Genomic DNA, 72089 nt, shown 5'->3' with positions numbered 1-72089 from the left:
CTCCACCTGCCTCATGAACTTCACATGCCATCAGCTGTCCTGGCAGCTATCTAGGAAACCCTGTTGGGTCACTACCGGACCCATGCCCATTGAGGCCAGTGGGATGGAATCAAGCAGCTTGAGCAACACACAAAACGAACATGGAGCTCCTCACTCAAGGCGCTCAAAACTCCACGGCCAAAGACAAGTTCAGTGCCCAAGCCATTTCCCGCTGCCATGGAAACCAAGTGCTCTGGCAGCACATATGTCTGAAAATGGATATGACACCTAGGGAAGGGAGTGTGGTGGTGAATGGCAACTGCCCGAAGCAGCAGCAGAGCTCTTTCACTGCCAAAACTACTCCACCTGCCTCATGAACATGATATGCCATCAGCTGTCCTGGCAACTATCTAGGAAACCCTGTTGGGTCACTTCCGGTCCCATGCCCTTTGAGCCCAGTGGGATGGAATCAAGCAGCTTCAGCACCCACACAAAACGAACATTGAGCTCCTCACTCAAGGCGCTCAAAACTCCACGGCCAAAGACAAGTTCAGTGCCCAAGCCATTTCCCGCTGCCATGGAAACCAAGTGCTCTGGCAGCACATATGTCTGAGAATGGATATGACACCTAGGGAAGGGAGTGTGCTGGTGAATGGCAACTGCCCGAAGCAGCAGCACAGCTCTTCCACTGCCAAAACAACTCCACCTGCCTCATGAACTTCACATACCATCAGCTGTCCTGGCAGCTATCTAGGAAACCCTGTTGGGTCACTTCCGGTCCCATGCCCATTGAGCCCAGTGGGATGGAATCATGCAGCTTGAGCACCCACACAAAACGAACATGGAGCTCCTCACTCAAGGCGCTCAAAACTCCACAGCCAAAGACAAGTTCAGTGCCCAAGCCATTTCCCGCTGCCATGGAAACCAAGTGCTCTGGCAGCACATATGTCTGAAAGTGGATATGACACCTAGGGAAAGGAGTGTGCTGGTGAATGGCAACTGCCCGAACCAGCAGCACAGCTCTTCCACTGCCAAAACAACTCCACCTGAATCATGAACTTCACATGCCATCAGCTGTCCTGGCAGCTATCTAGGAAACCCTGTTGGGTCACCTCCGGTCCCATGCCCATTGAGCCCAGTGGGATGGAATCAAGCAGCTTGAGCACCCACACAAAACGAACATGGAGCTCCTCACTCAAGGCGCTCAAATGTACATGGCCAAAGACAAGTTCAGTGCCCAAGTCATTTCCCGCTGCCATGGAAACCAAGTGCTCTGGCAGCACATATGTCTGAAAGTGGATATGACACCTAGGGAAGGGAGTGTGCTGGTGAATGGCAACTGCCCGAAGCAGCAGCACAGCTCTTCCAGTGCCAAAACAACTCCACCTGCCTCATGAACTTCACATACCATCAGCTGTCCTGGCAGCTATCTAGGAGCCGCTGTTGGGTCACTTCGGGTCCCATGCCCATTGAGCCCAGTGGGATGGAATCAAGCAGCTTCAGCACCCACACAAAACGAACATGGAGATCCTCACTCAAGGCGCTCAAAACTCCACGGCCAAAGACAAGTTAGCTGCCCAAGCCATTTCCCGCTGCCATGGAAACCAAGTGCTCTGGCAGCACATTTTTCTATCAGTGGATATGACACCTAGGGAAGGGAGTGTGCTGGTGAATGGCAACTGCCCGAAGCAGCAGCACAGCTCTTCCACTGCCAAAACAACTCCACCTGCCTCATGAACTTCACATACAATCAGCTGTCCTGGCAGCTATCTAGGAAACACTGTTGGCTCACTTCGGGTCCCATGCCCATTGAGCCCAGTGGGATGGAATCAAGCAGCTTCAGCACCCACACAAAACGAACATGGAGCTCCTCACTCAAGGCGCTCAAAACTCCACAGCCAAAGACAAGTTCAGTGCCCAAGCCATTTCCCGCTGCCATGGAAACCAAGTGCTCTGGCAGCACATATGTCTGAAAGTAGATGAGACCTAGGGAAGGGAGTGCGCTGGTGAATGGCAACTGCCCGAAGCAGCAGCACAGCTCTTCCAGTGCCAAAACAACTCCACCAGCCTCATGAACTTCACATACCATCAGCTGTCCTGGCAGCTATCTAGGAAACCCTGTTGGGTCACTTCCGGTCCCATGCCCATTGAGCCCAGTGGGATGGAATCAAGCAGCTGAGCACCCACACAAAACGAACATGGAGCTCCTCACTCAAGGCGCTCAAACGTACATGGCGGAAGACAAGTTCAGTGCCCAAGCCATTTCCTGTTGCCATGGAAACCAAGTGCTCTGGCAGCACATATGTCTGAAAGTTGATATGACACCTAGGGAAGGGAGTGTGTTGGTGAATGGCAACTGCCTGAAGAAACAGCACGGCTCTTCCAATGCTAAAACAACTCCACCTGCCTCATGAACTTCACATACCATCAGCTGTCCTGGCAGCTATCTAGGAAACCCTGTTGGGTCACTTCCGGTCCCATGCCCATTGAGCCCAGTGGGATGGAATCAAGCAGCTTCAGCACCCACACAAAACGAACATGGAGCTCCTCACTCAAGGCGCTCAAAACTCCACGGCCAAAGACAAGTTCAGTGCCCAAGCCATTTCCCGCTGCCATGGAAACCAAGTGTTCTGGCAGCACATATGTCTGAAAATGGATATGACACCTAGGGAAGGGAGTGTGCTGGTGAATGGCAACTGCCCGAAGCAGCAGCACAGCTCTTCCAGTGCCAAAACAACTCCACCTGCCTCATGAACTTCACATACCATCAGCTGTCCTGGCAGCTATCTAGGAAACCCTGTTGGCTCACTCCCGGTCCCATGCCCATTGAGCCCAGAGGGATGGAATCAAGCAGCTTGAGCAACACACAAAACGAACATGGAGCTCCTCACTCAAGGCGCTCAAAACTCCACAGCCAAAGACAAGTTCAGTGCCCAAGCCATTTCCCGCTGCCATGGAAACCAAGTGCTCTGGCAGCACATATGTCTGAAAGTGGATATGACACCTAGGGAAGGGAGTGTGCTGGTGAATGGCAACTGCCCGAAGCAGCAGCACAGCTCTTCCACTGCCAAAACAACTCCACCTGCCTCATGAACTTCACATACCATCAGCTGTCCTGGCAGCTATCTAGGAAACCCTGTTGGGTCACTTCTGGTCCCATGCCCATTGAGCCCAGTGGGATGGAATCAAGCAGCTTCAGCACCTACTGCTCACTCAAGGCGCTCAAAACTCGACGGCCAAAGACAAGTTCAGTGCCCAAGCCATTTCCCGCTGCCATGGAAACCAAGTGCTCTGGCAGCACATATCTCTGAAAGTGGATATGACACCTAGGGAAGGGAGTGTGCTGGTGAATGGCAACTGCCCGAAGCAGCAGCACAGCTCTTCCAGTGCCAAAACAACTCCACCTGCCTCATGAACTTCACATGCCATCAGCTGTCCTGGCAGCTATCTAGGAAACCCTGTTGGGTCACTACCGGTCCCATGCCCATTGAGCCCAGTGGGATGGAATCAAGCAGCTTGAGCAACACACAAAACTAACATGGAGCTCCTCACTCAAGGCGCTCAAAACTCCACGGCCAAAGACAAGTTCAGTGCCCAAGCCATTTCCCGCTGCCATGGAAACCAAGTGCTCTGGCAGCACATATGTCTGAAAATGGATATGACACCTAGGGAAGGGAGTGTGGTGGTGAATGGCAACTGCCCGAAGCAGCAGCAGAGCTCTTTCACTGCCAAAACAACTCCACCTGCCTCATGAACATGATATGCCATCAGCTGTCCTGGCAACTATCTAGGAAACCCTGTTGGGTCACTTCTGGTCCCATGCCCTTTGAGCCCAGTGGGATGGAATCAAGCAGCTTCAGCACCCACACAAAACGAACATTGAGCTCCTCACTCAAGGCGCTCAAAACTCCACGGCCAAAGACAAGTTCAGTGCCCAAGCCATTTCCCGCTGCCATGGAAACCAAGTGCTCTGGCAGCACATATGTCTGAGAATGGATATGACACCTAGGGAAGGGAGTGTGTTGGTGAATGGCAACTGCCCGAAGCAGCAGCACAGCTCTTCCACTGCCAAAACAACTCCACCTGCCTCATGAACTTCACATACCATCAGCTGTCCTGGCAGCTATCTAGGAAACCCTGTTGGGTCACTTCCGGTCCCATGCCCATTGAGCCCAGTGGGATGGAATCATGCAGCTTGAGCACCCACACAAAACGAACATGGAGCTCTTCACTCAAGGCGCTCAAAACTCCACAGCCAAAGACAAGTTCAGTGCCCAAGCCATTTCCCGCTGCCATGGAAACCAAGTGCTCTGGCAGCACATATGTCTGAAAGTGGATATGACACCTAGGGAAAGGAGTGTGCTGGTGAATGGCAACTGCCCGAACCAGCAGCACAGCTCTTCCACTGCCAAAACAACTCCACCTGAATCATGAACTTCACATGCCATCAGCTGTCCTGGCAGCTATCTAGGAAACCCTGTTGGGTCACCTCCGGTCCCATGCCCATTGAGCCCAGTGGGATGGAATCAAGCAGCTTCAGCACCCACACAAAACGAACATGGAGCTCCTCACTCAAGGCGCTCAAATGTACATGGCCAAAGACAAGTTCAGTGCCCAAGTCATTTCCCGCTGCCATGGAAACCAAGTGCTCTGGCAGCACATATGTCTGAAAGTGGATAGACACCTAGGGAAGGGAGTGTGCTGGTGAATGGCAACTGCCCGAAGCAGCAGCACAGCTCTTCCAGTGCCAAAACAACTCCACCTGCCTCATGAACTTCACATACCATCAGCTGTCCTGGCAGCTATCTAGGAGCCGCTGTTGGGTCACTTCGGGTCCCATGCCCATTGAGCCCAGTGGGATGGAATCAAGCAGCTTCAGCACCCACACAAAACGAACATGGAGATCCTCACTCAAGGCGCTCAAAACTCCACGGCCAAAGACAAGTTAGCTGCCCAAGCCATTTCCCGCTGCCATGGAAACCAAGTGCTCTGGCAGCACATTTTTCTATCAGTGGATATGACACCTAGGGAAGGGAGTGTGCTGGTGAATGGCAACTGCCCGAAGCAGCAGCACAGCTCTTCCACTGCCAAAACAACTCCACCTGCCTCATGAACTTCACATACAATCAGCTGTCCTGGCAGCTATCTAGGAAACACTGTTGGCTCACTTCGGGTCCCATGCCCATTGAGCCCAGTGGGATGGAATCAAGCAGCTTCAGCACCCACACAAAACGAACATGGAGCTCCTCACTCAAGGCGCTCAAAACTCCACAGCCAAAGACAAGTTCAGTGCCCAAGCCATTTCCCGCTGCCATGGAAACCAAGTGCTCTGGCAGCACATATGTCTGAAAGTAGATGAGACCTAGGGAAGGGAGTGCGCTGGTGAATGGCAACTGCCCGAAGCAGCAGCACAGCTCTTCCAGTGCCAAAACAACTCCACCAGCCTCATGAACTTCACATATCATCAGCTGTCCTGGCAGCTATCTAGGAAACCCTGTTGGGTCACTTCCGGTCCCATGCCCATTGAGCCCAGTGGGATGGAATCAAGCAGCTGAGCACCCACACAAAACGAACATGGAGCTCCTCACTCAAGGCGCTCAAACCTACATGGCGGAAGACAAGTTCAGTGCCCAAGCCATTTCCTGTTGCCATGGAAACCAAGTGCTCTGGCAGCACATATGTCTGAAAGTTGATATGACACCTAGGGAAGGGAGTGTGTTGGTGAATGGCAACTGCCTGAAGAAACAGCACGGCTCTTCCAATGCTAAAACAACTCCACCTGCCTCATGAACTTCACATACCATCAGCTGTCCTGGCAGCTATCTAGGAAACCCTGTTGGGTCACATCCGGTCCCATGCCCATTGAGCCCAGTGGGATGGAATCAAGCAGCTTCAGCACCCACACAAAACGAACATGGAGCTCCTCACTCAAGGCGCTCAAAACTCCACGGCCAAAGACAAGTTCAGTGCCCAAGCCATTTCCCGCTGCCATGGAAACCAAGTGCTCTGGCAGCACATATGTCTGAAAGTGGATATGACACCTAGTGAAGGGAGTGTGCTGGTGAATGGCAACTGCCCGAAGCAGCAACACAGCTCTTCCACTGCCAAACAACTCCACCTGCCTCATGAACTTCACATACCATCAGCTGTCCTGGCAGCTATCTAGGAACCCCTGTTGGGTCACTTCCGGTCCCATGCCCATTGAGCCCAGTGGGATGGAATCAAGCAGCTTGCGCACCCACACAAAACGAACATGGAGCTCCTCACTCAAGGCGCTCAAATGTACATGGCCAAAGACAAGTTCAGTGCCCAAGCCATTTCCCGCTGCCATGGAAACCAAGTGCTCTGGCAGCACATATGTCTGAAAGTGGATAATAAACCTAGGGAAGGGAGTGTGCTGGTGAATGGCAACTGCCCGAAGCAGCAGCACAGCTCTTCCAGTGCCAAAACAACTCCACCTGCCTCATGAACTTCACATACCATCAGCTGTCCTGGCAGCTATCTAGGAACCCCTGTTGGGTCACTTCCGGTCCCATGCCCATTGAGCCCAGTGGGATGGAATCAAGAAGCTTCAGCACCCACACAAAACGAAATGCAGCTCTTCACTCAAGGCTTTGAAAACTCCACGGCCAAAGACAAGTTCAGTGCCCAAGCCATTTCCCGCTGCCATGGAAACCAAGTGCTCTGGCAGCACATATGTCTGAAAGTGGATATGACACCTAGGGAAGGGAGGGTGGTGGTGAATGGCAACTGCCCGAAGCAGCAGCACAGCTCTTCCAGTGCCAAAACAACTCCACCTGCCTCATGAACTTCACATACCATCAGCTGTCCTGGCAGCTATCTAGGAACCCATGTTGGGTCACTTCCGGTCCCATGCCCTTTGAGCCCAGTGGGATGGAATTAAGCAGCTTCAGCACCCACACAAAACGAACATGGAGCTCCTCACTCAAGGCGCTCAAACCTACATGGCGGAAGACAAGTTCAGTGCCCAAGCCATTTCCCGCTGCCATGGAAACCAAGTGCTCTGGCAGCACATATGTCTGAAAGTGGATATGACACCTAGGGAAGGGAGTATGTTGGTGAATGGCAACTGCCTGAAGCAGCAGCACAGCTCTTCCACTGCCAAAACAACTCCACCTGCCTCATGAACTTCACATACCATCAGCTGTCCTGGCAGCTATCTTGGAAACCCTGTTTTGTCACTTCCGGTCCCATGCCCATTGAGCCCAGTGGGATGGAATCAAGCAGCTTCAGCACCCACACAAAATGAACATGGAGCTCCTCACTCAAGGCGCTCAAAACTCCACGGCCAAAGACAAGTTCAGTGCCGAAGACATTTCCCGCTGCCATGGAAACCAAGTGCTCTGGCAGCACATATGTCTGAAAGTGGATATGACACCTAGGGAAGGGAGTGTGTTGGTGAATGGCAACTGCCCGAAGCAGCAGCACAGCTCTTCCAGTGCCAAAACAACTCCACCTGCCTCATGAACTTGACATACCATCAGCTGTCCTGGCAGCTATCTAGGAACCCCTGTTGGCTCACTTCCGGTCCCATGCCCATTGAGCCCAGTGGGATGGAATCAAGAAGCTTCAGCACCCACACAAAATGAACATGGAGCTCTTCACTGAAGGCATTCAAAACTCCAGGGCCAAAGACAAGTTCAGTGCCCAAGCCATTTCCCGCTGCCATGGAAACCAAGTGCTCTGGCAGCACATATGTCTGAAAGTGGATATGACACCTAGGGAAGGGAGTGTGCTGGTGAATGGCAACTGCCTGGAGTAGCAGCACAGCTCTTCAAGTGTCAAAACAACTCCACCTGCCTCATGAACTTCACATACCATTAGCTGTCCTGGCAGATATCTGGGAAACCCTGCTGGTTCACTTCCGGTCCCATGCCCATTGAGCCCAGTGGGATGGAATCAAGCAGCTTGAGCACCCACACAAAACGAACATGGAGCTCCTCACTCATGGCGCTAAAATCTCCATGGCCAAAGACAAGTTCAGTGCCCAAACCATTCCCCGCTGCCATGGAAACTAAGAGCTCTGGCAGCACATATATCTGAAATTGGATATGACACCTAGGGAATGGAGTGTGGTGGTGAATGGCAACTGCCCGAAGCAGCAGCACAGCTCTTCCACTGCCAAAACAACTCCACCTGCCTCATGAACTTGACATACCATCAGCTGTCCTGGCAGCAATCTAGGAACCCCTGTTGGGTCACTTCCGGTCCCATGCCCATTGAGCCCAGTGGGATGGAATCAAGCAGCTTCAGCACCCACACAAAACGAACATGGAGCTCCTCACTCAAGGGGCTCAAAACTCCACGGCCAAAGACAAGTTCAGTGCCCAAGCCATTTCCCTCTGCCATGGAAACCAAGTGCTCTGGCAGCACATATGTCTGAAAGTGGATATGACACCTAGGGAAGGGAGTGTGCTGGTGAATGGCAACTGCCCGAAGCAGCAGCACAGCTCTTCCACTGCCAAAACAACTCCACCTGCCTCATGACCTTCACATACCATCAGCTGTCCTGGCAGCTATCTAGGAACCCATGTTGGGTCACTTCCGGTCCCATGCCCTTTGAGCCCAGTGGGATGGAATCAAGCAGCTTGAGCACCCACACAAAACGAACATGGAGCTCCTCACTCAAGGCGCTCAAACCTACATGGCGGAAGACAAGTTCAGTGCCCAAGCCATTTCCCGCTGCCATGGAAACCAAGTGCTCTGGCAGCACATATGTCTGAAAGTGGATATGACACCTAGGGAAGGGAGTATGTTGGTGAATGGCAACTGCCTGAAGCAGCAACACAGCTCTTCCACTGCCAAACAACTCCACCTGCCTCATGAACTTCACATACCATCAGCTGTCCTGGCAGCTATCTAGGAACCCCTGTTGGGTCACTTCCGGTCCCATGCCCATTGAGCCCAGTGGGATGGAATCAAGCAGCTTGCGCACCCACACAAAACGAACATGGAGCTCCTCACTCAAGGCGCTCAAATGTACATGGCCAAAGACAAGTTCAGTGCCCAAGCCATTTCCCGCTGCCATGGAAACCAAGTGCTCTGGCAGCACATATGTCTGAAAGTGGATAATAAACCTAGGGAAGGGAGTGTGCTGGTGAATGGCAACTGCCCGAAGCAGCAGCACAGCTCTTCCAGTGCCAAAACAACTCCACCTGCCTCATGAACTTCACATACCATCAGCTGTCCTGGCAGCTATCTAGGAAACCCTGTTGGGTCACTTCCGGTCCCATGCCCATTGAGCCCAGTGGGATGGAATCAAGAAGCTTCAGCACCCACACAAAACGAACATGGAGCTCTTCACTCAAGGCGTTGAAAACTCCACGGCCAAAGACAAGTTCAGTGCCCAAGCCATTTCCCGCTGCCATGGAAACCAAGTGCTCTGGCAGCACATATGTCTGAAAGTGGATATGACACCTAGGGAAGGGAGTGTGCTGGTGAATGGCAACTGCCCGAAGCAGCAGCACAGCTCTTCCAGTGCCAAAACAACTCCACCTGCCTCATGAACTTGACATACCATCAGCTGTCCTGGCAGCTATCTAGGAACCCATGTTGGGTCACTTCCGGTCCCATGCCCTTTGAGCCCAGTGGGATGGAATTAAGCAGCTTCAGCACTCACACAAAACGAACATGGAGCTCCTCACTCAAGGCGCTCAAACCTACATGGCGGAAGACAAGTTCAGTGCCCAAGCCATTTCCCGCTGCCATGGAAACCAAGTGCTCTGGCAGCACATATGTCTGAAAGTGGATATGACACCTAGGGAAGGGAGTATGTTGGTGAATGGCAACTGCCTGAAGCAGCAGCACAGCTCTTCCACTGCCAAAACAACTCCACCTGCCTCATGAACTTCACATACCATCAGCTGTCCTGGCAGCTATCTTGGAAACCCTGTTTTGTCACTTCCGGTCCCATGCCCATTGAGCCCAGTGGGATGGAATCAAGCAGCTTCAGCACCCACACAAAATGAACATGGAGCTCCTCACTCAAGGCGCTCAAAACTCCACGGCCAAAGACAAGTTCAGTGCCGAAGACATTTCCCGCTGCCATGGAAACCAAGTGCTCTGGCAGCACATATGTCTGAAAGTGGATATGACACCTAGGGAAGGGAGTGTGTTGGTGAATGGCAACTGCCCGAAGCAGCAGCACAGCTCTTCCAGTGCCAAAACAACTCCACCTGCCTCATGAACTTGACATACCATCAGCTGTCCTGGCAGCTATCTAGGAACCCCTGTTGGCTCACTTCCGGTCCCATGCCCATTGAGCCCAGGGGGATGGAATCAAGAAGCTTCAGCACCCACACAAAATGAACATGGAGCTCTAAACTGAAGGCATTCAAAATTCCACGGCCAAAGACAAGTTCAGTGCCCAAGCCATTTCCCGCTGCCATGGAAACCAAGTGCTCTGGCAGCACATATGTCTGAAAGTGGATATGACACCTAGGGAAGGGAGTGTGCTGGTGAATGGCAACTGCCTGGAGTAGCAGCACAGCTCTTCAAGTGTCAAAACAACTCCACCTGCCTCATGAACTTCACATACCATTAGCTGTCCTGGCAGATATCTGGGAAACCCTGTTGGTTCACTTCCGGTCCCATGCCCATTGAGCCCAGTGGGATGGAATCAAGCAGCTTGAGCACCCACACAAAACGAACATGGAGCTCCTCACTCATGGCGCTAAAATCTCCATGGCCAAAGACAAGTTCAGTGCCCAAACCATTCCCCGCTGCCATGGAAACTAAGAGCTCTGGCAGCACATATATCTGAAATTGGATATGACACCTAGGGAATGGAGTGTGGTGGTGAATGGCAACTGCCCGAAGCAGCAGCACAGCTCTTCCACTGCCAAAACAACTCCACCTGCCTCATGAACTTGACATACCATCAGCTGTCCTGGCAGCAATCTAGGAACCCCTGTTGGGTCACTTCGGGTCCCATGCCCATTGAGCCCAGTGGGATGGAATCAAGCAGCTTCAGCACCCACACAAAACGAACATGGAGCTCCTCACTCAAGGGGCTCAAAACTCCACGGCCAAAGACAAGTTCAGTGCCCAAGCCATTTCCCTCTGCCATGGAAACCAAGTGCTCTGGCAGCACATATGTCTGAAAGTGGATATGACACCTAGGGAAGGGAGTGTGCTGGTGAATGGCAACTGCCCGAAGCAGCAGCACAGCTCTTCCACTGCCAAAACAACTCCACCTGCCTCATGAACTTCACATACCATCAGCTGTCCTGGCAGCTATCTAGGAACCCATGTTGGGTCACTTCCGGTCCCATGCCCTTTGAGCCCAGTGGGATGGAATCAAGCAGCTTGAGCACCCACACAAAACGAACATGGAGCTCCTCACTCAAGGCGCTCAAATGTACATGGCCAAAGACAAGTTCAGTGCCCAAGCCATTTCCCGCTGCCATGGAAACCAAGTGCTCTGGCAGCACATATGTCTGAAAGTGGATATGACACCTAGGGAAGGGAGTATGTTGGTGAATGGCAACTGCCTGAAGCAGCAGCACAGCTCTTCCAGTGCCAAAACAACTCCACCTGCCTCATGAACTTCACATACCATCAGCTGTCCTGGCAGCTATCTAGGAAACCCTGTTGGGTCACTTCCGTTCCAATGCCCTTTGAGACCAGTGGGATGGAATCAAGCAGCTTCAGCACCCACACAAAACTAACATGGAGCTCCTCACTCAAGGCGCTCAAATGTACATGGCGAAAGACAAGTTCAGTGCCCAAGCCATTTCCCGCTGCCATGGAAACCAAGTGCTCTGGCAGCACATATGTCTGAAAGTGGATATGACACCTAGGGAAGGGAGTGTGTTGGTGAATGGCAACTGCCTGAAGGAGCAGCACAGCTCTTCCACTGCCAAAACAACTCCACCTGCCTCATGACCTTCACATACCATCAGCTGTCCTGGCAGCTATCTAGGAAACTCTGTTGGCTTACTTCCGATCCCATGCCCATTGAGACCAGTGGGATGGAATCAAGCCCATTGAGCACCCACACAAAATGAACATGGAGCTCCTCACTCAAGGCGCTAAAATCTCCATGGCCAAAGACAAGTTCAGTGCCCAAGCCATTTCCCTCTGCCATGGAAACCAAGTGCTCTGGCAGCACATATATCTGAAAGTGGATATGACACCTAGGGAAGGGAGTGTGCTGGTGAATGGCAACTGCCCAAAGCAGCAGCACAGCTCTTCCAGTGTCAAAACAACTCCACCTGCCTCATGAACTTCACATACCATCAGCTGTCCTGGCAGCTATGTAGGAAAACCTGTTGAGTCACATCCGGTCCCATGCCCATTGAGCCCAGTGGGATGGAATCAAGCAGCTTCAGCACCCACACAAAACGAACATGGAGCTCCTCACTCAAGGCGCTCAAAACTCAACGGCCAAAGACAAGTTCAGTGCCCAAGCCATTTCCCGCTGCCATGGAAACCAAGTGCTCTGGCAGCACATATGTCTGAAAGTGGATATGACACCTAGAGAAGGTAGTGTGTTGGTGAATGGCAACTGCCCGAAGCAGCAGCACAGCTCTTCCAGTGCCAAAACAACTCCACCTGCCTCATGAACTTCACATACCATCAGCTGTCCTGGCAGCTATCTAGGAACCCTGTTGGGTCACTTCCGGTCCCATGCCCATTGAGCCCAGGGGGATGGAAACAAGCAGCTTGCGCACCCACACATATCTAACACGGAGCTCCTCACTCAAGTCACTCAAAACTCCACGGCCAAAGACAAGTTCAGTGCCCAAGCCATTTCCCTCTGCCATGGAAACCAAGTGCTCTGGCAGCACATATGTCTGAAAGTGGATATGACACCTAGGGAAGGGAGTATGCTGGTGAATGGCAACTGCCCGAAGCAGCAGCACAAATCTTCCAGTGCCAAAACAACTCCACCTGCCTCATGAACTTCACATGCCATCAGCTGTCCTGACAGCTATCTAGGAAACCCTGTTGGCTCACTTCCAGTCCCATGCCCATTGAGCCCAGTGGGATGGAATCAAGCAGCTTCAGCACCCACACAAAACGAACATGGAGTTCCTCACTCAAGGCATTCAAAACTGCACGGCCAAAGACAAGTTCAGTGCCCAAGCCATTTCCCGCTGCCATGGAAACCAAGTGCTCTGGCAGCACATATGTCTGAAACTGGATATGACACCTAGGGAAGGGAGTGTGCTGGTGAATGGCAACTGCCTGGAGTAGCAGCACAGCTCTTCAAGTGTCAAAACAACTCCACCTGCCTCATGAACTTCACATACCATCAGCTGTCCTGGCAGATATCTGGGAAACACTGTTGGGTCACTTCCGGTCCCATGCCCATTGAGCCCAGTGGGATGGAATCAAGAAGCTTCAGCACCCACACAAAACGAACATGGAGCTCCTCACTCATGGCGCTAAAATCTCCATGGCCAAAGACAAGTTCAGTGCCCAAACCATTCCCCGCTGCCATGGAAACTAAGAGCTCTGGCAGCACATATATCTGAAATTGGATATGACACCTAGGGAAAGGAGTGTGGTGGTGAATGGCAACTGCCCGAAGCAGCAGCACAGCTCTTCCACTGCCAAAACAACTCCACCTGCCTCATGAACTTGACATACCATCAGCTGTCCTGGCAGCTATCTAGGAACCCCTGTTGGGTCACTTCCGGTCCCATGCCCATTGAGCCCAGTGGGATGGAATCATGCAGCTTCAGCACCCACACAAAACGAACATGGAGCTCCTCACTCAAGGGGCTCAAAACTCCACGGCCAAAGACAAGTTCAATGCCCAAGCCATTTCCCTCTGCCATGGAAACCAAGTGCTCTGGCAGCACATATGTCTGAAAGTGGATATGACACCTAGGGAAGGGAGTGCGTTGGTGAATGGTAACTGCCCGAAGCAGCAGCACAGCTCTTCCACTGCCAAAACAACTCCACCTGCCTCATGAACTTCACATACCATCAGCTGTCCTGGCAGCTATCCAGGAACCCATGTTGGGTCACTTCCGGTCCCATGCCCTTTGAGCCCAGTGGGATGGAATCAAGCAGCTTCAGCACCCACACAAAACGAACATGGAGCTCCTCACTCAAGGCGCTCAAACCTACATGGCGGAAGACAAGTTCAGTGCCCAAGCCATTTCCCGCTGCCATGGAAACCAAGTGCTCTGGCAGCACATATGTCTGAAAGTGGATATGACACCTAGGGAAGGGAGTGTGTTGGTGAATGGCAACTGCCTGAAGCAGCAGCACAGCTCTTCCACTGCCAAAACAACTCCACCTGCCTCATGACCTTCACATACCATCAGCTGTCCTGGCAGCTATCTAGGAAACCCTGTTCGCTCACTTCCGATCCCATGCCCATTGAGCCCAGTGGGATGGAATCAAGCAGCTTGAGCACCCACACAAAACGAACATGGAGCTCCTCACTCAAGGCGCTCAAAACTCCACGGCCAAAGACAAGTTCAGTGCCCAAGCCATTTCCCGCTGCCATGGAAACCAAGTGCTCTGGCAGCACATATGTCTGAAAGTGGATATGACACCTAGGGAAGGGAGTGTGTTGGTGAATGGCAACTGCCCAAAGCAGCATCACAGCTCTTCCACTGCCAAAACAACTCCACCTGCCTCATGAACTTCACATACCATCAGCTGTCCTGGCAGCTATCTAGGAAACCCTGTTGGGTAACTTCCGGTCCCATGCCCATTGAGCCCAGTGGGATGGAATCAAGCAGCTTCAGCACCCACACAAAACGAACATGGAGCTCCTCACTCAAGGCGCTCAAAACTCCACGGCCAAAGACAAGTTCAGTGCCCAAGCCATTTCCCTCTGCCATGGAAACCAAGTGCTCTGGCAGCACATATGTCTGAAAGTGGATATGACACCTAGGGAAAGGAGTGTGTTGGTGAATGGCAACTGCCCGAAGCAGCAGCACAGCTCTTCCAGTGTCAAAACAACTCCACCTGCCTCACGAACTTCACATACCATCAGCTGTCCTGGCAGCTATGTAGGAAAACCTGTTGAGTCACATCCTGTCCCATGCCCATTGAGCCCAGTGGGATGGAATCAAGCAGCTTCAGCACCCACACAAAACGAACATGGAGCTCCTCACTCAAGGCGCTCAAATGTACATGGCCAAAGACAAGTTCAGTGCCCAAGCCATTTCCCGCTGCCATGGAACTCAAGTGCTCTGGCACCACATATGTCTGAAAGTGGATATGGCACCTAGGGAAGGGAGTGTGTTGGTGAATGGCAACTGCCTGAAGCAGCAGCACAGCTCTTCCACTGCCAAAACAACTCCACCTGCCTCATGAACTTCACATACCATCAGCTGTCCTGGCAGCTATCTAGGAACCCTGTTGGGTCACTTCCGGTCCCATGAGCATTGAGCCCAGTGGGATGGAATCAAGCCCATTGAGCACCAACACAAAACGAACATGGAGCTCCTCACTCAAGGTGCTCAAAACTCAACGGCCAAAGACAAGTTCAGTGCCCAAGCCATTTCCCGCTGCCATGGAAACCAAGTGCTCTGGCAGCACATATGTCTGAAAGTGGATATGACACCTAGAGAAGGTAGTGTGTTGGTGAATGGCAACTGCCTGAAGCAGCAGCACAGCTCTTCCACTGCCAAAACAACTCCACCTGCCTCATGAACTTCACATGCCATCAGCTGTCCTGGCAGCTATCTAGGAAACAATGTTGGCTCACTTCCGATCCAATGCCCATTGAGCCCAGTGGGATGGAATCAAGCAGCTTCAGCACCCACACAAAACGAACATGGAGCTCCTCACTCAAGGCGCTAAAATCTCCATGGCCAAAGACAAGTCAGTGCCCAAGCCATTTCCCTCTGCCATGGAAACCAAGTGCTCTGGCAGCACATATATCTGAAACTGGATATGACACCTAGGGAAGGGAGTGTGCTGGTGAATGGCAACTGCCCAAAGCAGCAGCACAGATCTTCCAGTGCCAAAACAACTCCACCTGCCTCATGAACTTCACATGCCATCAGCTGTCCTGGCAGCTATCTAGGAACCCCTGTTGGGTCACTTCCGGTCCCATGCCCATTGAGCCCAGTTTGATGGAATCAAGCAGCTTCAGCACCCACACAAAACGAACATGGAGCTCCTCACTCAAGGCGCTCAAATGTACATGGCCAAAGACAAGTTCAGTGCCCAAGCCATTTCCCGTTGCCATGGAACTCAAGTGCTCTGGCACCACATATGTCTGAAAGTGGATATGGCACCTAGGGAAGGGAGTGTGCTGGTGAATGGCAACTTCCCGAAGCAGCAGCACAGCTCTTACACTGCCAAAACAACTCCACCTGCCTCATGAACTTCACATACCATCCGCTGTCCTGGCAGCTATCTAGGAACCCTGTTGGGTCACTTCCGGTCCCATGAGCATTGAGCCCAGTGGGATGGAATCAAGCCCATTGAGCACCCACACAAAACGAACATGGAGCTCCTCACTCAAGGCGCTCAAAACTCAACGGCCAAAGACAAGTTCAGTGCCCAAGCCATTTCCCGCTGCCATGGAAACCAAGTGCTCTGGCAGCACATATGTCTGAAAGTGGATATGACACCTAGAGAAGGTAGTGTGGTGGTGAATGGCAACTGCCTGAAGCAGCAGCACAGCTCTTCCACTGCCAAAACAACTCCACCTGCCTCATGAACTTCACATACCATCCGCTGTCCTGGCAGCTATCTAGGAAACAATGTTGGCTCACTTCCGATCCAATGCCCATTGAGCCCAGTGGGATGGAATCAAGAAGCTTCAGCACCCACATAAAACGAACATGGAGCTCCTCACTCAAGGCGCTCAAATGTACATGGCCAAAGACAAGTTCAGTGCCCAAGCCATTTCCCTCTGCCATGGAAACCAAGTGCTCTGGCAGCACATATGTCTGAAAGTGGATATGACACCTAGGGAAGGGAGTATGCTGGTGAATGGCAACTGCCCGAAGCAGCAGCACAGCTCTTCCAGTGTGAAAACAACTCCACCTGCCTCATGAACTTCACATACCATCAGCTGTCCTGGCAGCTATCTAGGAAACCCTGTTGGCTCACTTCCATTCCCATGCCCATTGAGCCCAGTGGGATGGAATCAAGCAGCTTCAGCACCCACACAAATCGAACATCTAGCTCCTCACTCAAGGCGCTCAAAACTCCACGGCCAAAGACAAGTTCAGTGCCCAAGCCATTTTCCGCTGCCATGCAAACCAAGTGCTCTGGCAGCACATATGTCTGAAAGTGGATATGACACCTAGGAAAGTTAGTGTGTTGGTGAATGGCAACTGCCCGAAGCAGCAGCACAGCTCTTCCAGTGCCAAAACAACTCCACCTGCCTCATGAACTTCACATACCATCAGCTGTCCTGGCAGCTATCTAGGAAACCCTGTTGGGACACTTCTGGTCCCATGCCCATTGAGCCCAGTGGGATGGAAACAAGCAGCTTGAGCACCCACCCATATCTAACACGGAGCTCCTCATTCAAGGCGCTCAAATGTACATGGCCAAAGACAAGTTCAGTGCCCAAGCCATTTCCCGCTGCCATGGAACTCAAGTGCTCTGGCAGCACATATGTCTGAAAGTGGATATGACACCTAGGGAAGGGAGTGTGTTGGTGAATGGCAACTTCCCGAAGCAGCAGCACAGCTCTTACACTGCCAAAACAACTCCACCTGCCTCATGAACTTCACATACCATCAGCTGTCCTGGCAGCTATCTAGGAACCCTGTTGGCTCACTTCCGGTCCCATGAGCATTGAGCCAAGGGGGATGGAAACAAGCAGCTTGCGCACCCACACATATCTAACACGGAGCTCCTCACTCAAGGCGCTCAAAACTCCACAGCCAAAGACAAGTTCAGTGCCCAAGCCATTTCCCTCTGCCATGGAAACCAAGTGCTCTGGCAGCACATATGTCTGAAAGTGGATATGACACCTAGGGAAGGGAGTGTGCTGGTGAATGGCAACTGCCCGAAGCAGCAGCACAAATCTTCCAGTGCCAAAACAACTCCACCTGCCTCATGAACTTCACATACCATCCGCTGTCCTGGCAGCTATCTAGGAAACCCTGTTGGCTCACTTCCAGTCCCATGCCCATTGAGCCCAGTGGGATGGAATCAAGCAGCTTCAGCACCCACACAAAACGAACATGGAGCTCCTCACTCAAGGCGCTAATATCTCCATGGCCAAAGACAAGTTCAGTGCCCAAGCCATTTCCCTCTGCCATGGAAACCAAGTGCTCTGGCAGCACATATGTCTGAAAGTGGATATGACACCTAGGGAAGGGAGTATGCTGGTGAATGGCAACTGCCCGAAGCAGCAGCACAAATCTTCCACTGCCAAAACAACTCCACCTGCCTCATGCACTTCACATACCATCAGCTGTCTTGGCATCTATGTAGGAAAACCTGTTGAGTCACATCCTGTTCCATGCCCATTGAGCCCAGTGGGATGGAATCAAGCAGCTTCAGCACCCACACAAATCGAACATGGAGCTCCTCACTCAAGGCGCTCAAAACTCCACGGCCAAAGACAAGTTCAGTGCCCAAGCCATTTTCCGCTGCCATGCAAACCAAGTGCTCTGGCAGCACATATGTCTGAAAGTGGATATGACACCTAGGAAAGTTAGTGTGTTGGTGAATGGCAACTGCCCGAAGCAGCAGCACAGCTCTTCCAGTGCCAAAACAACTCCACCTGCCTCATGAACTTCACATACCATCAGCTGTCCTGGCAGCTATCTAGGAAACCCTGTTGGGACACTTCTGGTCCCATGCCCATTGAGCCCAGTGGGATGGAAACAAGCAGCTTGAGCACCCACACATATCTAACACGGAGCTCCTCAATCTAGGCGCTCAAAACTCGACGGCCAAAGACAAGTTCAGTGTCCAAGCCATTTCCCGCTGCCATGGAAACCAGTGCTCTGGCAGCACATATATCTGAAAGTGGATATGACACCTAGGGAAGGGAGTGTGTTGGTGAATGGCAACTGCCCGAAAGAGCAGCACAGCTCTTCCCGTGCCAAAACAACTCCACCTGCCTCATGAACTTCACATGCCATCAGCTGTCCTGGCAGCTATCTAGGAACCCCTGTTGGGTCACTTCCGGTCCCATGCCCATTGAGCCCAGTTTGATGGAATCAAGCAGCTTCAGCACCCACACAAAACGAACATGGAGCTCCTCATTCAAGGCGCTCAAATGTACATGGCCAAAGACAAGTTCAGTGCCCAAGCCATTTCCCACTGCCATGGAACTCAAGTGCTCTGGCAGCACATATGTCTGAAAGTGGATATGACACCTAGGGAAGGGAGTGTGTTGGTGAATGGCAACTGCCCGAAGCAGCAGCACAGCTCTTACACTGCCAAAACAACTCCACCTGCCTCATGAACTTCACATACCATCAGCTGTCCTGGCAGCTATCTAGGAACCCTGTTGGGTCACTTCCGGTCCCATGAGCATTGAGCCCAGTGGGATGGAATCAAGCCCATTGAGCACCAACACAAAACGAACATGGAGCTCCTCACTCAAGGCGCTCAAACCTACATGGCGGAAGACAAGTTAGCTGCCCAAGCCATTTCCCGCTGCCATGGAAACCAAGTGCTCTGGCAGCACATATGTCTAAAAGTGGATATGACACCTAGAGAAGGGAGTATGTTGGTGAATGGCAACTGCCCGAAGCAGCAGCACAGCTCTTCCACTGCCAAAACAACTCCACCTGCCTCATGAACTTCACATACCATCAGCTGTCCTGGCAGCTATCTAGGAAACCCTGCTGGGTCACTTCCGGTCCCATGCCCATTGAGCCCAGGGGGATGGAAACAAGCCCATTGAGCACCCACATATATCTAACACGGAGCTCCTCACTCAAGTCGCTCAAAACTCCACGGCCAAAGACAAGTTCAGTGCCCAAGCCATTTCCCTCTGCCATGGAAACCAAGTGCTCTGGCAGCACATATGTCTGAAAGTGGATATGACACCTAGGGAAGGGAGTATGCTGGTGAATGGCAACTGCCCGAAGCAGCAGCACAAATCTTCCACTGCCAAAACAACTCCACCTGCCTCATGCACTTCACATACCATCAGCTGTCTTGGCATCTATGTAGGAAAACCTGTTGAGTCACATCCTGTTCCATGCCCATTGAGCCCAGTGGGATGGAATCAAGCAGCTTCAGCACCCACACAAATCGGACATGGAGCTCCTCACTCAAGGCGCTCAAAACTCCACGGCCAAAGACAAGTTCAGTGCCCAAGCCATTTTCCGCTGCCATGCAAACCAAGTGCTCTGGCAGCACATATGTCTGAAAGTGAATATGACACCTAGGAAAGTTAGTGTGTTGGTGAATGGCAACTGCCCGAAGCAGCAGCACAGCTCTTCCAGTGCCAAAACAACTCCACCTGCCTCATGAACTTCACATACCATCAGCTGTCCTGGCAGCTATCTAGGAAACCCTGTTGGGTAACTTCCGGTCCCATGCCCATTGAGCCCAGTGGGATGGAATCAAGCAGCTTCAGCACCCACACAAAACGAACATGGAGCTCCTCACTCAAGGCGCTCAAAACTCCACGGCCAAAGACAAGTTCAGTGCCCAAGCCATTTCCCTCTGCCATGGAAACCAAGTGCTCTGGCAGCACATATGTCTGAAAGTGGATATGACACCTAGGGAAGGGAGTGTGCTGGTGAATGGCAACTGCCCGAAGCAGCAGCACAGCTCTTCCACTGCCAAAACAACTCCACCTGCCTCATGAACTTCACATACCATCAGCTGTCCTGGCAGCTATCTAGGAAACCCTGTTGGGTCACTTCGGGTCCCATGCCCATTGAGCCCAGTGGGATGGAATCAAGCAGCTTCAGCACCCACAGAAAAGGAACATGGAGCTCCTCACTCAAGGCGTTCAAAACTCCACGGCCAAAGACAAGTTCAGTGCCCAAGCCATTTCCCGCTGCCATGGAAACCAAGTGCTCTGGCAGCACATATGTCTAAAAGTGGATATGACACCTAGGGAAGGGAGTGTGTTGGTGAATGGCAACTGCCCGAACCAGCAGCACAGCTCTTCCACTGCCAAAACAACTCCACCTGCCTCATGAACTTCACATACCATCAGCTGTCCTGGCAGCTATCTAGGAAACCCTGTTGGGTCACTTCGGGTCCCATGCCCATTGAGCCCAGTGGGATGGAATCAAGCCAATTGAGCACCCACACAAAACGAACATGGAGCTCCTCACTCAAGGCGCTCAAACCTACATGGCGGAAGACAAGTTCAGTGCCCAAGCCATTTCCCGCTGCCATGGAAACCAAGTGCTCTGGCAGCACATATGTCTGAAAGTGGATATGACACCTAGAGAAGGGAGTGTGTTGATGAATGGCAACTGCCTGAAGCAGCAGCACAGCTCTTCCACTGCCAAAACAACTCCACCTGCCTCATGAACTTCACATACCATCAGCTGTCCTGGCAGCTATCTAGGAAACCCTGTTGGGTAACTTCCGGTCCCATGCCCATTGAGCCCATTGGGATGGAATCAAGCAGCTTCAGCACCCACACAAAACAAACATGGAGCTCCTCACTCAAGGCGCTAATATCTCCACGGCCAAAGACAAGTTCAGTGCCCAAGCCATTTCCCGCTGCCATGGAAACCAAGTGCTCTGGAAGCACATATGTCTGAAAGTAGATATAACACCTAGGGAAGGTAGTGTGCTGGTGAACGGCAACTGCCCGAAGTAGCAGCACAGCTCTTCAAGTGTCAAAACAACTCCACCTGTCTCATGAACTTCACATACCATCAGCTGTCCTGGCAGCTATCTAGGAAACCCTGTTGGCTCACTTCCGGTCCCATGCCCATTGAGCCCAGTGGGATGGAATCAAGCAGCTTAAGGAACCCACACAAAACGAACATGGAGCTCCTCACTCAAGGCGCTCAAAACTCCACGGCCAAAGACAAGTTCAGTGCCCAAGCCATTTCCCTCTGCCATGGAAACCAAGTGCTCTGGCAGCACATATGTCTGAAAGTGGATATGACACCTAGGGAAGGGAGTGTGCTGGTGAATGGCAACTGCCCGAAGCAGCAGCACAGCTCTTACACTGCCAAAACAACTCCACCTGCCTCATGAACTTCACATACCATCAGCTATCCTGGCAGCTATCTAGGAAACCCTGTTGGGTCACTTCGGGTCCCATGCCCATTGAGCTCAGTGGGATGGAATCAAGCAGCTTCAGCACCCACACAAAACGAACATGCAGCTCCTCACTATAGGCGCTAAAATCTCCACAGCCAAAGACAAGTTCAGTGCCCAAGCCATTTCCCGCTGCCATGGAAACCAAGTGCTCTGGCAGCACATATGTCTGAAAGTGGATATGACACCTAGGGAAGGGAGTGTGCTGGTGAATGGCAACTGCCCGAAGTAGCAGCACAGCTCTTCAAGTGTCAAAACAACTCCACCTGCCTCATGAACTTCACATACCATCAGCTGTCCTGGCAGCTATCTAGGAAACCCTGTTGGGTAACTTCCTGTCCCATGCCCATTGAGCCCAGTGGGATGGAATCAAGCAGCTTCAGGAACCACACAAAACGAACATGGAGCTTCTCACTCTAGGCGCTCAAAACTCCACGGCCAAAGACAAGTTCAGTGCCCAAGCCATTTCCCTCTGCCATGGAAACCAAGTGCTCTGGCAGCACATATGTCTGAAAGTGGATATGACACCTAGGGAAGGGAGTGTGCTGGTGAATGGCAACTGCCCGAAGCAGCAGCACAGCTCTTCCACTGCCAAAACAACTCCACCTGCCTCATGAACTTCACATACCATCAGCTGTCCTGGCAGCTATCTAGGAAATCCTGTTGGGTCACTACCGGTCACATGCCCATTGAGCCCAGTGGGATGGAATCAAGCAGCTTCAGCACCCACACAAAACGAACATGGAGCTCCTCACTCAAGGCGCTCAAATGTACATGGCCAAAGACAAGTTCAGTGCCCAAGCCATTTCCCGCTGCCATGGAACTCAAGTGCTCTGGCACCACATCTGTCTGAAAGTGGATATGGCACCTAGGGAAGGGAGTGTGTTGGTGAATGGCAACTTCCCGAAGCAGCAGCACAGCTCTTACACTGCCAAAACTACTCCCCACCTGCCTCATGAACTTCACATACCATCAGCTGTCCTGGCAGCTATCTAGGAACCCTGTTGGGTCACTTCCGGTCCCATGCCCATTGAGCCCAGTGGGATGGAATCAAGCCCATTGAGCACCCACACAAAACTAACATGGAGCTCCTCACTCAAGGCGCTCAAACCTACATGGCGGAAGACAAGTTCAGTGCCCAAGCCATTTCCCGCTGCCATGGAAACCAAGTGCTCTGGCAGCACATATGTCTGAAAGTGGATATGACACCTAGGGAAGGGAGTGTGCTGGTGAATGGCAACTGCCCGAAGCAGCAGCACAGCTGTTCCAGTGCCAAAACAACTCCACCTGCCTCATGAACTTCACATACCATCAGCTGTCCTGGCAGCTATCTAGGAAACCCTGTTGGGGCACTTCCGGTCCAATGCCCATTGAGCCCAGTGGGATGGAATCAAGCCCATTGAGCACCCACACAAAACGAACATGGAGCTCCTCACTCAAGGCGCTCAAAACTCCACGGCCAAAGACAAGTTCAGTGCTCAAGCCATTTCCCTCTGCCATGGAAACCAAGTGCTCTGGCAGCACATATGTCTGAAAGTGGATATGACACCTAGGGAAGGGAGTGTGTTGGTGAATGGCAACTGCCCGAAGCAGCAGCACAGCTCTTCCACTGCCAAAACAACTCCACCTGCCTCATGAACTTCACATAGCATCAGCTGTCCTGGCAGCTATGTAGGAAAACCTGTTGAGTCACATCCTGTCCCATGCCCATTGAGCCCAGTGGGATGGAATCAAGCAGCTTCAGCACCGACACAAATCTAACATGGAGCTCCTCACTCAAGGCGCTCAAAACTCCACGGCCAAAGACAAGTTCAGTGCCCAAGCCATTTCCCTCTGCCATGGAAACCAAGTGCTCTGGCAGCACATATGTCTGAAAGTGGATATGACACCTAGGGAAGGGAGTGTGCTGATGAATGGCAACTGCCCGAAGCAGCAGCACAGCTCTTCCAGTGCCAAAACAACTCCACCTGCCTCATGAACTTCACATACCATCAGCTGTCCTGGCAGCTATCTAGGAACCCTGTTGGGTCACTTCCGGTCCCATGCCCATTGAGCCCAGTGGGATGGAATCAAGCAGCTTCAGCACCCACACAAAACGAACATGGAGCTCCTCACTCAAGGCGCTCAAAACTCAACGGCCAAAGACAAGTTCAGTGCCCAAGCCATTTCCCGCTGCCATGGAAACCAAGTGCTCTGGCAGCACATATGTCTGAAAGTGGATATGACACCTAGGGAAGGGAGTGTGCTGGTGAATGGCAACTGCCCGAAGCAGCAGCACAGCTCTTCCACTGCCAAAACAACTCCACCTGCCTCATGCACTTCACATACCATCAGCTGTCTTGGCATCTATGTAGGAAAACCTGTTGAGTCACATCCTGTCCCATGCCCATTGAGCCCAGTGGGATGGAATCAAGCAGCTTCAGCACCCACACAAATCGAACATGGAGCTCCTCACTCAAGGCGCTCAAAACTCCACGGCCAAAGACAAGTTCAGTGCCCAAGCCATTTCCCGCTGCCATGCAAACCAAGTGCTCTGGCAGCACATATGTCTGAAAGTGGATATGACACCTAGGGAAGGGAGTGTGCTGGTGAATGGCAACTGCCCGAAGCAGCAGCACAGCTCTTCCAGTGCCAAAACAACTCCACCTGCCTCATGCACTTCACATACCATCAGCTGTCCTGGCAGCTATCTAGGAACCCTGTTGGGTCACTTCGGGTCCCATGCGCATTGAGCCCAGTGGGATGGAATCAAGCAGCTTCAGCACCCACACAAAACGAACATGGAGCTCCTCACTCAAGGCGTTCAGAACTCCACGGCCAAAGACAAGTTCAGTGCCCAAGCCATTTCCCGCTGCCATGGAAACCAAGTGCTCTGGAAGCACATATGTCTGAAAGTAGATATAACACCTAGGGAAGGTAGTGTGCTGGTGAACGGCAACTGCCCGAAATAGCAGCACAGCTCTTCAAGTGTCAAAACAACTCCACCTGCCTCATGAACTTCACATACCATCAGCTGTCCTGGCAGCTATCTAGGAAACCCTGTTGGCTCACTTCCGGTCCCATGCCCATTGAGCCCAGTGGGATGGAATCAAGCAGCTTAAGGAACCACACAAAACGAACATGGAGCTCCTCACTCAAGGCGCTCAAAACTCCACAGCCAAAGACAATTTCAGTGCCCAAGCCATTTCCGGCTGCCATGGAAACCAAGTGCTCTGGCAGCACATATGTCTGAAAGTGGATATGACACCTAGGGAAGGGAGTGTGCTGGTGAATGGCAACTGCCCGAAGCAGCAGCACAGCTCTTCCACTGCCAAAACAACTCCACCTGCCTCATGAACTTCACATACCATCAGCTGTCTAGGCAGCTATCTAGGAAACCCTGTTGGGTCACTTCGGGTCCCATGCCCATTGAGCTCAGTGGGATGGAATCAAGCAGCTTCAGCACCCACACAAAACGAACATGGAGCTCCTCACTCAAGGCGCTAAAATCTCCACAGCCAAAGACAAGTTCAGTGCCCAAGCCATTTCCCGCTGCCATGGAAACCAAGTGCTCTGGCAGCACATATGTCTGAAAGTGGATATGAAACCTAGGGAAGGGAGTGTGCTGGTGAATGGCAACTGCCCGAAGTAGCAGCACAGCTCTTCCAGTGTCAAAACAACGCCACCTGCCTCATGAACTTCACATACCATCAGCTGTCCTGGCAGCTATCTAGGAAACCCTGTTGGCTCACTTCCGGTCCCATGCCCATTGAGCCCAGTGGGATGGAATCAAGCAGCTTCAGCACCCACACAAAACGAACATGGAGCTTCTCACTCTAGGCGCTCAAAACTCCACGGCCAAAGACAAGTTCAGTGCCCAAGCCATTTCCCGCTGCCATGGAACTCAAGTGCTCTGGCACCACATATGTCTGAAAGTGGATATGGCACCTAGGGAAGGGAGTGTGTTGGTGAATGGCAACTTCCCGAAGCAGCAGCACAGCTCTTACACTGCCAAAACAACTCCACCAGCCTCATGAACTTCACATACCATCAGCTGTCCTGGCAGCTATCTAGGAACCCTGTTGGGTCACTTCCGGTCCCATGCCCATTGAGCCCAGTGGGATGGAATCAAGCCCATTGAGCACCCACACAAAACTAACATGGAGCTCCTCACTCAAGGCGCTCAAAACTCCACGGCCAAAGACAAGTTCAGTGCCCAAGCCATTTCCCTCTGCCATGGAAACCAAGTGCTCTGGCAGCACATATGTCTGAAAGTGGATATGACACCTAGGGAAGGTAGTGTGGTGGTGAATGGCAACAGCCCGAAGCAGCAGCACAGCTCTTCCAGTGCCAAAACAACTCCACCTGCCTCATAACCTTCACATACCATCAGCTGTCTTGGCAGCTATCTAGGAAACCCTGTTGGGTCACTTCCGCTCCCATGCCCTTTGAGCCCAGTGGGATGGAATCAAGCAGCTTCAGCACCCACACAAAACGAACATGGAGCTCCTCACTCAAGGCGCTCAAAACTCCACAGCCAAAGACAAGTTCAGTGCCCAAGCCATTTCCCGCTGCCATGGAAACCAAGTGCTCTGGCAGCACATATGTCTGAAAGTGGATATGACACCTAGGGAAGGGAGTGTGGTGGTGAATGGCAACTGCCCGAAGCAGCAGCACAGCTCTTCCAGTGCCAAAACAACTCCACCTGCCTCATGCACTTCACATACCATCAGCTGTCCTGGCAGCTATCTAGGAAACCCTGTTGGGTCACTTCCGGTCCCATGCCCATTGAGCCCAGTGGGATGGAATCAAGCAGCTTCAGCACCCACAGAAATCAAACATGGTGCTTCTCACTCAAGGCGCTCAAAACTCCACAGCCAAAGACAAGTTCAGTGCCCAAGCCATTTCCCGCTGCAATGGAAACCAAGTGCTCTGGCAGCACATATGTCTGAAAGTGGATATGACACCTAGGGAAGGGAGTGTGCTGGTGAATGGCAACTGCCCGAAGCAGCAGCACAGCTCTCCCAGTGCCAAAACAACTCCACCTGCCTCATGCACTTCACATACCATCAGCTGTCCAGGCAGCTATCTAGGAAACCATGTTGGGTCACTTCCGGTCCCATGCCCATTGAACCCAGGGGGATGGAATCAAGCAGCTGAGCAAAAAAACCAAACGAACATGGAGCTCCTCACTCAAGGCGCTCAAACCTACATGGCGGAAGACAAGTTCAGTGCCCAAGCGATTTCCCGCTGCCATGGAAACCAAGTGCTCTGGCAGCACATATGTCTGAAAGTGGATATGACACCTAGGGAAGGGAGTGTGCTGGTGAATGGCAACTGACCGAAGCAGCAGCACAGCTCTTCCAGTGCCAAAACAACTCCACCTGCCTCATAACCTTCACATACCATCAGCTGTCCTGGCAGCTATCTAGCAAACCCTGTTGGCTCACTTCCGGTCCCATGCCCATTGAGCCCAGTGGGATGGAAGCAAGCAGCTTCAGCACCCACACAAATATAGCATGGAGCTCCTCACTCAAGCAGCTCAAAACTCCACGGCCAAAGACAAGTTCAGTGCCCAAGCCATTTCCCGCTGCCATGGAAACCAAGTGCTCTGGCAGCACATATGTCTGAAAGTGGATATGACACCTAGGAAAGGGAGTGTGTTGGTGAATGGCAACTGCCCGAAGCAGCAGCACAGCTCTTCCAGTGCCAAAACAACTCCACCTGCCTCATGCACTTCACATACCATCAGCTGTCCTGGCAGCTATCTAGGAAACCCTGTTGGCTCACTTCCGGTCCCATGCCCATTGAGCCCAGTGGGATGGAATCAAGCAGCTTCAGCACCCACACAAAAAGAACATGGAGCTCCTCACTCAAGGCGCTCAAAACTCCACAGCCAAAGACAAGTTCAGTGCCCAAGCCATTTCCCGCTGCCATGGAAACCAAGTGCTCTGGCAGCACATATGTCTGAAAGTGGATATGACACCTAGGGAAGGGAGTGTGTTGGTGAATGGCAACTGCCCGAAGCAGCAGCACAGCTCTTCTAGTGCCAAAACAACTCCACCTGCCTCATGAACTTCACATACCATCAGCTGTCCTGGCAGCTATCTAGGAAACAGTGTTGGGTCACTTCCGGTCCCATGCCCATTGAGCCCAGTGGGATGGAAGCAAGCAGCTTCAGCACCCACACAAATATAGCATGGAGCTCCTCACTCAAGGAGTTCAAAACTCCACGGCCAAAGACAAGTTCAGTGCCCAAGCCATTTCCCGCTGCCATGGAAACCAAGTGCACTGGCAGCACATATGTCTGAAAGTGGATATGACACCTAGGGAAGGGAGTGTGCTGGTGAATGGCAACTGCCCGAAGCAGCAGCACAGCTCTTCCAGTGCCAAAACAACTCCACCTGCCTCATGAACTTCACATACCATCAGCTGTCCTGGCAGCTATCTAGGAAACCCTGTTGGGTCACTTCGGGTCCCATGCGCATTGAGCCCAGTGGGATGGAATCAAGCAGCTTCAGCACCCACACAAAACGAACATGGAGCTCCTCACTCAAGGCGCTCAAAACTCCACGGCCAAAGACAAGTTCAGTGCCCAAGCCATTTCCCACTGCCATATAAACCAAGTGCTCTGGCAGCACATATGTGTGAATGTGGATATGACACCTAGGGAAGGGAGTGTGTTGGTGAATGGCAACTGCCCGAAGCAGCAGCACAGCTCTTCCACTGCCAAAACAACTCCACCTGCCTCATGAACTTCACATACCATCAGCTGTCCTGGCAGCTATCTAGGAAACCCTGTTGGGTCACTTCCGGTCCCATGCCCATTGAGCCCAGTGGGATGGAATCAAGCAGCTTCAGTACCCACACAAAACGAACATGGAGCTCCTCACACAAGGCGCTCAAATGTACATGGCTATGGACAAGTTCAGTGCCCAAGCCATTTCCCGCTGAAATGGAACTCAAGTGCTCTGGCAGCACATATGTCTGAAATTGGATATGACACCTAGGGAAGGGAGTGTGGTGGTGAATGGCAACTGCCAGAAGCAGCAGCATAGCTCTTCCACTACCAAAACAACTCCACCTGCCTCATGAACTTCACATACCGTCAGCTGTCCTGGCAACTATCTAGGAAACCCTGTTGGGTCACTTCCGGTCCCATGCCCATTGAGCCCAGTGGGATGGAATCAAGCAGCTTCAGCACCCACACAAATCTAACATGGTGCTTCTCACTCAAGGCGCTCAAAACTCCACAGCCAAAGACAAGTTCAGTGCCCAAGCCATTTCCCGCTGCCATGGAAACCAAGTGCTCTGGCAGCGCATATGTCTGAAAGTGGATATGACACCTAGGGAAGGGAGTGTGCTGGTGAATGGCAACTGCCCGAAGCAGCAGCACAGCTCTTCCAGTGCCAAAACAACTCCACCTGCCTCATGAACCTCACATACCATCAGCTGTCTAGGCAGCTATCTAGGAAACCCTGTTGGGTCACTTCCGGTCCCATGCCCATTGAGCCCAGTGGGATGGAATCAAGCAGCTAAGCAAAAAAACAAAACGAACATGGAGCTCCTCACTCAAGGCGCTCAAAACTCCACAGCCAAAGACAAGTTCAGTGCCCAAGCCATTTCCCGCTGCCATATAAACCAAGTGCTCTGGCAGCACATATGTCTGAAAGTGGATATGACACCTAGGGAAGGGAGTGTGTTGGTGAATGGCAACTGCCCGAAGCAGCAGCACAGCTCTTCCACTGCCAAAACTACTCCACCTGCCTCATGAACTACACATACCATAAGCTGTCCTGGCAGCTATCTAGGAAACCCTGTTGAGTCACATCCGGTCCCATGCCCATTGAGCCCAGTGGGATGGAATCAAGCAGCTTCAGCACCCACACAAAATGAACATGGAGCTCCTCACTCAAGGCGCTCAAAACTCCACGGCCAAAGAGTTCAGTGCCCAAGCCATTTCCCTCTGCCATGGAAACCAAGTGCTCTGGCAGCACATATGTCTGAAAGTGGATATGACACCTAGGGAAGGGAGTGTGCTGGTGAATGGCAACTGCCCGAAGCAGCAGCACAGCTCTTCCACTACCAAAACAACTCCACCTGCCTCATGAACTTCACATACCATCAGCTGTCCTGGCAGCTATCTAGGAAACCCTGTTGAGTCACATCCGGTCCCATGCCCATTGTGCCCAGTGGGATGGAATCAAGCAGCTTCAGCACCCACACATATCTAACACGGAGCTCCTCACTCAAGGCGTTCAAAACTCCATGGGGGAAGACAAGTTCAGTGCCCAAGCCATTTCCCGCTGCCATGGAAACCAAGTGCTCTGGCAGCACATATGTCTGAAAGTGGATATGACACCTAGGGAAGGGAGTGTGCTGGTGAATGGCAACTGCCCGAAGCAGCAGCACAGCTCTTCCACTGCCAAAACAACTCCACCTGCCTCATGAACTTCACATACCATCAGCTGTCCTGGCAGCTATCTAGGAAACCCTGTTGGGTCACTTCCGGTCCCATGTCCATTGAGCCCAGTGGGATGGAATCAAGCAGCTTCAGCACCCACACAAAACAAACATGGAGCTCCTCACTCAAGGCGCTCAAATGTACATGGCCAAAGACAAGTTCAGTGCCCAAGCCATTTCCCGCTGCCATGGAAACCAAGTGCTCTGGCAGCACATATGTCTGAAAGTGGATATGACACCTAGGGAAGGGAGTGTGCTGGTCAATGACAACTGCCCGAAGCAGCAGCACAGCTCTTCCACTGCCAAAACAACTCCACCTGCCTCATGAACTTCACATACCATCAGCTGTCTTGGCAGCTATCTAGGAAACCCTGTTTTGTCACTTCCGGTCCCATGCCCATTGAGCCCAGAGGGATGGAATCAAGCAGCTTCAGCACCCACACAAAATGAACATGGAGCTCCTCACTCAAGGCGCTCAAAACTCCATGGCCAAAGACAAGTTCAGTGCCCAAGCCATTTCCCGCTGCCATGGAAACCAAGTGCTCTGGCAGCACATATGTCTGAAAGTGGATATGACACCTAGGGAAGGGAGTTTGTTGGTGAATGGCAACTGCCCGAAGCAGCAGCACAGCTCTTCCACTGCCAAAACAACTCCACCTGCCTCATGAACTTCACATACCATCAGCTGTCCTGGCAGCTATCTAAGAAACCCTGTTGGGTCACTTCCGGTCCCATGACCATTGAGTCCAGGGGGATGGAATCAAGCAGCTTGAGCAGCCACACAAAACGAACATGGAGCTCCTCACTCAAGGCGCTCAAAACTCCATGACTTAAGACAAGTTCAGTGCCCAAGCCATTTCCCGCTGCCATGGAAACCAAGTGCTCTTGCAGCACATATGTCTGAAAGTGGATATGACACCTAGGGAAGGGAGTCTGGTGGTAAATGGCAACTGCCCGAAGCAGCAGCACAGCTCTTCCACTGCCAAAACAACTCCACCTGCCTCATGAACTTCACATACCATCAACTGTTCTGGCAGCTATCTGGGAACCCATGTTGGGTCACTTCCGGTCCCATGCCCATTGAGCCCAGTGGGATCGAATCAAGCAGCTGAGCACCCACACAAAACGAACATGGAGCTCCTCACTCAAGGCATTCAAACCTACATGGCGAAAGACAAGTTCAGTGCCCAAGCCATTTCCCGCTGCCATGGAAACCAAGTGCTCTGGCAGCACATATGTCTGAATATGGATATGACACCTAGGGAAGGGAGTGCGGTGGTGAATGGAAACTGCCCGAAGCAGCAGCACAGCTCTTCCACTGCTAAAACAACTCCACCTGCCTCATGAACTTCACATACCATCAGCTGTCCTGGCAGCTATCTAGGAAACCCCTGTTGGGTCACTTCCGGTCCCATGCCCATTGAGCCCAGTGGGATGGAATCAAGCAGCTTCAGCACTCAAACATGTCTAACATGGAGCTCCTCACTCAAGGCGCTCAAAACTCCACAGCCAAAGACAAGTTCAGTGCCCAAGCCATTTCCCGCTGCCATGGAAACCAAGTGCTCTGGCAGCACATATGTCTGAAAGTGGATATGACACCTAGGGAAGGGAGTGTGTTGGTGAATGGCAACTGCCCGAAGCAGCAGCACAGCTCTTCCACTGCCAAAACAACTCCACCTGCCTCATGAACCTCACATACCATCAGCTGTCCTGGCAGCTATGTAGGAAACCCTGTTGGATCACTTCGGGTCCCATGCCCATTGAGCCCAGTGGGATGGAATCAAGCAGCTTCAGCATCCACACAAAACGAACATGGAGCTCCTCATCAAGGCACTCAAAACTCCATGGCCAAAGACAAGTTCAGTGCCCAAGCCATTTCCCGCTGCCATGGAAACCAAGTGCTCTGGCAGCACATATGTCTGAAAGTGGATAATAAACCTAGGGAAGGGAGTGTGCTATTCAATGGCATCTGCCCGAAGCAGCAGCACAGCTCTTCCAGTGCCAAAACAACTCCACCTGCCTCATGAACTTCACATACCAACAGCTGTCCTGGCAGCTATCTAGGAAACCCTGTTGGGTCACTTCCGGTCCCATGCCCATTGAGCCCAGTGGGATGGAATCAAGCCAATTGAGCACCCACACAAAAATCTAACATGGAGCTCCTCACTCAAGGCGCTCAAAACTCCACAGCCAAAGACAAGTTCAGTGCCCAAGCCATTTCCGGCTGCCATGGAAACCAAGTGCTCTGGCAGCACATATGTCTGAAAGTGGATATGACACCTAGGGAAGGGAGTGTGCTGGTGAATGGCAACTGCCCGAAGCAGCAGCACAGCTCTTCCACTGCCAAAACAACTCCACCTGCCTCATGAACTTCACATACCATCAGCTGTCCTGGCAGCTATCTAGGAAACCCTGTTGGGTCACTTCCGGTCCCATGCCCATTGAGCCCAGTGGGATGGAATCAAGCAGCTAAGCAAAAAAACAAAACGAACATGGAGCTCCTCACTCAAGGCGCTCAAAACTCCACAGGCAAAGACAAGTTCAGTGCCCAAGCCATTTCCCGCTGCCATATAAACCAAGTGCTCTGGCAGCACATATGTCTGAAAGTGGATATGACACCTAGGGAAGGGAGTGTGTTGGTGAATGGCAACTGCCCGAAGCAGCAGCACAGCTCTTCCACTGCCAAAACAACTCCACCTGCCTCATGAACTACACATACCATCAGCTGTCCTGGCAGCTATCTAGGAAACCCTGTTTTGTCACTTCCGGTCCCATGCCCCTTGAACCCAGTGGGATGGAATCAAGCAGCTTCAGCACCCACACAAAACGATCATGGAGCTCCTCACTCAAGGCGCTCAAAACTCCACAGCCAAAGACAAGTTCAGTGCCCAAGCCATTTCCCGCTGCCATGGAAACCAAGTGCTCTGGCAGCACATATGTCTGAAAGTGGATATGACACCTAGGGAAGGGAGTGTGCTGGTGAATGGCAACTGCCCGAAGCAGCAGCACAGCTCTTCCACTACCAAAACAACTCCACCTGCCTCATGAACTTCACATACCATAAGCTGTCCTGGCAGCTATCTAGGAAACCCTGTTGAGTCACATCCGGTCCCATGCCCATTGAGCCCAGTGGGATGGAATCAAGCAGCTTCAGCACCCACACAAAATGAACATGGAGCTCCTCACTCAAGGCGCTCAAAACTCCACGGCCAAAGAGTTCAGTGCCCAAGCCATTTCCCTCTGCCATGGAAACCAAGTGCTCTGGCAGCACATATGTCTGAAAGTGGATATGACACCTAGGGAAGGGAGTGTGCTGGTGAATGGCAACTGCTCGAAGCAGCAGCACAGCTCTTCCACTACCAAAACAACTCCACCTGCCTCATGAACTTCACATACCATCAGCTGTCCTGGCAGCTATCTAGGAAACCCTGTTGAGTCACATCCGGTCCCATGCCCATTGTGCCCAGTGGGATGGAATCAAGCAGCTTCAGCACCCACACATATCTAACACGGAGCTCCTCACTCAAGGCGTTCAAAACTCCATGGGGGAAGACAAGTTCAGTGCCCAAGCCATTTCCCGCTGCCATGGAAACCAAGTGCTCTGGCAGCACATATGTCTGAAAGTGGATATGACACCTAGGGAAGGGAGTGTGCTGGTGAATGGCAACTGCCCGAAGCAGCAGCACAGCTCTTCCACTGCCAAAACAACTCCACCTGCCTCATGAACTTCACATACCATCAGCTGTCCTGGCAGCTATCTAGGAAACCCTGTTGGGTCACTTCCGGTCCCATGTCCATTGAGCCCAGTGGGATGGAATCAAGCAACTTCAGCACCCACACAAAACAAACATGGAGCTCCTCACTCAAGGCGCTCAAATGTACATGGCCAAAGACAAGTTCAGTGCCCAAGCCATTTCCCGCTGCCATGGAAACCAAGTGCTCTGGCAGCACATATGTCTGAAAGTGGATATGACACCTAGGGAAGGGAGTGTGCTGGTCAATGACAACTGCCCGAAGCAGCAGCACAGCTCTTCCACTGCCAAAACAACTCCACCTGCCTCATGAACTTCACATACCATCAGCTGTCTTGGCAGCTATCTAGGAAACCCTGTTTTGTCACTTCCGGTCCCATGCCCATTGAGCCCAGAGGGATGAAATCAAGCAGCTTCAGCACCCACACAAAATGAACATGGAGCTCCTCACTCAAGGCGCTCAAAACTCCACAGCCAAAGACAAGTTCAGTGCCCAAGCCATTTCCCGCTGCCATAGAAACCAAGTGCTCTGGCAGCACATATGTCTGAAAGTGGATATGACACCTAGGGAAGGGAGTGTGCTGGTGAATGGCAACTGCCCGAAGCAGCAGCACAGCTCTTCCAGTGCCAAAACAACTCCACCTGCCTCATAAACTTCACATACCATCAGCTGTCCTGGCTGCTATCTAGGAAACCCTGTTGGGTCACTTCCGGTCCCATGCCCATTGAGCCCAGTGGGATGGAATCAAGCAGCTTCAGCACCCACACAAAACGAACATGGAGCTCCTCACTCAAGGCGCTCAAAACTCCACAGCCAAAGACAAGTTCAGTGCCCAAGCCATTTCCCGCTGCCATGGAAACCAAGTGCTCTGGCAGCACATATGTCTGAATATGGATATGACCTAGGGAAGGGAGTGCGGTGGTGAATGGAATCTGCCCGAAGCAGCAGCACAGCTCTTCCACTGCCAAAACAACTCCACCTGCCTCATGAACTTCACATACCATCAGCTGTCCTGGCAGCTATCTAGGAAACCCTGTTGGGTCACTTCTGGTCCCATGTCCATTGAGCCCAGTGGGATGGAATCAAGCAGCTTGAGCACCCACACAAATATAGCATGGAGCTCCTGACTCAAGGCGCTCAAAATTCCATGGCGGAAGACAAGTTCAGTGCCCAAGCCATTTCCCTCTGCCATGGAAACCAAGTGCTCTGGCAGCACATATGTCTGAAAGTGGATATGACACCTAGGGAAGGGAGTTTGTTGGTGAATGGCAACTGCCCGAAGCAGCAGCACAGCTCTTCCACTGCCAAAACAACTCCACCTGCCTCATGAACTTCACATACCATCAGCTGTCCTGGCAGCTATCTAAGAAACCCTGTTGGGTCACTTCCGGTCCCATGACCATTGAGTCCAGGGGGATGGAATCAAGCAGCTTGAGCAGCCACACAAAACGAACATGGAGCTCCTCACTCAAGGCGCTCAAAACTCCATGACTTAAGACAAGTTCAGTGCCCAAGCCATTTCCCGCTGCCATGGAAACCAAGTGCTCTTGCAGCACATATGTCTGAAAGTGGATATGACACCTAGGGAAGGGAGTCTGGTGGTAAATGGCAACTGCCCGAAGCAGCAGCACAGCTCTTCCACTGCCAAAACAACTCCACCTGCCTCATGAACTTCACATACCATCAACTGTTCTGGCAGCTATCTGGGAACCCATGTTGGGTCACTTCCGGTCCCATGCCCATTGAGCCCAGTGGGATCGAATCAAGCAGCTGAGCACCCACACAAAACGAACATGGAGCTCCTCACTCAAGGCATTCAAACCTACATGGCGAAAGACAAGTTCAGTGCCCAAGCCATTTCCCGCTGCCATGGAAACCAAGTGCTCTGGCAGCACATATGTCTGAATATGGATATCACACCTAGGGAAGGGAGTGCGGTGGTGAATGGAAACTGCCCGAAGCAGCAGCACAGCTCTTCCACTGCTAAAACAACTCCACCTGCCTCATGAACTTCACATACCATCAGCTGTCCTGGCAGCTATCTAGGAAACCCCTGTTGGGTCACTTCCGGTCCCATGCCCATTGAGCCCAGTGGGATGGAATCAAGCAGCTTCAGCACTCAAACATGTCTAACATGGAGCTCCTCACTCAAGGCGCTCAAAACTCCACAGCCAAAGACAAGTTCAGTGCCCAAGCCATTTCCCGCTGCCATGGAAACCAAGTGCTCTGGCAGCACATATGTCTGAAAGTGGATATGACACCTAGGGAAGGGAGTGTGTTGGTGAATGGCAACTGCCCGAAGCAGCAGCACAGCTCTTCCACTGCCAAAACAACTCCACCTGCCTCATGAACCTCACATACCATCAGCTGTCCTGGCAGCTATGTAGGAAACCCTGTTGGATCACTTCGGGTCCCATGCCCATTGAGCCCAGTGGGATGGAATCAAGCAGCTTCAGCATCCACACAAAACGAACATGGAGCTCCTCATCAAGGCACTCAAAACTCCATGGCCAAAGACAAGTTCAGTGCCCAAGCCATTTCCCGCTGCCATGGAAACCAAGTGCTCTGGCAGCACATATGTCTGAAAGTGGATATGACACCTAGGGAAGGGAGTGTGCTGGTGAATGGCAACTGCCCGAAGCAGCAGCACAGCTCTTCCAGTGCCAAAACAACTCCACCTGCCTCATGAACTTCACATACCAAAAGCTGTCCTGGCAGCTATCTAGGAAACCCTGTTGGGTCACTTCCGGTCCCATGCCCATTGAGCCCAGTGGGATGGAATCAAGCCAATTGAGCACCCACACAAAAATCTAACATGGAGCTCCTCACTCAAGGCGCTCAAAACACCACAGCCAAAGACAAGTTCAGTGCCCAAGCCATTTCCGGCTGCCATGGAAACCAAGTGCTCTGGCAGCACATATGTCTGAAAGTGGATATGACACCTAGGGAAGGGAGTGTGCTGGTGAATGGCAACTGCCCGAAGCAGCAGCACAGCTCTTCCACTGCCAAAACAACTCCACCTGCCTCATGAACTTCACATACCATCAGCTGTCCTGGCAGCTATCTAAGAAACCCTGTTGGGTCACTTCCGGTCCCATGCCCATTGAGCCCAGTGGGATGGAATCAAGCAGCTTCAGCACCCACACAAAACGAACATGGAGCTCCTCACTCAAGGCGATCAAAACTCCACAGCCAAAGAGAAGTTCAGTGCACAAGCCATTTCCCGCTGCCATGGAAACCAAGTGCTCTGGCAGCACATTTGTCTATAAGTGGATATGACACCTAGGGAAGGGAATGTGCTGGTGAATGGCAACTGCCCGAAGCAGCAGCACAGCTCTTCCACTGCCAAAACAACTCCACCTGCCTCATGAACTTCACATACCATCAGCTGTCTTGGCAGCTATCTAGGAAACCCTGTTGGGTCACTTCGGGTCCCATGCCCATTGAGCCCAGTGGGATGGAATCAAGCAGTTTCAGCACCCACACAAAACGAACATGGAGCTCCTCACTCAAGGCGCTCAAAACTCCACAGCCAAAGACAAGTTCAGTGCCCAAGCCATTTCCCTCTGCCATGGAAACCAAGTGCTCTGGCAGCACATACGTCTGAAAGTGGATATGACACCTAGGGAAGGGAGTGTGTTGGTGAATGGCAACTGCCCGAACCAGCAGCACAGCTCTTCCAGTGCCAAAACAACTCCACCTGCCTCATGAACTTCACATACCATCAGCTGTCCTGGCAGCTATCTAGGAAACCCTGTTGGATCACTTCCGGTCCCATGCCCATTGAGCCCAGGGAAATGGAATCAAGCAGCTTCAGCACCCACACAAAACGAACATGGAGCTCCTCACTCAAGGCGCTCAAATGTACATGGCCAAAGACAAGTTCAGTGCCCAAGCCATTTCCCGCTGCCATGGAAACCAAGTACTCTTGCAGCACATATGTCTGAAAGTGGATATGACACCTAGGGAAGGGAGTCTGGTGGTGAATGGCAACTGCCCGAAGCAGCAGCACAGCTCTTCCACTGCCAAAACAACTCCACCTGCCTCATGAACTTCACATACCATCAGCTGTCCTGGCAGCTATGTAGGAAACCCTGTTGGGTCACTTCCGGTCCCATGCCCATTGAGCCCAGTGGGATGGAATCAAGCCCATTGAGCACCCACACAAAACTAACATGGAGCTCCTCACTCAAGGCTCTCAAAACTCCACAGCCAAAGACAAGTTCAGTGCCCAAGGCATTTCCGGCTGCCATGGAAACCAAGTGCTCTGGCAGCACATATGTCTAAAAGTGGATATGACACCTAGAGAAGGGAGTATGTTGGTGAATGGCAACTGCCTGAAGCAGCAGCACAGCTCTTCCACTGCCAAAACAACTCCACCTGCCTCATGAACTTCACATACCATCAGCTGTCCTGGCAGCTATCTAGGAAACCCTGTTGAGTCACATCCGGTCCCATGCCCATTGAGCCCAGTGGGATGGAATAAGGCAGATTCAGCACCCACACATATCTAACATGGAGCTCCTCACTCAAGGCGCTCAAATGTACATGGCGAAAGACAAGTTCAGTGCCCAAGCCATTTCCCGCTGCCATGGAAACCAAGTGCTCTGGCACCACATATGTCTGAAAGTGGATATGACACCTAGGGAAGGGAGTGTGCTGGTGAATGGCAACAGCCCGAAGCAGCAGCACAGCTCTTCCACTGCCAAAACAACTCCACCTGCCTCATGAACCTCACATACCATCAGCTGTCCTGGCAGCTATCTAGGAAACCCTGTTGGATCACTTCCGGTCCCATGCCAATTGAGCCCAGTGGGATGGAATCAAGAGCTTCAGCAACCACACAAAACGAACATGGAGCTCCTCACTCAAGACGCTCACAACTCCACGGCCAAAGACACGTTCAGTGCCCAAGCCATTTCCCACTGCCATGGAACTCAAGTGCTCTGGCACCACATATGTGTGAAAGTGGATATTACACCTATGAAAGGGAGTGTGCTGGTGAATGGCAACTGCCCGAAGCAGCAGCACAGCTCTTCCAGTGCCAAAACAACTCCACCTGCCTCATGAACTTCACATACCATCAGCTGTCCTGGCAGCTATCTAGGAAACCCTGTTGGGTCACTTCCGGTCCCATGCCCATTGACCCCAGTGGGATGGACTCAAGCAGCTTCAGCACCCACACAAAATGAACATGGAGCTCCTCATTCAAGGCGCTCAAATGTACATGGCCAAAGACAAGTTCAGTGCCCAAGCCATTTCCCGCTGCCATGGAAACCAAGTGCTCTGGCAGCACATATGTCTGAAAGTGGATATGACACCTAGGGAAGAGAGTGTGCTGGTCAATGACAACTGCCCGAAGCAGCAGCACAGCTCTTCCACTGACAAAACAACTCCACCTGCCTCATGAACTTCACATACCATCAGCTGTCTGGGCAGCTATCTAGGAAACCCTGTTGGGTCACTTCCGGTCCCATGCCCATTGAGCCCAGTGGGATGGAATCAAGCAGCTTCAGCACCCACACAAAACGAACATGGAGCTCCTCATTCAAGGCGCTCAAAACTCCACAGCCAAAGACAAGTTCAGTGCCCAAGCCATTTCCCGCTGCCATGGAAACCAAGTGCTCTGGCAGCACATATGTCTGAAAGTGGATATGACACCTAGGGAAGGGAGTGTGCTGGTGAATGGCAACTGCCCGAAGCAGCAGCACAGCTCTTCCACTGCCAAAACAACTCCACCTGCCTCATGAACTTCACATACCATCAGCTGTCTTGGCAGCTATCTAGGAAACCCTGTTGGGTCACTTCGGGTCCCATGCCCATTGAGCCCAGTGGGATGGAATCAAGCAGCTTCAGCACCCACACAAAACGAACATGGAGCTCCTCACTCAAGGCGCTCAAAACTCCATGGCGGAAGACAAGTTCAGTGCCCAAGCCCTTTCCCTCTGCCATGGAAACCAAGTGCTCTGGCAGCACATACGTCTGAAAGTGGATATGACACCTAGGGAAGGGAGTGTGCTGGTGAATGGCAACTGCCCGATCCAGCAGCACAGCTCTTCCAGTGACAAAACAACTCCACCTGCCTCATGAACTTCACATACCATCAGCTGTCCTGGCAGCTATCTAGGAAACCCTGTTTTGTCACTTCCGGTCCCATGCCCATTGAGCCCAGGGAAATGGAATCAAGCAGCTTCAGCACCCACACAAAACGAACATGGAGCTCCTCACTCAAGGCGCTCAAATGTACATGGCCAAAGACAAGTTCAGCGCCCAAGCCATTTCCGGCTGCCATGGAAACCAAGTACTCTGGCAGCACATATGTCTGAAAGTGGATATGACACCTAGGGAAGGGAGTCTGGTGGTGAATGGCAACTGCCCGTAGCAGCAGCACAGCTCTTCCAATGCCAAAACAACTCCACCTGCCTCATGAACTTCACATACCATCAGCTGTCCTGGCAGCTATCTAGGAAACCCTGTTGAGTCACATCCGGTCCCATGCCCATTGTGCCCAGTGGGATGGAATCAAGCAGCTTCAGCACCCACACATATCTAACACGGAGCTCCTCACTCAAGGCGTTCAAAACTCCATGGGGGAAGACAAGTTCAGTGCCCAAGCCATTTCCCGCTGCCATGGAAACCAAGTGCTCTGGCAGCACATATGTCTGAAAGTGGATATGACACCTAGGGAAGGGAGTGTGCTGGTGAATGGCAACTGCCCGAAGCAGCAGCACAGCTCTTCCACTGCCAAAACAACTCCACCTGCCTCATGAACTTCACATACCATCAGCTGTCCTGGCAGCTATCTAGGAAACCCTGTTGGGTCACTTCCGGTCCCATGTCCATTGAGCCCAGTGGGATGGAATCAAGCAGCTTCAGCACCCACACAAAACAAACATGGAGCTCCTCACTCAAGGCGCTCAAATGTACATGGCCAAAGACAAGTTCAGTGCCCAAGCCATTTCCCGCTGCCATGGAAACCAAGTGCTCTGGCAGCACATATGTCTGAAAGTGGATATGACACCTAGGGAAGGGAGTGTGCTGGTCAATGACAACTGCCCGAAGCAGCAGCACAGCTCTTCCACTGCCAAAACAACTCCACCTGCCTCATGAACTTCACATACCATCAGCTGTCTTGGCAGCTATCTAGGAAACCCTGTTTTGTCACTTCCGGTCCCATGCCCATTGAGCCCAGAGGGATGGAATCAAGCAGCTTCAGCACCCACACAAAATGAACATGGAGCTCCTCACTCAAGGCGCTCAAAACTCCATGGCCAAAGACAAGTTCAGTGCCCAAGCCATTTCCCGCTGCCATGGAAACCAAGTGCTCTGGCAGCACATATGTCTGAAAGTGGATATGACACCTAGGGAAGGGAGTTTGTTGGTGAATGGCAACTGCCCGAAGCAGCAGCACAGCTCTTCCACTGCCAAAACAACTCCACCTGCCTCATGAACTTCACATACCATCAGCTGTCCTGGCAGCTATCTAAGAAACCCTGTTGGGTCACTTCCGGTCCCATGACCATTGAGTCCAGGGGGATGGAATCAAGCAGCTTGAGCAGCCACACAAAACGAACATGGAGCTCCTCACTCAAGGCGCTCAAAACTCCATGACTTAAGACAAGTTCAGTGCCCAAGCCATTTCCCGCTGCCATGGAAACCAAGTGCTCTTGCAGCACATATGTCTGAAAGTGGATATGACACCTAGGGAAGGGAGTCTGGTGGTAAATGGCAACTGCCCGAAGCAGCAGCACAGCTCTTCCACTGCCAAAACAACTCCACCTGCCTCATGAACTTCACATACCATCAACTGTTCTGGCAGCTATCTGGGAACCCATGTTGGGTCACTTCCGGTCCCATGCCCATTGAGCCCAGTGGGATCGAATCAAGCAGCTGAGCACCCACACAAAACGAACATGGAGCTCCTCACTCAAGGCATTCAAACCTACATGGCGAAAGACAAGTTCAGTGCCCAAGCCATTTCCCGCTGCCATGGAAACCAAGTGCTCTGGCAGCACATATGTCTGAATATGGATATGACACCTAGGGAAGGGAGTGCGGTGGTGAATGGAAACTGCCCGAAGCAGCAGCACAGCTCTTCCACTGCTAAAACAACTCCACCTGCCTCATGAACTTCACATACCATCAGCTGTCCTGGCAGCTATCTAGGAAACCCCTGTTGGGTCACTTCCGGTCCCATGCCCATTGAGCCCAGTGGGATGGAATCAAGCAGCTTCAGCACTCAAACATGTCTAACATGGAGCTCCTCACTCAAGGCGCTCAAAACTCCACAGCCAAAGACAAGTTCAGTGCCCAAGCCATTTCCCGCTGCCATGGAAACCAAGTGCTCTGGCAGCACATATGTCTGAAAGTGGATATGACACCTAGGGAAGGGAGTGTGCTGGTGAATGGCAACTGCCCGAAGCAGCAGCACAGCTCTTCCACTGCCAAAACAACTCCACCTGCCTCATGAACTTCACATACCATCAGCTGTCCTGGCAGCTATCTAGGAAACCCTGTTGGGTCACTTCCGGTCCCATGCCCATTGAGCCCAGTGGGATGGAATCAAGCAGCTAAGCAAAAAAACAAAACGAACATGGAGCTCCTCACTCAAGGCGCTCAAAACTCCACAGGCAAAGACAAGTTCAGTGCCCAAGCCATTTCCCGCTGCCATATAAACCAAGTGCTCTGGCAGCACATATGTCTGAAAGTGGATATGACACCTAGGGAAGGGAGTGTGTTGGTGAATGGCAACTGCCCGAAGCAGCAGCACAGCTCTTCCACTGCCAAAACTACTCCACCTGCCTCATGAACTACACATACCATCAGCTGTCCTGGCAGCTATCTAGGAAACCCTGTTTTGTCACTTCCGGTCCCATGCCCCTTGAACCCAGTGGGATGGAATCAAGCAGCTTCAGCACCCACACAAAACGATCATGGAGCTCCTCACTCAAGGCGCTCAAAACTCCACAGCCAAAGACAAGTTCAGTGCCCAAGCCATTTCCCGCTGCCATGGAAACCAAGTGCTCTGGCAGCACATATGTCTGAAAGTGGATATGACACCTAGGGAAGGGAGTGTGCTGGTGAATGGCAACTGCCCGAAGCAGCAGCACAGCTCTTCCACTACCAAAACAACTCCACCTGCCTCATGAACTTCACATACCATAAGCTGTCCTGGCAGCTATCTAGGAAACCCTGTTGAGTCACATCCGGTCCCATGCCCATTGAGCCCAGTGGGATGGAATCAAGCAGCTTCAGCACCAACACAAAATGAACATGGAGCTCCTCACTCAAGGCGCTCAAAACTCCACGGCCAAAGAGTTCAGTGCCCAAGCCCTTTCCCTCTGCCATGGAAACAAGGGCTCTGGCAGCACATATGTCTGAAAGTGGATATGACACCTAGGGAAGGGAGTGTGCTGGTGAATGGCAACTGCTCGAAGCAGCAGCACAGCTCTTCCACTACCAAAACAACTCCACCTGCCTCATGAACTTCACATACCATCAGCTGTCCTGGCAGCTATCTAGGAAACCCTGTTGAGTCACATCCGGTCCCATGCCCATTGTGCCCAGTGGGATGGAATCAAGCAGCTTCAGCACCCACACATATCTAACACGGAGCTCCTCACTCAAGGCGTTCAAAACTCCATGGGGGAAGACAAGTTCAGTGCCCAAGCCATTTCCCGCTGCCATGGAAACCAAGTGCTCTGGCAGCACATATGTCTGAAAGTGGATATGACACCTAGGGAAGGGAGTGTGCTGGTGAATGGCAACTGCCCGAAGCAGCAGCACAGCTCTTCCACTGCCAAAACAACTCCACCTGCCTCATGAACTTCACATACCATCAGCTGTCCTGGCAGCTATCTAGGAAACCCTGTTGGGTCACTTCCGGTCCCATGTCCATTGAGCCCAGTGGGATGGAATCAAGCAACTTCAGCACCCACACAAAACAAACATGGAGCTCCTCACTCAAGGCGCTCAAATGTACATGGCCAAAGACAAGTTCAGTGCCCAAGCCATTTCCCGCTGCCATGGAAACCAAGTGCTCTGGCAGCACATATGTCTGAAAGTGGATATGACACCTAGGGAAGGGAGTGTGCTGGTCAATGACAACTGCCCGAAGCAGCAGCACAGCTCTTCCACTGCCAAAACAACTCCACCTGCCTCATGAACTTCACATACCATCAGCTGTCTTGGCAGCTATCTAGGAAACCCTGTTTTGTCACTTCCGGTCCCATGCCCATTGAGCCCAGAGGGATGGAATCAAGCAGCTTCAGCACCCACACAAAATGAACATGGAGCTCCTCACTCAAGGCGCTCAAAACTCCACAGCCAAAGACAAGTTCAGTGCCCAAGCCATTTCCCGCTGCCATAGAAACCAAGTGCTCTGGCAGCACATATGTCTGAAAGTGGATATGACACCTAGGGAAGGGAGTGTGCTGGTGAATGGCAACTGCCCGAAGCAGCAGCACAGCTCTTCCAGTGCCAAAACAACTCCACCTGCCTCATGAACTTCACATACCATCAGCTGTCCTGGCTGCTATCTAGGAAACCCTGTTGGGTCACTTCCGGTCCCATGCCCATTGAGCCCAGTGGGATGGAATCAAGCAGCTTCAGCACCCACACAAAACGAACATGGAGCTCCTCACTCAAGGCGCTCAAAACTCCACAGCCAAAGACAAGTTCAGTGCCCAAGCCATTTCCCGCTGCCATGGAAACCAAGTGCTCTGGCAGCACATATGTCTGAATATGGATATGACCTAGGGAAGGGAGTGCGGTGGTGAATGGAATCTGCCCGAAGCAGCAGCACAGCTCTTCCACTGCCAAAACAACTCCACCTGCCTCATGAACTTCACATACCATCAGCTGTCCTGGCAGCTATCTAGGAAACCCTGTTGGGTCACTTCTGGTCCCATGTCCATTGAGCCCAGTGGGATGGAATCAAGCAGCTTGAGCACCCACACAAATATAGCATGGAGCTCCTGACTCAAGGCGCTCAAAATTCCATGGCGGAAGACAAGTTCAGTGCCCAAGCCATTTCCCTCTGCCATGGAAACCAAGTGCTCTGGCAGCACATATGTCTGAAAGTGGATATGACACCTAGGGAAGGGAGTTTGTTGGTGAATGGCAACTGCCCGAAGCAGCAGCACAGCTCTTCCACTGCCAAAACAACTCCACCTGCCTCATGAACTTCACATACCATCAGCTGTCCTGGCAGCTATCTAAGAAACCTTGTTGGGTCACTTCCGGTCCCATGACCATTGAGTCCAGGGGGATGGAATCAAGCAGCTTGAGCAGCCACACAAAACGAACATGGAGCTCCTCACTCAAGGCGCTCAAAACTCCATGACTTAAGACAAGTTCAGTGCCCAAGCCATTTCCCGCTGCCATGGAAACCAAGTGCTCTTGCAGCACATATGTCTGAAAGTGGATATGACACCTAGGGAAGGGAGTCTGGTGGTAAATGGCAACTGCCCGAAGCAGCAGCACAGCTCTTCCACTGCCAAAACAACTCCACCTGCCTCATGAACTTCACATACCATCAGCTGTTCTGGCAGCTATCTGGGAACCCATGTTGGGTCACTTCCGGTCCCATGCCCATTGAGCCCAGTGGGATCGAATCAAGCAGCTGAGCACCCACACAAAACGAACATGGAGCTCCTCACTCAAGGCATTCAAACCTACATGGCGAAAGACAAGTTCAGTGCCCAAGCCATTTCCCGCTGCCATGGAAACCAAGTGCTCTGGCAGCACATATGTCTGAATATGGATATGACACCTAGGGAAGGGAGTGCGGTGGTGAATGGAAACTGCCCGAAGCAGCAGCACAGCTCTTCCACTGCTAAAACAACTCCACCTGCCTCATGAACTTCACATACCATCAGCTGTCCTGGCAGCTATCTAGGAAACCCCTGTTGGGTCACTTCCGGTCCCATGCCCATTGAGCCCAGTGGGATGGAATCAAGCAGCTTCAGCACTCAAACATGTCTAACATGGAGCTCCTCACTCAAGGCGCTCAAAACTCCACAGCCAAAGACAAGTTCAGTGCCCAAGCCATTTCCCGCTGCCATGGAAACCAAGTGCTCTGGCAGCACATATGTCTGAAAGTGGATATGACACCTAGGGAAGGGAGTGTGTTGGTGAATGGCAACTGCCCGAAGCAGCAGCACAGCTCTTCCACTGCCAAAACAACTCCACCTGCCTCATGAACCTCACATACCATCAGCTGTCCTGGCAGCTATGTAGGAAACCCTGTTGGATCACTTCGGGTCCCATGCCCATTGAGCCCAGTGGGATGGAATCAAGCAGCTTCAGCATCCACACAAAACGAACATGGAGCTCCTCATGAAGGCACTCAAAACTCCATGGCCAAAGACAAGTTCAGTGCCCAAGCCATTTCCCGCTGCCATGGAAACCAAGTGCTCTGGCAGCACATATGTCTGAAAGTGGATATGACACCTAGGGAAGGGAGTGTGCTGGTGAATGGCAACTGCCCGAAGCAGCAGCACAGCTCTTCCAGTGCCAAAACAACTCCACCTGCCTCATGAACTTCACATACCAAAAGCTGTCCTGGCAGCTATCTAGGAAACCCTGTTGGGTCACTTCCGGTCCCATGCCCATTGAGCCCAGTGGGATGGAATCAAGCCAATTGAGCACCCACACAAAAATCTAACATGGAGCTCCTCACTCAAGGCGCTCAAAACTCCACAGCCAAAGACAAGTTCAGTGCCCAAGCCATTTCCGGCTGCCATGGAAACCAAGTGCTCTGGCAGCACATATGTCTGAAAGTGGATATGACACCTAGGGAAGGGAGTGTGCTGGTGAATGGCAACTGCCCGAAGCAGCAGCACAGCTCTTCCACTGCCAAAACAACTCCACCTGCCTCATGAACTTCACATACCATCAGCTGTCCTGGCAGCTATCTAGGAAACCCTGTTGGGTCACTTCCGGTCCCATGCCCATTGAGCCCAGTGGGATGGAATCAAGCAGCTTCAGCACCCACACAAAACGAACATGGAGCTCCTCACTCAAGGCGATCAAAACTCCACAGCCAAAGAGAAGTTCAGTGCACAAGCCATTTCCCGCTGCCATGGAAACCAAGTGCTCTGGCAGCACATTTGTCTATAAGTGGATATGACACCTAGGGAAGGGAATGTGCTGGTGAATGGCAACTGCCCGAAGCAGCAGCACAGCTCTTCCACTGCCAAAACAACTCCACCTGCCTCATGAACTTCACATACCATCAGCTGTCTTGGCAGCTATCTAGGAAACCCTGTTGGGTCACTTCGGGTCCCATGCCCATTGAGCCCAGTGGGATGGAATCAAGCAGTTTCAGCACCCACACAAAACGAACATGGAGCTCCTCACTCAAGGCGCTCAAAACTCCACAGCCAAAGACAAGTTCAGTGCCCAAGCCATTTCCCTCTGCCATGGAAACCAAGTGCTCTGGCAGCACATACGTCTGAAAGTGGATATGACACCTAGGGAAGGGAGTGTGTTGGTGAATGGCAACTGCCCGAACCAGCAGCACAGCTCTTCCAGTGCCAAAACAACTCCACCTGCCTCATGAACTTCACATACCATCAGCTGTCCTGGCAGCTATCTAGGAAACCCTGTTGGGTCACTTCCGGTCCCATGCCCATTGAGCCCAGGGAAATGGAATCAAGCAGCTTCAGCACCCACACAAAACGAACATGGAGCTCCTCACTCAAGGCGCTCAAATGTACATGGCCAAAGACAAGTTCAGTGCCCAAGCCATTTCCCGCTGCCATGGAAACCAAGTACTCTTGCAGCACATATGTCTGAAAGTGGATATGACACCTAGGGAAGGGAGTCTGGTGGTGAATGGCAACTGCCCGAAGCAGCAGCACAGCTCTTCCAATGCCAAAACAACTCCACCTGCCTCATGAACTTCACATACCATCAGCTGTCCTGGCAGCTATCTAGCAAACCCTGTTGGGTCACTTCCGGTCCCATGCCCATTGAGCCCAGTGGGATGGAATCAAGCCCATTGAGCACCCACACAAAACTAACATGGAGCTCCTCACTCAAGGCTCTCAAAACTCCACAGCCAAAGACAAGTTCAGTGCCCAAGGCATTTCCGGCTGCCATGGAAACCAAGTGCTCTGGCAGCACATATGTCTAAAAGTGGATATGACACCTAGAGAAGGGAGTATGTTGGTGAATGGCAACTGCCTGAAGCAGCAGCACAGCTCTTCCACTGCCAAAACAACTCCACCTGCCTCATGAACTTCACATACCATCAGCTGTCCTGGCAGCTATCTAGGAAACCCTGTTGAGTCACATCCGGTCCCATGCCCATTGAGCCCAGTGGGATGGAATAAGGCAGATTCAGCACCCACACATATCTAACATGGAGCTCCTCACTCAAGGCGCTCAAATGTACATGGCGAAAGACAAGTTCAGTGCCCAAGCCATTTCCCGCTGCCATGGAAACCAAGTGCTCTGGCACCACATATGTCTGAAAGTGGATATGACACCTAGGGAAGGGAGTGTGCTGGTGAATGCCAACAGCCCGAAGCAGCAGCACAGCTCTTCCACTGCCAAAACAACTCCACCTGCCTCATGAACCTCACATACCATCAGCTGTCCTGGCAGCTATCTAGGAAACCCTGTTGGATCACTTCCGGTCCCATGCCAATTGAGCCCAGTGGGATGGAATCAAGAGCTTCAGCAACCACACAAAACGAACATGGAGCTCCTCACTCAAGACGCTCACAACTCCACGGCCAAAGACACGTTCAGTGCCCAAGCCATTTCCCACTGCCATGGAACTCAAGTGCTCTGGCACCACATATGTGTGAAAGTGGATATTACACCTATGAAAGGGAGTGTGCTGGTGAATGGCAACTGCCCGAAGCAGCAGCACAGCTCTTCCAGTGCCAAAACAACTCCACCTGCCTCATGAACTTCACATACCATCAGCTGTCCTGGCAGCTATCTAGGAAACCCTGTTGGGTCACTTCCGGTCCCATGCCCATTGACCCCAGTGGGATGGACTCAAGCAGCTTCAGCACCCACACAAAATGAACATGGAGCTCCTCATTCAAGGCGCTCAAATGTACATGGCCAAAGACAAGTTCAGTGCCCAAGCCATTTCCCGCTGCCATGGAAACCAAGTGCTCTGGCAGCACATATGTCTGAAAGTGGATATGACACCTAGGGAAGAGAGTGTGCTGGTCAATGACAACTGCCCGAAGCAGCAGCACAGCTCTTCCACTGACAAAACAACTCCACCTGCCTCATGAACTTCACATACCATCAGCTGTCTTGGCAGCTATCTAGGAAACCCTGTTGGGTCACTTCCGGTCCCATGCCCATTGAGCCCAGTGGGATGGAATCAAGCCCATTGAGCACCCACACAAAACGAACATTGAGCTCCTCATTCAAGGCGCTCAAAACTCCACAGCCAAAGACAAGTTCAGTGCCCAAGCCATTTCCCGCTGCCATGGAAACCAAGTGCTCTGGCAGCACATATGTCTGAAAGTGGATATGACACCTAGGGAAGGGAGTGTGGTGGTGAATGGCAACTGCCCGAAGCAGCAGCACAGCTCTTCCACTGCCAAAACAACTCCACCTGCCTCATGAACTTCACATACCATCAGCTGTCTTGGCAGCTATCTAGGAAACCCTGTTGGGTCACTTCGGGTCCCATGCCCATTGAGCCCAGTGGGATGGAATCAAGCAGCTTCAGCACCCACACAAAACGAACATGGAGCTCCTCACTCAAGGCGCTCAAAACTCCATGGCGGAAGACAAGTTCAGTGCCCAAGCCCTTTCCCTCTGCCATGGAAACCAAGTGCTCTGGCAGCACATACGTCTGAAAGTGGATATGACACCTAGGGAAGGGAGTGTGTTGGTGAATGGCAACTGCCCGATCCAGCAGCACAGCTCTTCCAGTGACAAAACAACTCCACCTGCCTCATGAACTTCACATACCATCAGCTGTCTTGGCAGCTATCTAGGAAACCCTGTTTTGTCACTTCCGGTCCCATGCCCATTGAGCCCAGGGAAATGGAATCAAGCAGCTTCAGCACCCACACAAAACGAACATGGAGCTCCTCACTCAAGGCGCTCAAATGTACATGGCCAAAGACAAGTTCAGCGCCCAAGCCATTTCCGGCTGCCATGGAAACCAAGTACTCTTGCAGCACATATGTCTGAAAGTGGATATGACACCTAGGGAAGGGAGTCTGGTGGTGAATGGCAACTGCCCGTAGCAGCAGCACAGCTCTTCCAATGCCAAAACAACTCCACCTGCCTCATGAACTTCACATACCATCAGCTGTCCTGGCAGCTATCTAGGAAACCCTGTTGGGTCACTTCCGGTCCCATGCCCATTGAGCCCAGTGGGATGGAATCAAGCAGCTTCAGCACCCACACAAAACGAACATGGAGCTCCTCACTCAAGGCATTCAAACCTACATGGCGAAAGACAAGTTCAGTGCCCAAGGCATTTCCGGCTGCCATGGAAACCAAGTGCTCTGGCAGCACATACGTCTGAAAGTGGATATGATACCTAGGGAAGGGAGTGTGTTGGTGAATGGCAACTGCCCGAACCAGCAGCACAGCTCTTCCAGTGACAAAACAACTCCACCTGCCTCATGAACTTCACATACCATCAGCTGTCCTGGCAGCTATCTAGGAAACCCTGTTGGGTCACTTCCGGTCCCATGCCCATTGAGCCCAGGGAAATGGAATCAAGCAGCTTCAGCACCCACACAAAACGAACATGGAGCTCCTCACTCAAGGCGCTCAAATGTACATGGCCAAAGACAAGATCAGTGCCCAAGCCATTTCCGGCTGCCATGGAAACCAAGTACTCTTGCAGCACATATGTCTGAAAGTGGATATGACACCTAGGGAAGGGAGTCTGGTGGTGAATGGCAACTGCCCGAAGCAGCAGCACAGCTCTTCCAATGCCAAAACAACTCCACCTGCCTCATGAACTTCACATACCATCAGCTGTCCTGGCAGCTATCTAGCAAACCCTGTTGGCTCACTTCCGGTCCCATGCCCATTGAGCCCAGTGGGATGGAATCAAGCAGCTTCAGCACCCACACAAAACTAACATGGAGCTCCTCACTCAAGGCGATCAAAACTCCACAGCCAAAGACAAGTTCAGTGCCCAAGCCATTTCCCGCTGCCATGGAAACCAAGTGCTCTGGCAGCACATATGTCTGAAAGTGGATATGACACCTAGGGAAGGGAGTGTGCTGGTGAATGGCAACTGCCCGAAGCAGCAGCACAGCTCTTCCACTGCCAAAACAACTCCACCTGCCTCATGAACTTCACATACCATCAGCTGTCCTGGCAGCTATCTAGGAAACCCTGTTGAGTCACATCCGGTCCCATGCCCATTGAGCCCAGTGGGATGGAATCAAGCAGCTTCAGCACCCCACAAAACGAACATGGAGCTCCTCACTCAAGGCGCTCAAAACTCCACAGCCAAAGACAAGTTCAGTGCCCAAGCCATTTCCCGCTGCCATGGAAACCAAGTGCTCTGGCAGCACATATGTCTGAAAGTGGATATGACACCTAGGGAAGGGAGTGTGGTGGTGAATGGCAACTGCCCGAAGCAGCAGCACAGCTCTTCCACTGCCAAAACAACTCCACCTGCCTCATGAACTTCACATACCATCAGCTGTCCTGGCAGCTATCTAGGAAACCCTGTTGAGTCACTTCCGGTCCCATGCCCATTGAGCCCAGTGGGATGAACTCAAGCAGCTTCAGCACCCACACAAAAGGAACATGGAGCTCCTCATTCAAGGCGCTCAAATGTACATGGCCAAAGACAAGTTCAGTGCCCAAGCCATTTCCCGCTGCCATGGAAACCAAGTGCTCTGGCAGCACATATGTGTGAAAGTGGATATGACACCTAGGGAAGAGAGTGTGGTGGTGAATGGCAACTGCCCGAAGCAGCAGCACAGCTCTTCCACTGACAAAACAACTCCACCTGCCTCATGAACTTCACATACCATCAGCTGTCTTGGCAGCTATCTAGGAAACCCTGTTGGGTCACTTCCCGTCCCATGCCCATTGAGCCCAGTGGGATGGAATCAAGCAGCTTCAGCACCCACACAAAACAAACATGGAGCTCCTCACTCAAGGCGATCAAAACTCCACAGCCAAAGACAAGTTCAGTGCCCAAGCCATTTCCCGCTGCCATGGAAACCAAGTGCTCTGGCAGCACATATGTCTGAAAGTGGATATGACACCTAGGGAAGGGAGTGTGGTGGTGAATGGCAACTGCCCGAAGCAGCAGCACAGCTCTTCCACTACCAAAACAACTCCACCTGCCTCATGAACTTCACATACCGTCAGCTGTCCTGGCAACTATCTAGGAAACCCTGTTGTGTCACTTCCGGTCCCATGAACATTGAGCCCAGTGGGATGGAATCAAGCAGCTTCAGCACCCACACAAATCTAACATGGTGCTTCTCACTCAAGGCGCTCAAAACTCCACAGCCAAAGACAAGTTCAGTGCCCAAGCCATTTCCCGCTGCCATGGAAACCAAGTGCTCTGGCAGCACATATGTCTGAAAGTGGATATGACACCTAGGGAAGGGAGTGTGCTGGTGAATGGCAACTGCCCGAAGCAGCAGCACAGCTCTTCCAGTGCCAAAACAACTCCACCTGCCTCATGCACGTCACATACCATCAGCTGTCTAGGCAGCTATCTAGGAAACCCTGTTGGGTCACTTCCGGTCCCATGCCCATTGAGCCCAGTGGGATGGAATCAAGCAGCTAAGCAAAAAAACAAAACGAACATGGAGCTCCTCACTCAAGGCGCTCAAAACTCCACAGGCAAAGACAAGTTCAGTGCCCAAGCCATTTCCCGCTGCCATATAAACCAAGTGCTCTGGCAGCACATATGTCTGAAAGTGGATATGACACCTAGGGAAGGGAGTGTGTTGGTGAATGGCAACTGCCCGAAGCAGCAGCACAGCTCTTCCACTGCCAAAACTACTCCACCTGCCTCATGAACTACACATACCATCAGCTGTCCTGGCAGCTATCTCGGAAACCCTGTTGGGTCACTTCCGGTCCCATGCCCCTTGAACCCAGTGGGATGGAATCAAGCAGCTTCAGCACCCACACAAAACGATCATGGAGCTCCTCACTCAAGGCGCTCAAAACTCCACAGCCAAAGACAAGTTCAGTGCCCAAGCCATTTCCCGCTGCCATGGAAACCAAGTGCTCTGGCAGCACATATGTCTGAAAGTGGATATGACACCTAGGGAAGGGAGTGTGCTGGTGAATGGCAACTGCCCGAAGCAGCAGCACAGCTCTTCCACTACCAAAACAACTCCACCTGCCTCATGAACTTCACATACCATAAGCTGTCCTGGCAGCTATCTAGGAAACCCTGTTGAGTCACATCCGGTCCCATGCCCATTGAGCCCAGTGGGATGGAATCAAGCAGCTTCAGCACCCACACAAAATGAACATGGAGCTCCTCACTCAAGGCGCTCAAAACTCCACGGCCAAAGAGTTCAGTGCCCAAGCCATTTCCCTCTGCCATGGAAACCAAGTGCTCTGGCAGCACATATGTCTGAAAGTGGATATGACACCTAGGGAAGGGAGTGTGCTGGTGAATGGCAACTGCCCTAAGCAGCAGCACAGCTCTTCCACTACCAAAACAACTCCACCTGCCTCATGAACTTCACATACCATCAGCTGTCCTGGGAGCTATCTAGGAAACCCTGTTGAGTCACATCCGGTCCCATGCCCATTGTGCCCAGTGGGATGGAATCAAGCAGCTTCAGCACCCACACATATCTAACACGGAGCTCCTCACTCAAGGCGTTCAAAACTCCATGGGGGAAGACAAGTTCAGTGCCCAAGCCATTTCCCGCTGCCATGGAAACCAAGTGCTCTGGCAGCACATATGTCTGAAAGTGGATATGACACCTAGGGAAGGGAGTGTGCTGGTGAATGGCAACTGCCCGAAGCAGCAGCACAGCTCTTCCACTGCCAAAACAACTCCACCTGCCTCATGAACTTCACATACCATCAGCTGTCCTGGCAGCTATCTAGGAAACCCTGTTGGGTCACTTCCGGTCCCATGTCCATTGAGCCCAGTGGGATGGAATCAAGCAGCTTCAGCACCCACACAAAACAAACATGGAGCTCCTCACTCAAGGCGCTCAAATGTACATGGCCAAAGACAAGTTCAGTGCCCAAGCCATTTCCCGCTGCCATGGAAACCAAGTGCTCTGGCAGCACATATGTCTGAAAGTGGATATGACACCTAGGGAAGGGAGTGTGCTGGTCAATGACAACTGCCCGAAGCAGCAGCACAGCTCTTCCACTGCCAAAACAACTCCACCTGCCTCATGAACTTCACATACCATCAGCTGTCTTGGCAGCTATCTAGGAAACCCTGTTGGGTCACTTCCGGTCCCATGCCCATTGAGCCCAGAGGGATGGAATCAAGCAGCTTCAGCACCCACACAAAATGAACATGGAGCTCCTCACTCAAGGCGCTCAAAACTCCACAGCCAAAGACAAGTTCAGTGCCCAAGCCATTTCCCGCTGCCATAGAAACCAAGTGCTCTGGCAGCACATATGTCTGAAAGTGGATATGACACCTAGGGAAGGGAGTGTGCTGGTGAATGGCAACTGCCCGAAGCAGCAGCACAGCTCTTCCAGTGCCAAAACAACTCCACCTGCCTCATAAACTTCACATACCATCAGCTGTCCTGGCTGCTATCTAGGAAACCCTGTTGGGTCACTTCCGGTCCCATGCCCATTGAGCCCAGTGGGATGGAATCAAGCAGCTTCAGCACCCACACAAAACGAACATGGAGCTCCTCACTCAAGGCGCTCAAAACTCCACAGCCAAAGACAAGTTCAGTGCCCAAGCCATTTCCCGCTGCCATGGAAACCAAGTGCTCTGGCAGCACATATGTCTGAATATGGATAAGACCTAGGGAAGGGAGTGCGGTGGTGAATGGAATCTGCCCGAAGCAGCAGCACAGCTCTTCCAGTGCCAAAACAACTCCACCTGCCTCATGAACTTCACATACCATCAGCTGTCCTGGCAGCTATCTAGGAAACCCTGTTGGGTCACTTCTGGTCCCATGTCCATTGAGCCCAGTGGGATGGAATCAAGCAGCTTCAGCACCCACACAAATATAGCATGGAGCTCCTGACTCAAGGCGCTCAAAATTCCATGGCGGAAGACAAGTTCAGTGCCCAAGCCATTTCCCGCTGCCATGGAAACCAAGTGCTCTGGCAGCACATATGTCTGAAAGTGGATATGACACCTAGGGAAGGGAGTTTGTTGGTGAATGGCAACTGCCCGAAGCAGCAGCACAGCTCTTCCACTGCCAAAACAACTCCACCTGCCTCATGAACTTCACATACCATCAGCTGTCCTGGCAGCTATCTAAGAAACCCTGTTGGGTCACTTCCGGTCCCATGACCATTGAGTCCAGGGGGATGGAATCAAGCAGCTTGAGCAGCCACACAAAACGAACATGGAGCTCCTCACTCAAGGCGCTCAAAACTCCATGACTTAAGACAAGTTCAGTGCCCAAGCCATTTCCCGCTGCCATGGAAACCAAGTGCTCTTGCAGCACATATGTCTGAAAGTGGATATGACACCTAGGGAAGGGAGTCTGGTGGTAAATGGCAACTGCCCGAAGCAGCAGCACAGCTCTTCCACTGCCAAAACAACTCCACCTGCCTCATGAACTTCACATACCATCAACTGTTCTGGCAGCTATCTGGGAACCCATGTTGGGTCACTTCCGGTCCCATGCCCATTGAGCCCAGTGGGATCGAATCAAGCAGCTGAGCACCCACACAAAACGAACATGGAGCTCCTCACTCAAGGCATTCAAACCTACATGGCGAAAGACAAGTTCAGTGCCCAAGCCATTTCCCGCTGCCATGGAAACCAAGTGCTCTGGCAGCACATATGTCTGAATATGGATATGACACCTAGGGAAGGGAGTGCGGTGGTGAATGACAACTGCCCGAAGCAGCAGCACAGCTCTTCCACTGCTAAAACAACTCCACCTGCCTCATGAACTTCACATACCATCAGCTGTCCTGGTAGCTATCTCGGAAACCCCTGTTGGGTCACTTCCGGTCCCATGCCCATTGAGCCCAGTGGGATGGAATCAAGCAGCTTCAGCACTCAAACATGTCTAACATGGAGCTCCTCACTCAAGGCGCTCAAAACTCCACAGCCAAAGACAAGTTCAGTGCCCAAGCCATTTCCCGCTGCCATGGAAACCAAGTGCTCTGGCAGCACATATGTCTGAAAGTGGATATGACACCTAGGGAAGGGAGTGTGTTGGTGAATGACAACTGCCCGAAGCAGCAGCACAGCTCTTCCACTGCCAAAACAACTCCACCTGCCTCATGAACCTCACATACCATCAGCTGTCCTGGCAGCTATGTAGGAAACCCTGTTGGATCACTTCGGGTCCCATGCCCATTGAGCCCAGTGGGATGGAATCAAGCAGCTTCAGCATCCACACAAAACGAACATGGAGCTCCTCATCAAGGCACTCAAAACTCCATGGCCAAAGACAAGTTCAGTGCCCAAGCCATTTCCCGCTGCCATGGAAACCAAGTGCTCTGGCAGCACATATGTCTGAAAGTGGATAATAAACCTAGGGAAGGGAGTGTGCTATTCAATGGCATCTGCCCGAAGCAGCAGCACAGCTCTTCCAGTGCCAAAACAACTCCACCTGCCTCATGAACTTCACATACCAACAGCTGTCCTGGCAGCTATCTAGGAAACCCTGTTGGGTCACTTCCGGTCCCATGCCCATTGAGCCCAGTGGGATGGAATCAAGCCAATTGAGCACCCACACAAAAATCTAACATGGAGCTCCTCACTCAAGGCGCTCAAAACTCCACAGCCAAAGACAAGTTCAGTGCCCAAGCCATTTCCGGCTGCCATGGAAACCAAGTGCTCTGGCAGCACATATGTGTGAAAGTGGATATGACACCTAGGGAAGGGAGTGTGCTGGTGAATGGCAACTGCCCGAAGCAGCAGCACAGCTCTTCCACTGCCAAAACAACTCCACCTGCCTCATGAACTTCACATACCATCAGCTGTCCTGGCAGCTATCTAGGAAACCCTGTTGGGTCACTTCCGGTCCCATGCCCATTGAGCCCAGTGGGATGGAATCAAGCAGCTTCAGCACCCACACAAAACGAACATGGAGCTCCTCACTCAAGGCTCTCAAAACTCCACAGCCAAAGAGAAGTTCAGTGCACAAGCCATTTCCCGCTGCCATGGAAACCAAGTGCTCTGGCAGCACATTTGTCTATAAGTGGATATGACACCTAGGGAAGGGAATGTGCTGGTGAATGGCAACTGCCCGAAGCAGCAGCACAGCTCTTCCACTGCCAAAACAACTCCACCTGCCTCATGAACTTCACATACCATCAGCTGTCTTGGCAGCTATCTAGGAAACCCTGTTGGGTCACTTCGGGTCCCATGCCCATTGAGCCCAGTGGGATGGAATCAAGCAGTTTCAGCACCCACACAAAACGAACATGGAGCTCCTCACTCAAGGCGCTCAAAACTCCACAGCCAAAGACAAGTTCAGTGCCCAAGCCATTTCCCTCTGCCATGGAAACCAAGTGCTCTGGCAGCACATACGTCTGAAAGTGGATATGACACCTAGGGAAGGGAGTCTGGTGGTGAATGGCAACTGCCCGAAGCAGCAGCACAGCTCTTCCAATGCCAAAACAACTCCACCTGCCTCATGAACTTCACATACCATCAGCTGTCCTGGCAGCTATCTAGCAAACCCTGTTGGGTCACTTCCGGTCCCATGCCCATTGAGCCCAGTGGGATGGAATCAAGCCCATTGAGCACCCACACAAAACTAACATGGAGCTCCTCACTCAAGGCTCTCAAAACTCCACAGCCAAAGACAAGTTCAGTGCCCAAGGCATTTCCGGCTGCCATGGAAACCAAGTGCTCTGGCAGCACATATGTCTGAAAGTGGATATGACACCTAGGGAAGGGAGTGTGCTGGTGAATGGCAACTGCCCGAAGCAGCAGCACAGCTCTTCCACTGCCAAAACAACTCCACCTGCCTCATGAACTTCACATACCATCAGCTGTCCTGGCAGCTATCTAGGAAACCCTGTTGAGTCACATCCGGTCCCATGCCCATTGAGCCCAGTGGGATGGAATAAGGCAGATTCAGCACCCACACATATCTAACATGGAGCTCCTCACTCAAGGCGCTCAAATGTACATGGCGAAAGACAAGTTCAGTGCCCAAGCCATTTCCCGCTGCCATGGAAACCAAGTGCTCTGGCACCACATATGTCTGAAAGTGGATATGACACCTAGGGAAGGGAGTGTGCTGGTGAATGGCAACAGCCCGAAGCAGCAGCACAGCTCTTCCACTGCCAAAACAACTCCACCTGCCTCATGAACCTCACATACCATCAGCTGTCCTGGCAGCTATCTAGGAAACCCTGTTGGATCACTTCCGGTCCCATGCCCATTGAGCCCAGTGGGATGGAATCAAGAGCTTCAGCAACCACACAAAACGAACATGGAGCTCCTCACTCAAGACGCTCACAACTCCACGGCCAAAGACACGTTCAGTGCCCAAGCCATTTCCCACTGCCATGGAACTCAAGTGCTCTGGCACCACATATGTGTGAAAGTGGATATTACACCTAGGAAAGGGAGTGTGCTGGTGAATGGCAACTGCCCGAAGCAGCAGCACAGCTCTTCCAGTGCCAAAACAACTCCACCTGCCTCATGAACTTCACATACCATCAGCTGTCCTGGCAGCTATCTAGGAAACCCTGTTGGGTCACTTCCGGTCCCATGCCCATTGACCCCAGTGGGATGGACTCAAGCAGCTTCAGCACCCACACAAAATGAACATGGAGCTCCTCATTCAAGGCGCTCAAATGTACATGGCCAAAGACAAGTTCAGTGCCCAAGCCATTTCCCGCTGCCATGGAAACCAAGTGCTCTGGCAGCACATATGTGTGAAAGTCGATATGACACCTAGGGAAGAGAGTGTGCTGGTCAATGACAACTGCCCGAAGCAGCAGCACAGCTCTTCCACTGACAAAACAACTCCACCTGCCTCATGAACTTCACATACCATCAGCTGTCTTGGCAGCTATCTAGGAAACCCTGTTGGGTCACTTCCGGTCCCATGCCCATTGAGCCCAGTGGGATGGAATCAAGCAGCTTCAGCACCCACACAAAACGAACATGGAGCTCCTCATTCAAGGCGCTCAAAACTCCACAGCCAAAGACAAGTTCAGTGCCCAAGCCATTTCCCGCTGCCATGGAAACCAAGTGCTCTGGCAGCACATATGTCTGAAAGTGGATATGACACCTAGGGAAGGGAGTGTGGTGGTGAATGGCAACTGCCCGAAGCAGCAGCACAGCTCTTCCACTGCCAAAACAACTCCACCTGCCTCATGAACTTCACATACCATCAGCTGTCTTGGCAGCTATCTAGGAAACCCTGTTGGGTCACTTCGGGTCCCATGCCCATTGAGCCCAGTGGGATGGAATCAAGCAGCTTCAGCACCCACACAAAACGAACATGGAGCTCCTCACTCAAGGCGCTCAAAACTCCATGGCGGAAGACAAGTTCAGTGCCCAAGCCCTTTCCCTCTGCCATGGAAACCAAGTGCTCTGGCAGCACATACGTCTGAAAGTGGATATGACACCTAGGGAAGGGAGTGTGTTGGTGAATGGCAACTGCCCGATCCAGCAGCACAGCTCTTCCAGTGACAAAACAACTCCACCTGCCTCATGAACTTCACATACCATCAGCTGTCCTGGCAGCTATCTAGGAAACCCTGTTTTGTCACTTCCGGTCCCATGCCCATTGAGCCCAGTGGGATGGAATCAAGCAGCTTCAGCACCCACACAAAACGAACATGGAGCTCCTCACTCAAGGCGCTCAAATGTACATGGCCAAAGACAAGTTCAGCGCCCAAGCCATTTCCGGCTGCCATGGAAACCAAGTACTCTTGCAGCACATATGTCTGAAAGTGGATATGACACCTAGGGAAGGGAGTCTGGTGGTGAATGGCAACTGCCCGTAGCAGCAGCACAGCTCTTCCAATGCCAAAACAACTCCACCTGCCTCATGAACTTCACATACCATCAGCTGTCCTGGCAGCAATCTAGGAACCCCTGTTGGGTCACTTCCGGTCCCATGCCCATTGAGCCCAGTGGGATGGAATCAAGCAGCTTCAGCACCCACACAAAACGAACATGGAGCTCCAACTCAAGGCATTCAAACCTACATGGCGAAAGACAAGTTCAGTGCCCAAGCCCTTTCCCTCTGCCATGGAAACCAAGTGCTCTGGCAGCACATACGTCTGAAAGTGGATATGATACCTAGGGAAGGGAGTGTGTTGGTGAATGGCAACTGCCCGAACCAGCAGCACAGCTCTTCCACTGACAAAACAACTCCACCTGCCTCATGAACTTCACATACCATCAGCTGTCCTGGCAGCTATCTAGGAAACCCTGTTGGGTCACTTCCGGTCCCATGCCCATTGAGCCCAGGGAAATGGAATCAAGCAGCTTCAGCACCCACACAAAACGAACATGGAGCTCCTCACTCAAGGCGCTCAAATGTACATGGCCAAAGACAAGTTCAGTGCCCAAGCCATTTCCGGCTGCCATGGAAACCAAGTACTCTTGCAGCACATATGTCTGAAAGTGGATATGACACCTAGGGAAGGGAGTCTGGTGGTGAATGGCAACTGCCCGAAGCAGCAGCACAGCTCTTCCAATGCCAAAACAACTCCACCTGCCTCATGAACTTCACATACCATCAGCTGTCCTGGCAGCTATCTAGCAAACCCTGTTGGCTCACTTCCGGTCCCATGCCCATTGAGCCCAGTGGGATGGAATCAAGCAGCTTCAGCACCCACACAAAACTAACATGGAGCTCCTCACTCAAGGCGATCAAAACTCCACAGCCAAAGACAAGTTCAGTGCCCAAGCCATTTCCCTCTGCCATGGAAACCAAGTGCTCTGGCAGCACATATGTCTGAAAGTGGATATGACACCTAGGGAAGGGAGTGTGCTGGTGAATGGCAACTGCCCGAAGCAGCAGCACAGCTCTTCCACTGCCAAAACAACTCCACCTGCCTCATGAACTTCACATACCATCAGCTGTCCTGGCAGCTATCTAGGAAACCCTGTTGAGTCACATCCGGTCCCATGCCCATTGAGCCCAGTGGGATGGAATCAAGCAGCTTCAGCACCCCACAAAACGAACATGGAGCTCCTCACTCAAGGCGCTCAAAACTCCACAGCCAAAGACAAGTTCAGTGCCCAAGCCATTTCCCGCTGCCATGGAAACCAAGTGCTCTGGCAGCACATATGTCTGAAAGTGGATATGACACCTAGGGAAGGGAGTGTGGTGGTGAATGGCAACTGCCCGAAGCAGCAGCACAGCTCTTCCACTGCCAAAACAACTCCACCTGCCTCATGAACCTCACATACCATCAGCTGTCCTGGCAGCTATCTAGGAAACCCTGTTGAGTCACTTCCGGTCCCATGCCCATTGAGCCCAGTGGGATGAACTCAAGCAGCTTCAGCACCCACACAAAAGGAACATGGAGCTCCTCATTCAAGGCGCTCAAATGTACATGGCCAAAGACAAGTTCAGTGCCCAAGCCATTTCCCGCTGCCATGGAAACCAAGTGCTCTGGCAGCACATATGTGTGAAAGTGGATATGACACCTAGGGAAGAGAGTGTGCTGGTCAATGACAACTGCCCGAAGCAGCAGCACAGCTCTTCCACTGACAAAACAACTCCACCTGCCTCATGAACTTCACATACCATCAGCTGTCTTGGCAGCTATCTAGGAAACCCTGTTGGGTCACTTCCCGTCCCATGCCCATTGAGCCCAGTGGGATGGAATCAAGCAGCTTCAGCACCCACACAAAACAAACATGGAGCTCCTCACTCAAGGCGATCAAAACTCCACAGCCAAAGACAAGTTCAGTGCCCAAGCCATTTCCCGCTGCCATGGAAACCAAGTGCTCTGGCAGCACATATGTCTGAAAGTGGATATGACACCTAGGGAAGGGAGTGTGGTGGTGAATGGCAACTGCCCGAAGCAGCAGCACAGCTCTTCCACTGCCAAAACAACTCCACCTGCCTCATGAACTTTACATACCATCAGATGTCCTGGCAGCTATCTAGGAAACCCTGTTGGGTCACTTCCGGTCCCATGCCCATTGAGCCCAGTGGGATGGAATCAAGCAGCTTCAGCACCCACACAAAACGAACATGGAGCTTCTCACTCAAGGCGATCAAAACTCCACAGCCAAAGACAAGTTCAGTGCCCAAGCCATTTCCCGCTGCCATGGAAACCAAGTGCTCTGGCAGCACATATGTCTGAATATGGATATGACACCTGGGAAGGGAGTGCGGTGGTGAATGGAAACTGCCCGAAGCAGCAGCACAGCTCTTCCACTGCCAAAACAACTCCACCTGCCTCAAGAACTTCACATACCATCAGCTGTCCTGGCAGCTATCTAGGAAACCCTGTTGGGTCACTTCCGGTCCCATGCCCATTGAGCCCAGTGGGATGGAATCAAGCAGCTTCAGCACCCACACAAAACGAACATGGAGCTCCTCACTCAAGGCGCTCAAAACTCCACAGCCAAAGACAAGTTCAGTGCCCAAGCCATTTCCCGCTGCCATGGAAACCAAGTGCTCTGGCAGCGCATATGTCTGAAAGTGGATATGACACCTAGGGAAGGGAGTGTGGTGGTGAATGGCAACTGCCTGAAGCAGCAGCACAGCTCTTCCAGTGCCAAAACAACTCCACCTGCCTCATGAACTTCACATACCATCAGCTGTCCTGGCAGCTATCTAGGAAACCCTGTTGGGTCCCATCCGGTCCCATGCCCATTGAGCCCAGTGGGATAGAATACAGCGGCTTCAGCACCCACACAAAACGAACATGGAGCTCCTCACTCAAGGCGCTAAAATCTCCATGGCCAAAGACAAGTTCAGTGCCCAAGCCATTTCCCGCTGCCATGGAAACCAAGTGCTCTGGCAGCGCATATGTCTGAAAGTGGATATGACACCTAGGGAAGGGAGTGTGGTGGTGAATGGCAACTGCCTGAAGCAGCAGCACAGCTCTTCCAGTGCCAAAACAACTCCACCTGCCTCATGAACTTCACATACCATCAGCTGTCCTGGCACCTATCTAGGAAACCCTGTTGGGTCACTTCCTGTACCATGCCCATTGAGCCCAGTGGGATGGAATCAAGCAGCTTCAGCACCCACACAAAACGAACATGGAGCTCCTCACTCAAGGCGCTCAAAACGTCACAGCCAAAGACAAGTTCAGTGCCCAAGCCATTTCCCGCTGCCATTGAAATCAAGTGCTCTGGCAGCACATATGTCTGAAAGTGGATATGACACCTAGGGAAGGGAGTGTGGTGGTGAATGGCAACTGCCCGAAGCAGCAGCACAGCTCTTCCACTGCCAAAACAACTCCACCTGCCTCATGAACTTTACATACCATCAGATGTCCTGGCAGCTATCTAGGAAACCCTGTTGGGTCACTTCCGGTCCCATGCCCATTGAGCCCAGTGGGATGGAATCAAGCAGCTTCAGCACCCACACAAAACGAACATGGAGCTTCTCACTCAAGGCGATCAAAACTCCACAGCCAAAGACAAGTTCAGTGCCCAAGCCATTTCCCGCTGCCATGGAAACCAAGTGCTCTGGCAGCACATATGTCTGAATATGGATATGACACCTGGGAAGGGAGTGCGGTGGTGAATGGAAACTGCCCGAAGCAGCAGCACAGCTCTTCCACTGCCAAAACAACTCCACCTGCCTCAAGAACTTCACATACCATCAGCTGTCCTGGCAGCTATCTAGGAAACCCTGTTGGGTCACTTCCGGTCCCATGCCCATTGAGCCCAGTGGGATGGAATCAAGCAGCTTCAGCACCCACACAAAACGAACATGGAGCTCCTCACTCAAGGCGCTCAAAACTCCACAGCCAAAGACAAGTTCAGTGCCCAAGCCATTTCCCGCTGCCATGGAAACCAAGTGCTCTGGCAGAGCATATGTCTGAAAGTGGATATGACACCTAGGGAAGGGAGTGTGGTGGTGAATGGCAACTGCCTGAAGCAGCAGCACAGCTCTTCCAGTGCCAAAACAACTCCACCTGCCTCATGAACTTCACATACCATCAGCTGTCCTGGCAGCTATCTAGGAAACCCTGTTGGGTCCCATCCGGTCCCATGCCCATTGAGCCCAGTGGGATAGAATACAGCGGCTTCAGCACCCACAGAAAACGAACATGGAGCTCCTCACTCAAGGCGCTAAAATCTCCATGGCCAAAGACAAGTTCAGTGCCCAAGCCATTTCCCGCTGCCATGGAAACCAAGTGCTCTGGCAGCGCATATGTCTGAAAGTGGATATGACACCTAGGGAAGGGAGTGTGGTGGTGAATGGCAACTGCCTGAAGCAGCAGCACAGCTCTTCCAGTGCCAAAACAACTCCACCTGCCTCATGAACTTCACATACCATCAGCTGTCCTGGCACCTATCTAGGAAACCCTGTTGGGTCACTTCCTGTACCATGCCCATTGAGCCCAGGGGGATGGAATCAAGCAGCTTCAGCACCCACACAAAACGAACATGGAGCTCCTCACTCAAGGCGCTCAAAACGTCACAGCCAAAGACAAGTTCAGTGCCCAAGCCATTTCCCGCTGCCATGGAAATCAAGTGCTCTGGCAGCACATATGTCTGAAAGTGGATATGACACCTAGGGAAGGGAGTGTGGTGGTGAATGGCAACTGCCCGAAGCAGCAGCACAGCTCTTCCACTGCCAAAACAACTCCACCTGCCTCATGAACTTCACATACCATCAGCTGTCCTGGCAGCTATCTAGGAAACAGTGTTGGGTCACTTCCGGTCCCATGCCCATTGAGCCCAGTGGGATGGAATCAAGCAGCTTCAGCACCCACACAAAACGAACATGGAGCTCCTCACTCAAGGCGCTCAAATCTCCATGGCCAAAGACAAGTTCAGTGCCCAAGCCATTTCCCGCTGCCATGGAAACCAAGTGCTCTGGCAGCACATTTGTCTATCAGTGGATATGACACCTAGGGAAGGGAATGTGCTGGTGAATGGCAACTGCCCGAAGCAGCAGCACAGCTCTTCCACTGCCAAAACAACTCCACCAGCCTCATGAACTTCACATACCATCAGCTGTCCTGGCAGCTATCTAGAAAACCCTGTTGGGTCTCTTCTGGTCCCATGCCCATTGAGCCCAGTGAGATTTAATCAAGCAGCTTCAGCACCCACACAAAACGAACATGGAGCTCCTCACTCAAAGCGCTCAAAACTCCACAGCCAAAGACAAGTTCAGTGCCCAAGCCATTTTCCGCTGCCATGGAAACCAAGTGCTCTGGCAGCACATATGTCTGAAAGTGGATATGACACCTAGGGAAGGGAGTGTGCTGGTGAATGGCAACTGCCCGAAGCAGCAGCACAGCTCTTCCACTGCCAAAACTACTCCACCTGCCTCATGAACTTCACATACCATCAGCTGTCCTGGCAGCTATGTAGGAACCCTTGTTCGGTCACTTCCGGTCCCATGCCCATTGAGCCCAGTGGGATGGAATCAAGCAGCTTCAGCACTTATACAAAACGAACATGGAGCTCCTCACTCAAGGCACTTAAAACTCCACGGCCAAAGACAAGTTCAGTGCCAAACGCATTCCCCTTGCCATAGAACTCAAGTGCTCTGGCAGCACATATGTCTGAAAGTGGATATGACACCTAGGGAAGGGAATGTGCTGGTGAATGGCAACTGCCCGCAGCAGCAGCACAGCTCTTCCAGTGCCAAAACAACTCCACCTGCCTCATGAACTTCACATACCATCAGCTGTCCTGGCAGCTATCTAGGAAACCCTGTTGGGTCACTTCCGGTCCCATGCCCATTGAGCCCAGTGGGATGGAATCAAGCAGCTTGAGCACCCACACAAAAGGAACATGGAGCTCCTCACTCAAGGTGCTCAAAACTCCACAGCCAAAGACAAGTTCAGTGCCCAAGCCATTTCCTGCTGCCATGGAAACCAAGTGTTCTGGCAGCACATATGTCTGAAAGTGGATATGACACCTAGGGAAGGGAGTGTGCTGGTGAATGGCAACTGCCCGAAGCAGCAGCACAGCTCTTCCAGTGCCAAACCAACTCCACCTGCCTCATGAACTTCACATACCATCAGCTGTCCTGGCAGCTATCTAGGAAACCCTGTTGGGTCACTTCCGGTCCCATGCCCATTGAGCCCTGTGGGATGGAATGAAGCAGCTTCAGCACCCACACAAAAGGAACATGGAGCTGCTCACTCAAGGCGATCAAAACTCCACAGCCAAAGACAAGTTCAGTGCCCAAGCCATTTCCCACTGCCATGGAAACTAAGAGCTCTGGCAGCACATATTTTCAAAGTGGATATGACACATAGGGAACTCTGTGTGGTGGTGAATGGCAACTGCCCTAAGCAGCAGCACAGCTCTTCCAGTGCCAAAACAACTCCACCTGCCTCATGAACTTCACATACCATCAGCTGTCCTGGCAGCTATCTAGGAAACCCTGTTGGGTCACTTCCGGTCCCATGCCCTTTGAGCAAAGTGGGATAGATTCAAGCAGCTTCAGCACCCACACAAAACGAACATGGAGCTCCTCACTCAAGGCGCTCAAAACTCCACAGCCAAAGACAAGTTCAGTGCCCAAGCCATTTCCCGCTGCCATGGAAACCAAGTGCTCTGGCAGCACATATGTCTGAAAGTGGATATGACACCTAGGGAAGGAAGTGTGGTGGTGAATGGCAACTGCCCGAAGCAGCAGCACAGCTCTTCCACTGCCAAAACAACTCCACCTGCCTCATGAACTTCACATACCATCAGCTGTCCTGGCAGCTATCTAGGAAACCCTGTTGGGTCACTTCCGGTCCCATGCCCATTGAGCCCAGTGGGATGGAATCAAGCAGCTTCAGCACCCACACAAAACGAACATGGAGCTCCTCACTCAAGGCGCTCAAAACTCCACGGCCAAAGACAAGTTCAGTGCCCAAGCCATTTCCCGCTGCCATGGAAACCAAGTGCTCTGGCAGCACATATGTCTGAATATGGATATGACATCTAGGGAAGGGAGTGTGTTGGTGAATGGCAACTGCCCGAAGCAGCAGCACAGCTCTTCCACTGCCAAAACAACTCCACCTGCCTCATGAACTTCACATACCATCAGCTGTCCTGGCAGCTATCTATGAAACCCTGTTGTGTCACTTCTGGTCCCATGCCCATTGAGCCCAGTGGGATGGAATCAAGCAGCTTCAGCACCCACACAAAACGAACATGGAGCTCCTCACTCAAGGCGCTCAAAATTCCACGGCCAAAGACAAGCTCAGTGCCCAAGCCATTTCCCGCTGCCATGGAAACCAAGTGCTCTGGCAGCACATATGTCTGAAAGTGGATATGACACCTAGGGAAGGGAGTGTGCTGGTGAATGACAACTGCCCGAACCAGCAGCACAGCTCTTCCACTGCCAAAACAACTCCACCTGCCTCATGAACTTCACATACCATCAGCTGTCCTGGCAGCTATCTAGGAAACCCTGTTGAGTCACATCCGGTCCCATGCCCATTGATCCCAGTGGGATGAAAACAAGCAGCTTCAGCACCCACACAAATATAGCATGGAGCTCCTCACTCAAGGCGCCTAAAACTCCATGGCCAAAGACAAGTTCAGTGCCCAAGCCATTTCCCGCTGCCATGGAAACCAAGTGCTCTGGCAGCATATATGTCTGAAAGTGGATATGACACCTAGGGAAGGGAGTGCGGTGGTGAATGGCAACTGCCCGAAGCAGCAGCACAGCTCTTCCACTGCCAAAACAACTCCACCTTCCTTATGAACTTCACATACCATCAGATGTCCTGGCAGCTATCTAGGAAACCCTGTTGGGTCACTTCCGGTCCCATGCCCATTGAGTCCAGGGGGATGGAATCAAGCAGCTTCAGCACCCACACAAAAGGAACATGGAGCTCCTCACTCAAGGCGCTCAATACTCCATGATTAAGACAAGTTCAGTGCCCAAGCCATTTCCCGCTGCCATGGAAACCAAGTGCTCTGGCAGCACATAGGTCTGAAAGTGGATATGACACCTAGGGAAGGGAGTGCGGTGGTGAATGGCAACTGCCCTAAGCAGCAGCACAGCTCTTCCACTGCCAAAACAACTCCACCTGCCTCATAACCTTCACATACCATCAGCTGTCCTGGCAGCTATCTAGGAACCCTTGTTGGGTTACATCCGGTCCCATGCCCATTGAGCCCAGTGGGATAGAAAACAGCAGCTTCAGCACCCACACAAAACGAACTTTGAGCTCCTCACTCAAGGCACTCAAAACTCCACAGCCAAAGACAAGTTCAGTGCCAAAGGCATTTCCCGCTGCCATGGAAACCAAGTGCTCTGGCAGCACATATGTCTGAATATGGATATGACACCTGGGAAGGGAGTGCGGTGGTGAATGGAAACTGCCCGAAGCAGCAGCACAGCTCTTCCACTGCCAAAACAACTCCACCTGCCTCAAGAACTTCACATACCATCAGCTGTCCTGGCAGCTATCTAGGAAACCCTGTTGGGTCACTTCCGGTCCCATGCCCATTGAGCCCAGTGGGATGGAATCAAGCAGCTTCAGCACCCACACAAAACGAACATGGAGCTCCTCACTCAAGGCGCTCAAAACTCCACAGCCAAAGACAAGTTCAGTGCCCAAGCCATTTCCCGCTGCCATGGAAACCAAGTGCTCTGGCAGCGCATATGTCTGAAAGTGGATATGACACCTAGGGAAGGGAGTGTGGTGGTGAATGGCAACTGCCTGAAGCAGCAGCACAGCTCTTCCAGTGCCAAAACAACTCCACCTGCCTCATGAACTTCACATACCATCAGCTGTCCTGGCAGCTATCTAGGAAACCCTGTTGGGTCCCATCCGGTCCCATGCCCATTGAGCCCAGTGGGATAGAATACAGCGGCTTCAGCACCCACACAAAACGAACATGGAGCTCCTCACTCAAGGCGCTAAAATCTCCATGGCCAAAGACAAGTTCAGTGCCCAAGCCATTTCCCGCTGCCATGGAAACCAAGTGCTCTGGCAGCGCATATGTCTGAAATTGGATATGACACCTAGGGAAGGGAGTGTGGTGGTGAATGGCAACTGCCTGAAGCAGCAGCACAGCTCTTCCAGTGCCAAAACAACTCCACCTGCCTCATGAACTTCACATACCATCAGCTGTCCTGGCACCTATCTAGGAAACCCTGTTGGGTCACTTCCTGTACCATGCCCATTGAGCCCAGTGGGATGGAATCAAGCAGCTTCAGCACCCACACAAAACGAACATGGAGCTCCTCACTCAAGGCGCTCAAAACGTCACAGCCAAAGACAAGTTCAGTGCCCAAGCCATTTCCCGCTGCCATTGAAATCAAGTGCTCTGGCAGCACATATGTCTGAAAGTGGATATGACACCTAGGGAAGGGAGTGTGGTGGTGAATGGCAACTGCCCGAAGCAGCAGCACAGCTCTTCCACTGCCAAAACAACTCCACCTGCCTCATGAACTTTACATACCATCAGATGTCCTGGCAGCTATCTAGGAAACCCTGTTGGGTCACTTCCGGTCCCATGCCCATTGAGCCCAGTGGGATGGAATCAAGCAGCTTCAGCACCCACACAAAACGAACATGGAGCTTCTCACTCAAGGCGATCAAAACTCCACAGCCAAAGACAAGTTCAGTGCCCAAGCCATTTCCCGCTGCCATGGAAACCAAGTGCTCTGGCAGCACATATGTCTGAATATGGATATGACACCTGGGAAGGGAGTGCGGTGGTGAATGGAAACTGCCCGAAGCAGCAGCACAGCTCTTCCACTGCCAAAACAACTCCACCTGCCTCAAGAACTTCACATACCATCAGCTGTCCTGGCAGCTATCTAGGAAACCCTGTTGGGTCACTTCCGGTCCCATGCCCATTGAGCCCAGTGGGATGGAATCAAGCAGCTTCAGCACCCACACAAAACGAACATGGAGCTCCTCACTCAAGGCGCTCAAAACTCCACAGCCAAAGACAAGTTCAGTGCCCAAGCCATTTCCCGCTGCCATGGAAACCAAGTGCTCTGGCAGAGCATATGTCTGAAAGTGGATATGACACCTAGGGAAGGGAGTGTGGTGGTGAATGGCAACTGCCTGAAGCAGCAGCACAGCTCTTCCAGTGCCAAAACAACTCCACCTGCCTCATGAACTTCACATACCATCAGCTGTCCTGGCAGCTATCTAGGAAACCCTGTTGGGTCCCATCCGGTCCCATGCCCATTGAGCCCAGTGGGATAGAATACAGCGGCTTCAGCACCCACAGAAAACGAACATGGAGCTCCTCACTCAAGGCGCTAAAATCTCCATGGCCAAAGACAAGTTCAGTGCCCAAGCCATTTCCCGCTGCCATGGAAACCAAGTGCTCTGGCAGCGCATATGTCTGAAAGTGGATATGACACCTAGGGAAGGGAGTGTGGTGGTGAATGGCAACTGCCTGAAGCAGCAGCACAGCTCTTCCAGTGCCAAAACAACTCCACCTGCCTCATGAACTTCACATACCATCAGCTGTCCTGGCACCTATCTAGGAAACCCTGTTGGGTCACTTCCTGTACCATGCCCATTGAGCCCAGTGGGATGGAATCAAGCAGCTTCAGCACCCACACAAAACGAACATGGAGCTCCTCACTCAAGGCGCTCAAAACGTCACAGCCAAAGACAAGTTCAGTGCCCAAGCCATTTCCCGCTGCCATGGAAATCAAGTGCTCTGGCAGCACATATGTCTGAAAGTGGATATGACACCTAGGGAAGGGAGTGTGGTGGTGAATGGCAACTGCCCGAAGCAGCAGCACAGCTCTTCCACTGCCAAAACAACTCCACCTGCCTCATGAACTTCACATACCATCAGCTGTCCTGGCAGCTATCTAGGAAACAGTGTTGGGTCACTTCCGGTCCCATGCCCATTGAGCCCAGTGGGATGGAATCAAGCAGCTTCAGCACCCACACAAAACGAACATGGAGCTCCTCACTCAAGGCGCTCAAATCTCCATGGCCAAAGACAAGTTCAGTGCCCAAGCCATTTCCCGCTGCCATGGAAACCAAGTGCTCTGGCAGCACATTTGTCTATCAGTGGATATGACACCTAGGGAAGGGAATGTGCTGGTGAATGGCAACTGCCCGAAGCAGCAGCACAGCTCTTCCACTGCCAAAACAACTCCACCAGCCTCATGAACTTCACATACCATCAGCTGTCCTGGCAGCTATCTAGAAAACCCTGTTGGGTCTCTTCTGGTCCCATGCCCATTGAGCCCAGTGAGATTTAATCAAGCAGCTTCAGCACCCACACAAAACGAACATGGAGCTCCTCACTCAAAGCGCTCAAAACTCCACAGCCAAAGACAAGTTCAGTGCCCAAGCCATTTTCCGCTGCCATGGAAACCAAGTGCTCTGGCAGCACATATGTCTGAAAGTGGATATGACACCTAGGGAAGGGAGTGTGCTGGTGAATGGCAACTGCCCGAAGCAGCAGCACAGCTCTTCCACTGCCAAAACTACTCCACCTGCCTCATGAACTTCACATACCATCAGCTGTCCTGGCAGCTATGTAGGAACCCTTGTTCGGTCACTTCCGGTCC

The sequence above is a fragment of the Ochotona princeps genome, chromosome 1 (assembly GCF_030435755.1).
Source record: "Ochotona princeps isolate mOchPri1 chromosome 1, mOchPri1.hap1, whole genome shotgun sequence".
NCBI classification, from domain to species: domain Eukaryota; kingdom Metazoa; phylum Chordata; class Mammalia; order Lagomorpha; family Ochotonidae; genus Ochotona; species Ochotona princeps.
The sequence above is the reverse complement of the archived record's forward strand: the minus strand, read 5'-3'. Positions refer to the sequence as shown.